Below are 72089 nucleotides of genomic sequence, written 5' to 3'. Positions count from 1 at the left end.
TTGCGGCGGGGGCAGAGCGGACCAAGTGACGGGGACGGGCGGGGGCACGCGGTCAATGGGACGTAGAGCTTACGTCCGGTCAGGACCGCAGCGCCCCCTGCCTGCCGTAGATTTATACTCGCTCGGTCCGCAGGTAGTTAAACAAATTATTGCACACTTTTTGTAAATCCAATAAATTTCATTTCACTTCTCAAATATCACTGTGTGTGTGTCTCCTATATGATATATCTAACTGACTTTTGTTATCCTAACAACAATTTATACAGGAAAATCATGGCGATTAACAAGGTTACCCAAAACTTTCGCGTCCCACTGTACATACAATCTTCCTCAAGTAGACAACAATTGTATGTCTATGTTCAGCATGGGGCAATAAAATGATTGATCCTGGTAAAGCCTTGTTCACACTACAAGAGCTTTTCTGAGCGCTTTGTGATTTTAAAAGCTCTTGCTAATGTTATCCTCTGTGTGTGTTCTCACTGGAGCGATGTCATTTTGCAAAAATCCCCCATAGCATTGCATTAGCAAGAGTTCTTCAAAATCACTAGTGCTTAAAGGGGGGGACCAGAGGAGCCATGAGTGACTTGTGAGGGCACAGGATGGCTGCAGGGGGCTGGTAGATGCCCCACGTAAGTAAAACTCATTTTTTTTTTAAGGTTCCCTTTAAAAAGCTCTTGTAGTGTGAACTAGCCTCTAACAGTGTGTGGAATCTCTTGGATTTACATAAGGTTCCAGCACCTGAGTAATGTATAAGGTGTGCGATCGTCCTGACCTGGTGTAGGTGAGTTTGAAATCTGTGTGTGCTTACTAGTTAAGTCCTATAGTTGATTATGGACATGTATTTATTATACAGCAGTAAAAGAAAAAAATCTTTCTCAAGGTGGCCATTAATGATATTATTCATCGGGCGATCGATTCTCTTATTTGATCGTAATATCGATCGTTCAGGCCCACTAACAGAAGTAAAGCTGCTACTCAATTTGATTAGATTAATGGAATCGATCCAAAAAACAAATAGATCACCCGAAGAATCTTATCATAAATGGCCACTGTAACGGTCGGCGCACACTTGCTGTGAAATTAGACAAATTTGGTTTGATCCATGGAAGGCAGAAACGGGCGTGTCAACGGATCCTATGTGAATACCAGTTTTGTTCACACTTCATTTTCAACGAATCCATTGGATGGACACAGTATGTTTACATGGAATACACTGCGATCGCACTGTTGTGCATCCGGCGTAGTGTGGCCCAAGCCAAAAATATGTATAATCTACTAGTAAAACTTGGCACTTTTTAAAATTTAGTCATCAATGTTTTTTGCATTTCATGTCTATACATTTTGCAGTGAATATACTGAATTTACCTGGCTGACTGTATCCCGTAGCTTCTATTCATGTTGATACAACAGTGCAATGATTTAGACATGTTTTTCAGAATCCTCCATTATCACTTATATAAGTTGGGCAGGAGCAGTGACCAGTCTCTTCCAGTGAGCTTAGATCACCTGACCCACCCCACCTCCTCCTTCTGATGAGAGATTAACTCTTTGTGGACAGCACTCTAGGTACAACAAAGTCTCGTAATGATTAGAATCTGATGAGCTGCAGTGCTGGTTTCAAAGAGTTATTCTCTCAGCATAACAGGGAAGAGCTGAAGTGGAAACTGCTCTTTAGTGGAAACATCCACTCTGCTACCAGATCCATGTTTTTCAGAGGAATCCTTGTCCTTGGATCACATGACTAACTTTAACAAGGGATTTCATCTGAAAAGGGTGCATCAAATATGAAAACTGTCAGTAATGGCATAGTCCCCTATTCACCTTTACTAACAATGCAGCAAAATTGGAGGTGAGGGAGCACCCATGTAAATAGGACTTCAGCGTGCACAAACCCAAGGTCACAGTATCAAGTGACCGATACTCATGCAATCCAATGAGGCTGGCATCACCAGTAGTAAAACCATGTACTTTATTTAAACGTCATTAAAATGACATTAAGTTAGAATAAGAATGAAAATGAAATGGGCATGGTGACAGCCCACTGTTTCAACCTTGACGTCTATATGGCGGGCTGTCACCATGGCCATTTGATTTTCATTTTTATTCTGACTTAATGTCATTTTAATGACGTTTTAAATAAAGAGCATTGTTCTACTACTGGTGGTGCCAGCCTCATTGAATTCCTTTACTAACAATGAAAATTTGGTGAGCGTGAACTATGGCCATTTGTGAAAGTTTCCCTCACTTCCTGTCAGGATGATTTAGAATGATTTGGGGGTTGATTTGCAAAGCCGTGCTAATTCATGCTATGCTTCGCGCACTGTTTACCGTGCATAAAACTATACGCGTGCTATAACAAACGTCTGCGCACGTTCACACAGTGCAACGCATACTTTTGTGCGCGTTGCGCCGTGTGAACGAGCGCAAACATTTGTTATAGCACGCATAAGGTTTTATGCATGGTAAACTGCGAGCGAAGCATAGCGTGGCCGTGCTATGAGTTAGCACGGCTTTGAGAATCAACAACTTAGTGTTAAACAACAACAATAAATAGCAAGGAGAACGCCAGCGCATACCACTAAGGCTGCATCTTACAATAAATAATATACATTATAATTCATAGAGAGGGAACAAGTTAATGTCCCTGTCATTGCTGTGCTTTATTTCCTTTCCTTGAGATCACCAGCTTTTGTTTTGTAGTAAAGCAAGAAATATCTCCATCAGGGTCCCAGGAACAGGAAGCAAGGAAAAATCTCCCCCAATGGGGACACAGACAACAATATAAAAGTCTCAGTTTTCCAAGCTCTCTTTAAAGTGTACCTGAAGGGAAAAAGGTGCTCTAAATGTGCCCATCAGGGATGCTCATCTGGATTTCGGATATCCGGGTTACCCGGATATCCGACCATTTTTACCCTATCCGGTCGGATCCGGATTCCGGATAGTTGGTCAGAAATACGGATAGCTATCTGCGGATAGTTTCACTACCGACCCGGATATCCACGGATTTCTCCCAGATATCCGAACCCGGATTACAGGTTCAATAGCAAAAGCAAAAAGGTTGTGTTTTGTGAAGGGAACAAGACAAAGACAAATAACATTTATATTGCGCTTTTCTCCTTGCGGACTCAAAGCGCCAGAGCAGAGCAGCAGCCACTAGGGCGCGCTCTATTGGCAGTAGCAGTGTAAGGGAGACTTGCCAAAGGTCTCCTACTGAATTAGTGCTGGCTTACTGAACAGGCAGAGCCGAGATTCGAACCCTGGTCTCCTGTGTCAGAGGCAGAGCCCTTAACCATTACACCATCAGCCAAATGTACCCTTCCTAAACTTGAATATTATATACAAATGTAAGCAGACTGCAGAGTGGTGCAGCAGGAGTGTGCTGGGCCCATAACCCAGAGGTTGATGGATCAAAACCATCCTCTGCTAGGTATGATTTCATTTTTGCACCTCGCTTTATCGCATGGGCAAAACGGTTTCCATAGCCCTGTAAGAGAAAGTGTAATAAGGGCCCTACCGTAACAGATATTACGGTAGCTAAGACTACTCCTGGGCCCTTCTTGTGGTTGAAGAGATGAGTGAACTGTGACACCACACTTTAAAAAAAAAAACAGCAAACAGCGAAGCTTCCCCATATTGGAACATTGGATTTGGTAAAGTCTTAACCCTCCTGGCGGTATAATAAAATCCGCCAGGAGGGAGCGCAGCAGTTTTTTTTTTGTTTTTTTTTCCTATATCATGTAGCGAGCCCAGGGCTCGCTACATGATAGCCGCTGCTCAGTGGCATCCCCCCACCCTCTTCGATCGCCTTCGGCGATCTCCGATCAGGAAATCCCGTTCAAAGAACGGGATTTCCTGGAGGGCTTCCCCCGTCGCCATGGCGACGGGGCGGGATGACGTCACCGACGTCACTGACGTCGGGACGTCATTGGGAGTCCCGGGCCACCCCTCGGCGCTACCTGGCACTGATTGGCCAGGCAGCGCACGGGGTCTGGGGGGGGGGCCGTGCGGCGTGACGGATAGCGGCGATCGTGCGCGGGGCGGCGGCGATCAGTGTGCTGGCGCAGCTAGCAAAGTGCTAGCTGCGTCCAGCAAAAAAAAAATTAAACAAATCGGCCCAGCAGGGCCTGAGCGGCACCCTCCGGCGGCTTACCCCGAACTACGTTCGGGGTTACCACCAAGGAGGTTAAGCCAATGTGTTGACTCACCACACAGCCCTGCACCCAGCATGTGTCACGTATGACTGTCTATAGGATCATTCACCACACAGCCCTGCACCCGGCATGTGTCACGTATGACTGACTATAAGTAAGCTTTAGGTTAACAGGAATGGTTGCATGGCCACCTAGCTTTTCATATTTCCCACCCTTGCCCTGGAATCTTCCAGACTTCAAAGTGCTGTCCTTTACTGTGTGTGTGGTTGGTGGTATAGTGGTGAGCATAGCTGGCCGGCCTCCATGCAGTTTACCTGGGTTTGATTCCTGGCCAAGGTATGTGAGCTTGTTTTTGACATGCTACAAATCCCTGCAAGACCAGAGGGAGAGGGAGGAGGGGAGGTGTGGTCCTTTTTGCTATTGAACCGTAATCCGGGTTTTCAATTCGGATATCCGAATCCGGACGGATATCGGGGTCGGATACCCGAATTCAGTTGGGGTATAAAAATGTGAAATTCGGATATCCGACCTGGATCGAATATCTGGATATCCGGATCCGAATTAGTTCCAGATAGTGAAAAGTGGTATCTGAGCATCCCTGGTGCCCATACATCAGATGATGTATGGGCAAATCGACCAAGAAAGAGATCTCTCACTGATCGAATCTGATCGGATAGAGATCTGTTAGGCGCCATAAGCTGTAGGCCCATTTCCTGCCAGAGTTGGCCGCTGTCCTCTTCCTCACATATACGCACCCCACGTGGTGGCCAGTGCGATGTATACGTTGGCACACGTGTAACAACGTGCAATATGTCAGCAACCACATGGGGCACGTGTATGCGAGAAAGTGGATGGAGACAGAGGTGGACACCAACAGGAATAGCATTCACCCATGGGGCACCGGGAGGGGGAACAATTCACACTAGGAGTGGCAGAGCCGGGGTTCATCCCGATATTGCATACCGTTACCACCGCTCACCCGATCAAGCATTTCATCCTTGCAGCATGCGACCAAGTTTCCCAAGTTTGCTGTAAACTAAACTCAAATTAATACAGAACTGCATACCCCCCAAATTTTTGGGATAAGAAAGAGGGACACTTAAGACAGAAAGACAACAGGGACTGTCCCTCCAAAAGAGGGACAGTTGGGAGGTCTACTGAGCTTTACTACTACCCTGTGCACTCCCTATGCTGAGCATGCTGCTTGCTGCCTTGACATCATCCACATGCCCATCCTTCTTTGTCTCCCTCCACCTGCAGCCTTACGCCACCCATATGGATATGTTTTGCTTCCTAATGGAGTGTAGCCTATAATGCATGTTTATTGTTACATTTAATGACAATGCATAAACTGATGTACTAGCTACACATGCTTTAATTTTCCTGTGTATGTTGTTTCAATAGCTATAATTACATTAAGGCTTCTCTCCTCACAAACACTGAACTGAGCGCCTGCCCAGAAAGTGACACGAGCCATTTCAACATTGTTTTTCTACATGCCGACAAAAACAGAGAAAATCCAAACAGGATTTGTTTTCCATTCACCACAAGAGTAATTCGACCACCTGGCCACTTGTGGCAGGAAAACAAGCTTGGAATAGGCTTTGTAATAACAGTATGTGTAATATGCACACCGAACAACAATCCTGCTCGTATATTCATCATGTACTTTACGATAAGACCATATATCACCGCTTTATTGTGACTACACAAGTGTGCTCATCCAAAACCTCATGTAAGATGCTAATTGATATCTGCAGTACAAACACTTGTGTGTTTCAGTCAGTGGTCAGGTGACATCATTCACTGTTTGACAACTAGTAATGAACGCCTGAGAAACAAATCCCTTTTTCCCAGCAGAAGATTCAGTTTTATGAGAAACATGGCAATAAAACCCTTGTTTACTGCAATTCACAGATTTCTGGCCATAACTTGTGCAGAGGTGCACCCAGTGCCTTGTGTTAGTGACTAGCGCTGGCAAGACTGATGTGGTAATGAGAAGAAGGTGTTCAGAGTGACCGAGTGTGTTAGGAAAGTTTGGAAACCTGTCTCTATGATATGTATGACACACACAATCTCTAGATCACTATCAAAGTCACCGTCTAATGCACAAATCAAATGGAAGTTATTAAGGGAGCTGATGTGTTTGATGTTGTATATGCTGCACCTGCATGCATGAAGACATTTCTCTAAACACTTGTTATATATCTGTCAATCATCTTATTTTTGTTTTAAATGTAATGAAACCAGCACATGGCTACAGATCATCAAAGGCTGTTCAGAAGCGAAATGTCAAGCACATTTATGCTTCGTGGACCCCCCTCCACCATGGCTCTTCTAAATTAACCTTATTGATTTCCAGCATAATCAACATTTTTTTTTGCTAGGGGGAGAAGCAACCTGAAATCATATTTTGAAGGAAGATAGATACTTACCTTAGTAAAGGGAAGCATTTGGATAGGCGCATCAAGAACTTGCACAAGTGCAGTGCAGCTGTGCTCATATGCAGATGGGAGCTCGGGCACAAAGAAGAAGAGGGTCCTGGCAAGCAGCGATGGGGTCAAAGAGGACATGGAAAACCTCTGGATGATCCAGAGGCTTCTCTCTATCTAGGTAATTATCCAAACTTTTTTCCTGCTTACAGGTTTGCTTTAAAGGATACCCGATGTGACATGATGAGATAGACATGTGTATGTACAGTGACTAGCACACGAATAACTATGCTGTGTTCCTTTTTTTCTTTCTCTGCCTGCAAGAGTTAAACATCCGGTATGCAAGTGGCAGTTCCTGTCTGAGTCAAGGCTGGGTCAGACTACAGTATAACCCTCACTGATAAGAAATTACAACTATAAAACACTTTCCTAGCAGAAAATGGCTTCTGAGAGCAGGACAGAGATAAAAAGGGCGATAGTTCATAGATTTTAGCTCTGGCATACTTCAATAAATGTATCATTGAGCAAAAACAATAAAACAGTAAAAACTTAAAAAGTAGATTTAAATATGAAATAACGCTGTGGAATATCTTAAAAAGTCAATTTTAGGAGAAGATAGATAAAATTGTTTATTTTATTAGTTTATTTTCACCTCGGGTATCCTTTAAGCTAGGTACACACATTAGATGACAATTGGCCACGGCAGCTGACCCCAGAAAGCATTTTTCTTCTCCTCACCACGCCCCCTTCAATAGCCCCAGGCAAGTCAATAGCCTCTAGGTGCTACTGTACAGCATTCGTCCCCAAACTGTCACTTGAGGGTACAAAGCTTTAAAACTCCACATTATTTTTGTTAAGTCTCTGGAACCTCACTTCAAGAACATCAAGAAATCTCAGCTCTTTGAACTTGAGTTCCCATCTGTGCAACTGAATGGCCATCTATCCTTTGTCAAATTTTGAATTATTTAAGTAGAAGTTTAGGCAAACATAAAAAAAGAAAATATACACATATAATTCTGCACTAAAGTATATAATTTAGCAGTATACATTTTGTACTATAGAGTCCAAATTACTACACTGGCAGAGATGTGTGTTTTTTTTACACACAATTAACTACATACATTTACTTTGTCTCTCTGAAGTCCTATTCCTGTCTTTCAATTACATGGCAGGAGAGAAGGAGAAAGTAATCCTTTGAGCCTGCGTCACTCACTCAACCCTCTGTCAAAAGTCATTAACTGTGCAAGAGGCAGATAGTAATATCATTTTTTCCAATTAAATGTGCTTATTGTGGATACTTCAATAATTCCTCGGCGCTTCACTAGTATCAAATCTAACCAGAACTTCTGACTCACAGCTGTCCGCCAACACACAGATAATGAGATGGCATCAGATACTGGTCACAAGGTTACCAAACATTTATTGAGTACAATAGAAGAAATCCAGCAATAAAAATTCACATTGTGGGTCCTTGCATATAGGACCCTTTTTTTATAAAATGGTATTGACACAGTGCACAGTCAAAGTGCTTTTTGCGAGTGATAAAAAGAGTTGCCCACTCTGCAACCCAACTAGTTTCGACCTTCTGCCATCATCGGGGTAAAACTCACTTCAGGTTTGATAAAGGGAAGACTCTAGATAATATAAAGCCTTCCCATACCTCTGCTGCCTGCCAATAAAGCTGTTCAACCTCTTCGATTGAACAGCTCTTTGGAACTACCCATGTCCCCAAATAGTTCCAAGGAGGAGTACATACTCCTGCATGTTCAATAGCGATGCACTCATCCTCGAAAAACTACTCGGGGACACGAGTAGTTCCAAAGACCTGTTTTGGTTGAACAGTTGTACTGGCTGAAAGCAGAGGAACAACGGGCTGCACAGAGGAACGGCAAGGTTCTATAGTATCTAGAGTATACATGTCAAACTCTGGCCCGCGGGCCAAATCTGGCCCTCAGAGTCATTAAATTTGGCCCTCAAGTGGTTCCCCCACTATGCATTATGTTTGGCCTACTCAAGACCACAAGGGAAGCTACACTGGAGGTGAAGCCCTAGAATACCAGGGAAGCCATATGGGGGAGGTAGGGGGAAAGCACTAGACACCAGTGAACTGTATAAGGGAGGGTTGGAGACTCTAGACACCAGGGAACTGTACAGGGGAGGGAGGACCACTCGACACCAGGGAACTGTACAGGGGAGGGAGGAGAGCCACTAGACACCAGGGAACTGCATAGGGATTGGAGGGGGGGGGGACTAGAAACCTGGTAACTTTATAAGGGAGGAAGGAGGCCAGTAGACATTGAGGTTGGCCCGCGACTAGGTCCCAGTGAACAATTGGACACCCCTGATCTAGAGGCTTCCCTCTACTTAGATAAAAATCAAACCTGAAGTGATTTTCTCACTTCAGGTTTTGCTTTACCATGATGAATCAGTCACCTGCTAGTGAATTTACCGCCAATTCCAACCAATGCTTTGCTTTGTTCTGTTCCCTTTGATGCCAATGTTGGTTCCAGTTAAAATGGAGTTTGCATATTTGTCAACATTTTTAGCCCAGCATTAGCTATAGCATGTAGCCAACACAGTAATTTGATAAGGCCTCTGATTAGCATAACAACGGCAGTGCTGACTAACATAACAGCGAAATTACAGCTTGTATTACTGGAAATACTATATTCAGCAGAGTACAGACCCAGGTGTAACATAATCTTTACTATTATTATTTCTATCCTTTTTATAGAACATCAACATTATGCAGCACTGAACAACACATAATAGAGATGGGTTCTTCCGATCCATTATTGGAGCGTCTCAGAAGCATGGGCTGACAGGGGCTCCCTATGTGCGTAAACTGATAATGGACGCCAGGGAACGTTGGGTCCTGAAAATAGCCGCTAGTAGAATATTGGTAAAATTGCCAATATTCTACTATTGGGCAGTGGTAATTCTGATAGTAAAATATAGGTAAATTTTAGCAGTATTTTCAGGCCCAGATTTACCTCATAGGAGCCTATAGGCACAGATGTCCTGGCACCCTAGACTTCACCCTACATGAACCTGCAAACCCCCACAGACTTCACCACAACTATATTGGATGTCCCATTTGTCACTTCTCCCTTCCCTATCCAGTCATAGGTAGCTACAGATGCCCCTTAGTATTAGGTAGCCAGAAGTACCCATAATATTAAGTAGCTAAAGGTGCCCCGGACTGAGGGGAGATCAGTGGAATGCCGGGAACCACATGTGTAACCTCTTATTTACACTTATTAAGACTCTGCAGAGGGAAGGAGGGAGGGAGGCACTCCGGGAGGGGAAAATGAGCAGCCTTTCCACCGTCAGGCGCCTGTAGGAACGTGCCTACAACCAGCAGTGGGGAGGGGCACCCTACTCCCCCTCCCTCACCTTGAGCTACTATTAGCACTCCCCAACCAGCAATGACAGCTGGGGGAGCCTAATCCAAAGTTTTGCAAGGGGGCTCAGTGATCTCTAGTTACGCCCCTGCTACTAATGCCTAACTCTAACTGCCCCACCACCGATGCCTAACCCCAACCAATCCCCCACACCAATGCCTAGCCATATCAGCCACCCCCTCCTTGCCCCCAGCAATGCCTAACCCTTACAATCCCCCCCCACCCACCCACACCCAGCCATCCCTCCCCTTCACATACCCACCGATAACCGACACTCGAATTTCCTGTCACTGCCTTGGCACCACAAAAGGATCTATATACTGACATACAGTGAACAATGTCTGATAATGGTCAGATTAGGCAGCTGTGGTTCAGCTCTAAAAGTCTCATACACTGTATATTGAACTAACAGTGGTCCTGAACTCTTGCACAAAGCAGAAGGAAAACAGAGATCATGCACCCTGTATGTATTTAGAGAGTTTAGCCTGTCCAATTCCCCCTCTTCTGTAACTAATCCCAACTATAATTTGATCTCTCAGCTGTGTCAGCTGGCTGCCTCGGCAGAGCAGCTAATTTGTAAACATAGAATGTTAGCCCTATGTCTGCTACCATGAAAGCAGGAAGTAGACACACAGCATATTTATTGCAGGATTTGTATCAGCTGTGACAAAGAACTGTTTTTTCTGTAAAGGTTATTATGCTGTCGCGTATCTTTTAGGGCAGAGAGGAAGTTCTGAGTTCAGGTCCGCTTTAAAGAGAACTCGAGGTGTGTTTAAAGAATGTTATCTGCATACAGAGGCTGGATCTGCCTATACAGCCAAGCCTCTGTTGCTATCCCAAACCCCACTAAGGTCCCCCTGCACTCTGCAATCCCTCATAAATCACAGCCGTGCTGTGAGGCTGTGTTTACATCTGTAGTGTCAGTCTCAGCTGCTCCCCCGCCTCCTGCATATCTCCGGTCCCTGCCCCCGTCCCTTCCCTCCAATCAGCAGGGAGGGAAGGGATGCAGGCGGGGCCTGGAGTTCTGCAGGAGGCGGGACGAGCAGCAGACTGACACTATAGAGATAAACACAGCCAGCTCTGACAAGCTGTTTGTCAGCAGAGTGGCTGTGATTTATGAGGGATTGCAGAGTGCAGGGGGACCTTAGGGGGGTTTGGGATAGCAACAGAGGCTGGGCTGTATAGGCAGATCCAGCCTCTGTATGCAGATAATATTCTTCAAACCCACCTCGGGTTCTCTTTAAGGGATAGACAATCTGCCAAGTTGGACTCTAGAACCCAGATGTCTCCTTTCTGCTCCTCCCTGACCACAGAAACCAACATCCCTGTAAGGCCCCGTTTACACTCAGTTGGTATGCGTTAGTGCGCGTTGGTACGCGTTTTCTCCATAGCAGTGCATTGGGAAGAAGATTTCTGTTAAAACGCGGTAAGTGTGAACTGTGCCATAGGAAAACATGGGGGTTTCTTTGAAAATCAGTTTTCTTTCAATTATAACTGAGAGCAACTGACTAAGTGTAAAAGGGGCTTTAGACTGGGCATGGTCTCCAATACAGAACAAAGGTAGTTGTCTTTTTTTGGGCCCACCTAGCATAACATGTCTGCATTTGCCTTTGATTCACAATAAATTGCAGGTGTTTACTCTTTACATTCCTGTGGCTAAAAGTTGTTTCTAAACTAAAGCATCTGCAATAAACCTGCTCTAGTGATTAACAACTAAAGTGTGGGTAAGGAAGGAGGTCAGAACAGAAAAGTGAAAAACAATCCGAGTGGCTCATGGTCATCTGACGCACTTACAACAATAAAGATTCCGCGTTTCGGGGAAAAGCGCCATGATGCTTTCAGGTTTCGCCAAGAATCCCAAACAAACTATTTCAATTATGCCTTTTTATAATAAAGTAACAAAATTATGGATGCCCGTCTACCGTCCCAGCGCAAACTCTTGTTTTATGATTAAATTTGTGCTGTCAGTAAATTGTAGCTGTTTATTTATCCTGCTTGAGATTTCTTGGATAGAACAGGACAGCAGATGGTGTACAGACTACACTGTTATTTAATGTTTCTTCTTCAAGGAGGCAAAATGATATGTTTCACTTAAACTACACTGAAGGAGCCTGTGCCAGCCCAAAATAGAAATGAATTTGGGATGCAGAACATTCACTTCTGAGAACCGCATTATAGTGTAGTCTGTCATTTACAGTCTAAATTCTGCTGCATCTTCCTTGTAGAAGTCCATCCAAAGCTGGACCACAAGCAAGAAGTAGCTTAGCTAATTATATGATGGTAAATGAGCCTTTGTATCTTTTTCCATTCTGACACATTCAGTGATTTTAGTGCACCTGTTAGCAGCTGCCTGCTGATCCCCCGTAAATATGCAATCGATAGAATGCTGTTATTTCAGGAGAAATAATGTCACTTTTCTGGTGATCAGCTGTTTTCTTCCATTTTAAGGAGGCCCCATAAGGACATGTTTACAATAGGGTCAACTGGGTAAGATTAACAAAATGTGCAAAATGTGCAAGTGCCTAATTAAAAAAAAACAAAACAAAAAAACAGGCAAACATTTCCACCTACTACAAGCTTGCAGATTGAACGTTTGTAGCCGCTTAGTATCAAAGATATACAGTATTAGTCATTGCTGGGTCCACGGGTTGAAATCTGGTCCAGGAGGACACTATCTAAATGGACCCCAAGTTTTGCAGTTTGCATACTTTTTTCAGTTGGATGAAATTTGCAATAAGGTAGGGAATGGAATCTGTCCTATAATGGGGGCAATCGTAGGCAGTCCTCCCTCATTTCAAAAATGAACTGATAAGTTAGGAAGCCGAGGGAGCAGAAAGTAATTTTACACTAACTACTGAGGTGCATTGGGCATTTGCTCTAGTAATGCTTATGTAACAAAGATAACGTAGGTTGTTTGGGTTAATTGTGCAACGTGCACTGCGTGGTTGGTGCAAGTAACATTAAAATTGTTGTGCACTGCTAGTTGAATTTACTAATATTTATTTATTTAATATGGCCCATTGACACTTGTCCCACCACACCTCTCCATTGAGCTGTACATGCTGCTACAGCCAAGCAGAGTGTCGCTACAGCTTTCGTTCCCTATATTTTTGGCCTAACAATTCAGTAACAATTCAAAACCGTAAACAAGAATTGAACTTCATCCCAATCAGTAGCTGATACCCTCTTTTACATGAGAAATCTGTTCCTTTTCTCAAACGGATCATCAAGGAGCTCTGTATGGCTGATATTGTGATGAAACCCCTCCCACACTGTGAGGACCATGGTCCTGGCAGTCTCCTGTCTGTTAACCTTGTTGCATTGTGGGAAATAACTGTTTACAGCTGTTTCCAACTGCCAAAAAAACAAGCAGCATCTCCTTCCAGTGACATCACCTGCCAGCAGTAAAAATGTCACCATGTGATAAATGTCAGAATGTAAATCAGGGGAAGGAAAGATTTTACAATGGGCAAACAATGCCGAAATAATTTTTTATTACATTATTTTCACTGGAGTTCCTCTTTAAGGGCGACTTAAATCCAACACATAGACAGGGAGGGCTTAAGAATCATCAGCAGTACTAGTTGAGGATATTGGAACGGATTCATATACTTGGTCCCTTTAACTTTTCTACTGCGCCGGACAGTTAACATTTTTCCATCTAAAAAAAGAGTGATCGACTTTTTAACTCGTTCCCTGCACCAAAAGGGCAGGAATTCCTTTACCATCTGCTCTAACTCTTCCTGAAGAAGACTGTTCCTTCCATTATCCCTGGATGATCAGAAGAGAAATCTCTTTCAAAAGCATTATTGCTCCAACATGAGCATATCGGTGTGATGCTTGTCACAAGCAGATGGAGCCCCTCTCTCTCAGCTGTTGGTTTATATTGACATATTCATGCATATACTGTATATTCCTGCGTATAAGACTACTTTTTAACCCTTGAAAATCTTCTAAAAAAGTTGGGGGTCGTCTTATACGCCGGGTATGATTGATGCTGGGTGATACCCCCTATCCTGTTACCGTCTCTCAGATCTTGCTGCTGAAGACTGTAGTGAAGCGGCGCAGGCGCATATGTTTGAGATCTGAGAGGCAGAGAGGGAGGTAAATAGGATATAAGGGTGGGGCCAGAAGGGTGAAAGGGGTGTGTTTTATGGGCACAGCACGATCTATTCTTCCATACCGCTCTGATAAACAGGTAGACAAGGAGAGCTGACCAATCCACTTAGGGAGAGGGAGAGCTGACCAATCCAACCAGTCAATTGACTATATACTGTTATATACTGGGTACCACATACAGTACAGCACCAGTATATGATTTTTTTCTTAATTTGGTGTACGCTGGAAGAGGGGTAGCCTTATACGGTGAGTATATCATAAACTCTTTATTTTAACTGAAAAAGTTGGGGGTCGTCTTATACACCCAGTCGTCTTATACGCCGGAATATACGGTATATATTACTATCCACTGGTATTATAATGTGATTTTACATGTAAGTTTGTTTGCAGTGACATATTGGATCATTACTACTGCAGATGTGATACTGTGCGTGTTTCCAACACTGATTCTCTTGTGTTTTGCGACTCGAGTTCAAAACTAACTAAGGCCATCTTTAGTTACAACTTGTTGGACATGGCCGGAGGATAAGCTTCATGTGGTATCATGTAACCAGCGATGTGCAGAATACATCTTAAATTTATAGGCTGTTGGCCTGATATGTATTTTAGGCAGAAACCTGCAAGCAATAAGAAACCAAAACCACACGCAGACTTTCGTTTGGGCGTTTTAACTAGCAGGGCCGGCTCAGCTTAAAACAATGTCAGCCAAACATTGGAAGGTCACGGACCATCAATTAGTATTCCAAATGAAGGAAGGAATTACAAAGCAGATTTTATAACAAGATATGAGATGTGGCTTTTTCTTGGTTTGCATGTGATCTTTATCATAATCTATTGAAGCTTAAGCTTGTAAGCATGAGGAAAATGAATCGGGTTGTACAGTATGTGTGTGGAATATGACCTCAGATGTCTATATTTCATTTCCTAATCATCTCATGACCACATCTGTTCATGGGTTAACATACAATGCAGGAGGGCAGAATGTAATCCCTCCTTACTCCAGATGGTGCCCATGTGTCAGCATGCCATTGCTGCGGAACCTCATATTGCCTTTGTTAACCCTTTAGCAGCCAATTTATTTAGAGGCTTGCAAGTGCTCCAGGCCAATTTATTTTAGCATATTTTTTATTCCTTATATTTTATATTGCCTTGCTTGTAATTAGTAATACTGTAATGTGTATTTATAGCCACTTGTCACTAGGTGGCAGTGTGAGGCAATAACAGAGGACTTCTGCTTTCAGTTTCTATATTTTCTGCTAGTAGAGAGAGAGATCAAAGCATTCCAAGAATTTACAGTACAACGAGTTCTGCCGACTGAGGTCAGAAGCAGTGCACTTAGCTCAAACAAGATAACTCTACTGTAGCTGCTAATGTGTTAAAGCAAATCTAAACTAAACTTTCCTTTACTTGACCTCAACTCAGCCATTTTGTACACATCTAAATAGCATTGTTTTACTGGTGTGCATTGCAAACTAACTAGCTGGCCAGAGCTTCAACAATGTGCTCTACCTCTTGAGGGAGTTGCTAAGTTACTTTGCATATTTTGAAAATGACATTACCTGTATCTGACACTCTCTTTCTGAACAGGTCCCCACAGACCTGTAGCCTCAAAGCGTGCCGTGTGTGATAAAATCATTGCACGTGTGGAGGTGCACTCAATGAGAAAGAATATGGTCACGGAGAGGAGGATGCGTGCCAGACATGTGCTTAGAGTGAAACTTTACCAAAATTTACCAAATTAATGAAGACACTGCAAAGTGAGGAGTTAAAAACCAGATAGATGAAGAAATGGTTGATACTTGCCGTGTAATTTGTTCATGTTGTTTGAATTCCCAAGAGCCTACAGTTCATATGCACATAGGTTTGGCAACAGCTGTTATTTCCCACAATGCAACAAGGTTCACAGACAGGAAACTGTCAGGACCATGGCTCAATTCTATTGCAGGTAAAATCAGAAAACATTCCTTATAATGGTTGTGTTCATGTAAACTTCAGAGTCAGTGGCCCTTATTCAAATTTACCAGGAGAAAAAGTGTAATCTTCTCTAAAAATTATAAAATAAAAATAAGTAACTTTCCAGCAGTTGAAAAAAATACTAAAAATTATGTAAAAGCATGATATTAAATTTATTTTGAGTTTTTTCTTGCTTGCTGATAGCTTTAAAAGCATTTTATTGAGGTGTGACAATATGTCCTCAGAGAAAAGTTAAGGTGCCCATACATCTAGCAATGATGGGTAGATTCAACCAAGAGACCTCCAAATGTTTTATGTGCCCACAGGGGCGTATCTGGGTAATATAGAGCCTATGGCAAACTCTGAAATTGCGCCTCCCCCCTCTAAAAACAGTATCCTTTCTCGCGTATATTTGTTATGATTGTTTGTGTTTTTGGGCTCAGGATATTGCTGAAGTTACTTTTTAGGAAATATCTCTTCTTATTCCCTTTCTACCCTCTTTTCTAACACTAACCCAAGTGGGCCCCTACATGTTCCCCAGTTAACATAATTAATCTGATCTGATAGGTATGAGTGATGGGAGGCACGGCAGTGCAGTACCGAAGCAGGCATGGCGCCCCATGGTGCTGTGGCGCCCATGGCACAGGCCATGCCTGCACCCCTCTAGATACGCCTCTGTGTGCCCACCAGTGTCCATGTATTTATACTTCACCTGTCACACTATCCCCAAGTGTCCACTATACTTATGCATTGGTGCCCCACGTGGCTTCCAGGTTTATTGAATGTGGGGAGTGTGTGTAACATCACACATGCGCCCCATGTGCTATATGCTGGTAGTCATGTGGGACCAGTATGCAGAAGTATGGCAGACACTCAGACTAAAACATTGGCAGTGGCAGGGGGATTACACCGCTTATGATTATTTTATAGTGCCAACATCTTTTGCTGCGCTTCACAGACTATATATAGCCTAAGTTTTCACTAATTGTCCCTCAAAGGAGATCACAATCTAATCCCTACCATAGTTATATGTCCATTTTATATATGCCCAGCTTGCAATTATTGCACGCTGTTACCACTGTGCACCCAGTCAAGCATGTCCGACTGATACATTCAACCAAAAAATTGCTTGAATCTTAGATTGGGTACAGCATACCTCCCAACTTTTTGAGATAAAAAGAAGGACACTTTAAGACACACCCCTGCCACACCCCTAGTGACTGCATACCTCCCAACATTTTTAGATCAGAAAGAGGGACACTTTAAGACATGTCCCTGCCACACCTCTAACCATGCCTCCACCACACACCTCTCCTTGCATAACTTGAATTCAGAGGCAAAATATATAGTTTTATCATTTAAACCACACTGGTCCTTTCTATTATCAGCAATTTTAACATTTAAAAAGAAGAAATATATATTTATTGTATTTATAAAGCGCCAACATATTACGCAGCGCTGGACATTAGTTTAGGTTAAAGATAATATTTAGGGGTGACATACAGCAATAAGACAATACAGGAATACAAGAAAAACCAGATCACGTAGCACAGTATGAGTACAAGGTAATGCTTAGTCAGTCACTGGATGGGAGCATGGAGATTAATTAGGCAAGTTGAGTTCACTCAGATCCATAGGATGTGTGTACAGTAATGGAGTTGCGTGATCAGGTAGGAGACATAAGGAGGAGGACCCTGCCTGAAGGCTTACAATCTAGAGGGAAAGGCAGGGACACGAAAGGTAGTGGACCAGAGTTCAGCTGCGGGTTTAAAAGCACTTGTGAGGGGTGGTAAGCCAGAGTGAAAAGGTGAGTTTTGAGGGCCTTCTTAAAGATGTTGAAGGAGGGGGCTGCCCTAATGGGTGGAGGTAGGGAGTTCCATAGCATTGGAGCAGCTCTTGAGAAGTCTTAGAGGCATGCATGGGGCTGGGTGATGCGGGGGGCAGGCAGGAGAAGTTCATTGGAGGAGCGGGGTGAGCGGCTAGGTGTGTACCTCTTTGTGAGATCAGAAATGTAGGTTGGACAGGTTTTGTGGACAGATTTGTAGGTCAGACACAATATCTTGAATCTGATTCTGGACTGGATAGGAAGCCAGTGGAAGGATTAACAGAGGGGAGCCCCCCGTGGTGGAGCGAAGGGAGGAGTGGATAATTCTGGCTACCACATTCATGATGGACTGCAGTGGAGCTATTCGGGTCATAGGGAGACCAGACAGAAGGGCATTGCAGTAGTCAAGGCTGGAAATTATGAGGGCATGGATGAGGAGTTTGGTGTGGCAGAGATCAGGAAAGGGCGGATCTTGCAGATGTTATGGAGGTGGAAGTTGCAGGACTTTGTGAGGTTTTGAATGTGGGGAGTGAAGGAGAGTGCGAAGTCCAGGATGACACCCAGACAGCGGGCTTGAGAGGTAGGACGAATCGTAGTGTGGTTAACAGTGACATGCACATCTGGGAGTTTCAGGGTTGGCCGGAGTGGGAAGATCATAAATTCCATTTTGTCTACATTTAGTTTCAGGAACCTAGCAGACATCCAGGAGGAGATGGCTGATAGGCAGGAGGAGACCTTGTCCATGGTAGTGGTGGATATGTCAGGGGTGTGGAGGTAGATCTGGATGTCATCTGCATACAGATGATAGTTAAAACCCATGGAAGAGATAACCTTGCCAATAGAGGATGCATATAGGAAGAACAGTAGGGGCCCAAGGACTGAGCCTTGGGGGACTCCCACCGAGAGGTGGTTAGGGTTAGATGAGGACTTATTGAAGGAGGTCGTGAAGGAGCGGTTGGAGAGGTAGGATGAAAGCCACGTCAGGGCGAAGTTGTGAATTTCCATGGACTGGAGGAGTAGTGAAAGGTCTACTGTGTCAAAAGCTGCTGAAAGGTCAAGGAGGAGTAGAATGGAGTATTTACCTTCATCTTTAGCTAAGGCAAGGTCATTGACCACTTTGGTGAGAACTGTTTTGGTTGAGTGGGCAGGCCGAAATCCAGATTGAATTGGGTCTAGCAGTGAGTTGGCATTGAGGTACTGGGTCAGGCATTTGTGAACTAAATGCCCCACGAGTTTTGAGGCAAAGGGGAGGAGGGAGATAGAGCGGTAGTTGGAGGGCAGTGAGGGGTTTCTTGAGCAGGGGTAGTACAGTGGCCTACTTGAAGTCTGAGTGGAAAGTGCCTCAGACTCAATTTGAATGATGGGAATAAAGTTTAGGGTTAATTAAACACATTTTTTCAGTAGAAATCTACATATATTTACACAGATCTGAGTCCTGAAAGAGGGACAAATGAGGAAGAAAGGGGGACAGAGGCATTTGGTTCCCAAAGAGGGCCCTTCCCTCCAAAAGTAGGTGAGTTGGAAGAGATGGTGATTGATACCAGAAAGAGTTCAGAAGCAAAACATGAAGTTTTGTCATTCAGACCACACTGGACTGGTCCTCTCTATCATCTTTAGTTCTCCATCATTTTAACATTTGGAAATAAGAAATATTTCAATTTAAAAGATAGAAGTAAAGTTTAAAGTATATTAAACACATTTTTCAGTAGAAAAATACATATATTTACATCTATCTGTACATCAGTCCTGAAAGAGAGACAAATGATGAAGAAGAGAAAGGGACTGAGGGATTTAGTCCCCAAAAAGACACAGTTGGGAACTATGTATGCTCTTGGCAGCATCGATTTTCATCCGCTTCTATTAAAAAAAGAAATATCTAATTGGATGGTCAATGGGACGCCAAGGCCATAGATGTATAGCCACCTTTAATTTAATGTGGTCCAGTGACTCAGATGAAGCATGTGCATATGCCTTTTAGGCTTTGCTCTGCATACTTGATACTTGTTAGTAAAGTTACAACCCGGAAGTACTTGTAAGCACGTTCAGCTATATAGTAATATATAGTAGTATCTGTTCATGGTTGAATCTCATGCTGAACCAGAACTCATTGGAGTGTGTAAGGGTATTACTAAAATGCTAAGAAAAACAAAAGTTTGCTTTCTTAAAACAGAAAGAATTTGCAATAATTCAGGTTGGAGTGAGCTTGAGATGTCTCCCAGTGCATCACTGCTGAATATATGCAAATTAACCATTGTAATGTGTGAGGGGCTACAATGGTCCAAAAAAGCCCCCTTACTAAAATGACACATCATTGCATTCCAGCGGTTCTGGAGGTGTGTTTAGCTTCTAAGGGTAACAATGGTGAATTTGCATATATTCAGCAGTGATGCACTGGGAGACATCTCGAGCTCACTCCAACCTGAATTCTTTCTGTTTTAAGAAAGCAAACTTTTGTTTTTCATGGTTGAAGAAACTGTTGCGTTTTTCTAGATGAATAGCACCATCTTGTGGTTGTAAACTATGGTTGCACTATTAAAAAGTTGTGACAAAACATTTAATTGCAAGGGTGAATAATACTGATCTGTTGTTATGTTTCATATGGTAACTAAGATGATCTACCATTGTCTTGAAGTTTGTTCAGCTTGGATGTGATGCAAAGGCTGCCATACACTAGCAGACTGTCCACCGACGTGCCTAAAAGATAGATTCCTCTCTGATCAACATCTGATCAGAGAGGGATCTATTACTGCCACACACTGCACATTGAATTGAACAGAAATGATTTGGAATAAATTATTGATATACTTAAGACTAGAATGCATTGAATGCAGAAATGATTTGGAATAAATTATTGATATACTTAAGACTAGAAGCACATGCATTAATTTATACAAATCGAGCAAACAAAAACCAAAAAGTTTGAGCAAACCACAGCTTCTAGTACAGATAAAGATCAACACTTCTCATCTATCAGGGATACAGTGATCCAAATGTACAGATCACATGAACTCCAAAGTGACAGATCACATCCTTACTCCACTTACTAGCATTTAAAAATGAGGGTAATTGTAAGTCATTTTCACTAAGTGCACCTGTGGATTATCATAGCTCCCAACCCTCCCTCTTTTGGAGAGACAGTACCCTCTTTGGTAACCAAACTGATATCCTGTATTTCTTATTTTAATCATAATAACTTGTACAGCACTTTTCTCGTGTCGGACTCAAAGCACTTGAGAGCTGCAGCCACTAGAAGGAAGAAAGTGTAATCATTATATAAAGGCCCAGTGTGGCTTGAATGATAAAAATACATCTTTTAATTCTGAATTCTTTGTGATATGTATGCAGGGCCGGATTACCGACCAGGCAACAAAAGCAGTCGCTTGGGGCCCCATTCAGAGTCAAAGGGGCCCCATCAGCACATAAACCAGCCCTCGCCATCCTGTCAGCGGTGGCTTATGGTATAATGGTTAAAGGGACTCTGAGAAGTGCAGTAACTATGGAAAGATGCATATCATTTTAAAGCTCTCTTTCTCCTCTTTCCAATGATATGTAAACCGTCGCCCTATGCCTTTTAATTTTCGATATTTTCGGCCACGAAAATAGCGAAAACTAAAAGGTGTAGGGTGGCAGTTTATCTATCATTGGAAAGAGGAGAAAGAGAGCTTCAAAAAGATATGCATCTTTCCATAGTTACATTGTATTACACAGGACGACTTTTCTCCAAAGTCGGCAGCTCGATTCAGCACAATGCAATGAAATATAAGGAACCCAGGGGGATATAATTACAAACATCATGCTGGTAGGTGTGAGGATGCAATTAATTAGTTGTGGGTATGCTTAAAGGCATACCCACAGGCACTGCTCGGAGTCCCTTTAAGGGCTCTGCCTCTGACACAGGAGACCAGGGTTCGAATCTCGGCTCTGCCTGTTCAGTAAGCCAGCACCTATTCAGTAGGAGACCTTAGGCAAGTCTCTCTAACACTGCTACTGCCTATAGGGCGCGTCCTAGTGGCTGCAGCTCTGGCGCTTTATGTCCGCCAGGAGAAAAGCACAATATAAATGTTATTTGTCTTGTCTTGTCAAATGATGCCGTGAGCTGCTGTTGTCTTCAGAGCTAGGCTCTCCTCCTAGGTCCCCCTCCTGCTACTGTGCGCTCTGCCGCTGGCCACTCCTCCCTCCCTTCCCACAGAGAACCACAGCTGCAGCAAGAATAATAGCAGCAGATGGCAAATGCTCACTCACCTATCCATGATCCAAGCAATAGAGATCCCGTCATCTGAAACCCATCTGTCTCTTCTACAGTGCAGCCGCTAGCTCTGAACTTCCTGATTCTCAGATCAGACAGGAAGTAGGAATAGCAGTAGTAACAGAGCGCCAGCACTCTAGAGGAGACAGATGGGCTCCGGCTGACGGGACCTCTATTGCTTGGATCGCAATAGGTGAATGCGAGTCATCTGTCATTCTCCCCCGCTGCGGCTGCCTTCTCTGCTGGACTATCGTATTCACTGGGATGGAGGTTGCATGGTGGCTGTCTAGTTTGGGAGGAAATCAGTTGTTCGGTGGTGGGGGTGGTTATGTAATTCTGTCTGGGGAACGGCTTCCGGTTTGGCGGTGTCCAGAGCTTTCTGCTATTGCCAGGCTGGAGATGCAGGGGGAAAGTGCTGCTGCTGTGATATCTGGCGCCCTCTTCTCAGGGATGCCCCAGCCCCTGAGTGCAAATGTCCCAGCTATTCATCTTTCACTCTGCATTTTGCCGCTGCTATTCCCTGCATTGTGCACCTACAGAGGAAAGTGGGCTGTTGCCCATAGCAACCAGTAGCTCGGCTGCCCCGGTGTGTGCAGCATGTTGCAGTGCAGCTGCATCTTCTGATTCTATTATGACATGATGGGGGCCCAAATCAGTTACTTTGCTTAGGGCCTCATTTAGCCTTAATCCGGCTCTGTATGTATGGTAAGGGGTGTGGCAGAGGCATGTCTTAAAGTTTCCCTCTTTCTTATGTCAATAAATTGGGAGGTATGGGATTATTGTGCTTTCTTGAGGCATTTAGTGGTGGACAGGAAATTTTATTTTACTGTCATAAAATTCTCTATGAAAAGTATGTTCCTCAGACAGGTGTACAGAGAATAAAAACACAAGAATTAGGTGCATCAAAAATATTCCCACGGCATGGGTTTGACGGGGTCAACCTAACATCCATACCCATTATTTCCTCTCCCCATTGTCGGGTGAGACATCTGCCAAGGGTCATGTAACAAGTGTGGTAATCATAAGCATCAGACCATACCAGTTGTATGGTGCTGCAGCTCCATCCCGTCTTTCTTTTTATGTTTTACACCTTTTTTCATGTTTTTTTTGCCCTCGACCCAAGTGCTATTTAGCTAGGAGAGCACATTGTGGTCTCTCGTCTCTGGCCAGCTCCAGTGTCAAGATCTGTTTCCCAGATGCCCTGAATGTGATTCCATGTGGTGGGGGCCACTGCTGCCTGAGCCACCTCTCCTGTCAGGACCTTACCTTACAGCTGCTGGACCTGTGCTGCACCCAATGCGGACCAGCTGATCCTAGCTGGAATGTCCAGCCTGCAGCACACGTCTCCCTCTCGCTGCACAAGTAAGGCTGCTTCCATATGGCTCCCTTCTCCACCCTCACACACCACAGGAGCAGCGATGGATACTTTCCAATGGACATGCTTTCTTCACTCAAGATCTCCCTGCACAAAGACACGTGGTAAGGGCCGCAGGAGCAGCAGTGGACACCGACCAGTGATTATTCTTTTTGCAGATAAACATCAAAGAGAGAAAGCTGGTCTGGCACTGTAGCTTTTATTGGTGACAGTAAGTGTACAAAATCGGAAATGGATGGTACAACATCAAGTGGTACACATTAATAAACAGGTACTTATCGTGCTGCTGCTGGGGTGAGTGAGACGTCTGTGGGCGCCAGTGGGTGCACGGCCTTACGACCGTTTTACAATGGGGTGAGCCTTGCTTCTTCGGAGGCCTGTGTGAATTTGTACACTTGCTGTCACCAATTAAAGCCACAGTGCCAGACCAACTTTCTCTCTTTGATGTTTATCTACATATACTGATCTACCACGGTCTAGAGCACATAGCATCTGCTGAGGGGGGACACCATAGCCGCTGATGTACCTACCAGCACCCATGGGTTCTCACTGAGTGCCTGCCTACCCACTTCTGCTTTTGTATTATTCTTTTTGTTATGGATTTCCTCGTACATGGTGAGAGACCTGTCAGGGGCATGCAGTCTATATGAACTGTGATATAAAAACGTTATCAAAGTCATCATATTTGCAGATGGCACCACCATGATTGGCCTTGCAACTAGGAATGGCAAGCAGGCCTATTGTCAGGAGGTTGACAGAGTATGCCAATGGTGTAAAGAGAACAAGCTGGTCCTGAACACAGCCAAAGTCGTCACTGAAGTCGAAAGAATATCCAGCATCCAGTATCCAATGACCTGAGCTGATGGCATTAGGGGTGTACCTAGAAATCATGGGGCCCCCATGATGATGCCCCCACTAAATTCACACATCTTTCCCCCTTCCCTCTGTAATGATGATAACAAGTATGGCCACTTGACTCACCCCCATAGCAGTGCAGCCCTTATGACAACCCCCACCCAGAACACATGTGGCCACCAAAACACCTATTATTGAGGGGGGGGGGGAGGTGTCTTGTATTGGAGAGAGGAAGAGAAAGATTAGGTCACCCATGGCCTTGGCCCCCTTAAAAGCATAAATACAATCTATTCTAAGCCCTAAATGGCCCTAACCTTCCTTACTCCCAAAACAAATTATATTTACCTATTAGAATACAGACCATGCCATTTCACAGCAGCTATAGGCTGTATATGCGACCGATGCTTATAAAGCAATATATGTATAAATGTAGTGCAGAGGCACTACATTCATACAAAAAAAATAGTAATCCTGGAACTCCCGGGTGTTTTGAAGCATAGGGATACCCCTGATGGGGATCATAGGTCAAGATGAGAAAAAAAGTGAATGCAACAATTAATCTAGACCCTGCTTCAATTCACCAGTAAACCTTGTATTTTAAACCATCACTGTAGAAAACGATTACTGAAAAATGATTAAAAATCTAGGCGGCCACACGCCATGTTGTTAATACTTGCACAGCTACCACACCGTCCCAAGAATATTCTATACATTTCCGCAACAAATAACAGTCACTTATGCAAATAGGACTCAATCCTGGTGTCCTAATCAGATTGGACGCCTGTATAAAATAATTCTGCAATGACTGAAAAGATTACACATAAGATTCATAAGAGAAAGTATCCATAAGATCTGTGTATTTACAGAAATTTTATTTGTCATTTTGATTCATTGTGCAATAATTATAAAATAATTATAAAAATGAGGCTTCTTATTTGTGTGGTCAGTTTATTATGTCACATGATATAAAGATATCCCGCTAATGACAGCTAATAAATAGCAGGACAACACTACCTCTTCCGATAGCGCACACATCTAAGGACAAATAAAACTGACATCATTGATTTTTATTTATTTTTTTTACATAAAATCAAAACAAAGAACATTAGTGTACAATGAAAAAAAAATACACATAATCTGTTAAACACACTACATACAAATGTCAGATGAGGAATTAGCTCTTCACATTATGACAAGAATAATATCTGAGGTCTCTGGATAAACATAAAGCACCACTGCAGTTGTCTGATTCCTGATGGAGAAATGTCTTTCTTAAATCACATTAGAATCCTGAGGGAGAAAATATACAATGTCAAATGACAAGACAAGAAGTGCCCATACAATGAGATGTTTAATGTTGCCAAACTGCAGATTTAAATGTGATGTTGTACATCATTACCAATCTACATATGCTGTAGGTGCTGGGCACCTTCTCTACAGCCCCACCTGACCTGTCTATCCCACTCCCCTCCCACTTCTTTAGATTGTAAGCCTCTAGCAGGACCTTCCTACCCCCCCCCCCCCCCCCCCAATGTTTCCAACGTGATCATGCACCATCATGGTTGGGCACCCCTCTCACAGACTGGTTCAGACTTGAATCTTGAATTATTTGTTTTCATGGTAGGTCCCTCCAGTGGGCACGCCCGAGTGGGCTTGCGGCTGTGCGAGGCCACAGCACGTGACTTGGGATGGTGCAAGACAATTCCCTAGCGCCACTAATAAATGGGTGGGCTTTGCCACTAGCAATATAAGAATCTCCATTTTGTGTGAAGTGTTGAAAACTTTCTACTATTACAGTACACCTGTTACTGATTGACTACTCTTCTTATCTGATGACACATGGGCCCATGTGCAATTCACTTTTTCACCTGAGTTTTCTCCTAGGTGATAATTTTAAACTTATCAATAAAATGCTTTTTAAGCAACCAGAAAGCAAGAAAATACTCAAAATAATTTGACAGTACCTTTTCTCCTCCGTTTTGATACTTTAGTAGTTGAAAAGTGCTTGAAAGTTATTTTAAATCGAAGATGAATAATTATCTCCTAGGAGAAAACTCAGGTGAAAAAGTGAATTGCATATGGGCCACTGCTGTATTCTCTCCAGTAAGACTGCAGGGCCCATATGTAATTCACTTTTTCACCTGAGTTTTCTCCTAGGTGATATTTTAACAACTTGTAAATAAAATACCTTTTACACCATCAGCAAGCAAACAAATACTCAAAATAATTTTGACAGTACTTTTTCACCTACATTTTGGTACTTTTTTGACTGCAAAGTGCTAAAAAGTTCATTTAAATTGAAGATGAAAAATTATCTCTTAGGAGAAAAATCAGGAGAAGAAGAGAATTGCGTATGGCCCCATGTGCCATCAGAAGGGAGAGAGGGGAGAGGGTCATTTATCGGAGAGTCAGCAAGTTTAGCTGTGACTCAAGTTGCTTTAGTGGTGGATTTGAACTACAATTTTAATATGATCATATAAGACAGAAGGAAATTATTTGAAGGGAAGGAAATACATTTGGCATCCTCCATATTCTTCACAGTTCAGTGGTCCTTTAAAAACTTCTGTCTCAGACTATAACAGTGGATTCAAATGCTTGGACCCACTACAGTGTCACTCAAAGTGGTTTATGTGTACTATTAACCAGTGGCACAGGAAGCATTTCTTGGCTCATGTAGGTAAAAATAAATAATTTCCATGGATCTATCCACTCTCCTGAAGTGATACATTACTGGTATACCAACAAGGGAACACAATAATAATATGCATCATATGATCTGCCTTGTGTTTAAATATGGGATATGTGCATTTTTTGCCTTTTTAAATATCAATGTGAAAAGCAAAACATTATTTTTGTCTGGTGATTAGCTTTAAAGTACAAGCGTATATATAATGTATCCTAAATGACCCTCTTATATTTCTACCCCAGCACATGCAGCAGCTAGTGCAGTGTTTATACAGTAAAATCAGTGGCGTAGCAATAGGGGTTGCAGAGGTAGCCACCGCATCGGGGCCCTTGGGCCAGAGGGACCCCGTAGGGCCCTCCCTCAACTGCAGTATCAGCTCTCTATTGGTCCTGTGCTTGTAATCATCACTTCTATAGATGCTTTGAATGATAATAATCATTAACAAGCTGCTCCCAATGCCCTTCTTGCACCTCTGGCACTGTGGTTGTCCTTTGTAGGTTTTGGTGCGCTGTAATAATTTTTATGTATAAAGTGCTGGGGGGCCCCATGTATAACTCGCACCGGGGCCCCTAGCTCCTAAGCTACGCCACGGAGTAAAATCCTTATTTTCCAGCACCAAGGAGATTGGCTGATGTAGTGTAGTTTCTGGTTGCTTGAGAGTCAGTGTTATAAATAGGCCTAGCTAAAAAACAGCACAATATCCCACACTGTATACTTACCATAAACAGGCGTGGATTTACATCACAGGAGCCTATAGGCACAGATGTCCTGGAAGCCTAGACTTCACCCTCCATGAACCTACAAACCACACTGAACCGCAGCGCATGTGTTCTGGCTGTCCCAGCTGTGACTTCTCCCTTACTTCCCTGGCCCGAAATAGGTGGTACCCTTTAGAATTAGGTAGCCAGAGGTACCCTCAGTAATAAATAGTTAGACGTGCCTCCAACTGAAGGGAGATATTGTCAGTGGAATGCCAAGAGCTGCATGAGTAACCTCTCATTTACACTCTGCACGGGACGCATAGGGAAGAAAGGAGGTAGCTAAGAGAGGGGTGTTAGCCGCCCTTCCATCATCAGGTGCCAGTAGACACGTGCCTACAGTGCCGTATGTTAAATTTGGCCCTGACCATAAACTATGTATTAATGTTGAAATACAGTAGTTAAAAACAAATTAGGGCTAGGGACAGACTAAACTTAAGTGCAAATGTAGATTTATGCATCCTACAAGGCCAGTTTTTTTTATGGTTGCTTGATACTTCTGGTTAACCAAGTTATGGATAACGGAGGTTTGACTGTATTTACAGAGCACCACTGCTCCCTCTGACCACAAGGTGACAGCAGAGAAAAGAAAGACTCAGTATTCACTGAAGAGACTGTCTACTATCTCCTGGAGAGCAGACTGGTGGCTTTAAGGGATCAGTGATGTGTATAAAAACAATGTACCACCTACAGGGAGCGCTAGATACTTGGTATCAGCTGGTCTGTTGAGAGTAGGTGCCAAGAGCTTTTGTGATTGTTATGGGGTACAAGTTCATTTAGATTAGGTTTACTTACAGCAGCATATTGAAATAAAAACGAATTTATTAGTATAAAGGCACAAACTCAAGTTGATGTTTGTACACTGCCTCTTTTCATAAATCAATAAGGGTTTCCACCAAATATAATCAAGAAGTTTTGAATTAGGATGATACCATTTATTGGCTAACTTAAAGATGGATAAACAGTGAGCTTTCGCCTTATAAAAAGCCTTCGTCGGACTGGTTCCTGACCAAAACTGAAAAACACAGCTTATATACACTGACATACAGAGGAGAAACATTCTTTAGCAAACATAAATGTAATTAGATGCCTTAACTGTTACTGGGAAAGCTTCCTCAGTAACAGTTAAGGCATCTAATTACATTTATGTTTGCTAAAGAATGTTTCTCCTCTGTATGTTAGTGTATATAAGCTGTGTTTTTCAGTTTTGGTCAGGAACCAGTCCGACGAAGGCTTTTTATAAGTCGAAAGCTCACTGTTTATCCATCTCTAAGTTAGCCAATAAATGGTATCATCCTGTTTCAAAACTTCTTGCTTTTACTCATGGCTAACACGGTTCAACACTTTACTAGAGTTGGGCCGAACCTCCGATTTTCGGTTCGCGAACTTTCGCGAAAGGTTCGGTTCGCGTTAAAGTTCGCGAACCGCAATAGACTTCAATGGGGATGCGAACTTTGAAAAAAAAAATAATTATGCTGGCCACAAAAGTGATGGAAAAGATGTTTCAAGGGGTCTAACACCTGGAGGGGGGGATGGCGGAGTGGGATACATGCCAAAAGTCCCCGGGAAAAATCTGGATTTGACGCAAAGCAGCGTTTTAAGGGCAGAAATCACATTGAATGCTAAATGACAGGCCTAAAGTGCTTTCAAACATCTTGCATGTGTTTACATCAATCAGGTAGTGTAATTAAGGTACTGCTTCACACTGACACACCAAACTCATCGTGTAACGCACCGCAAACAGCTGTTTGTGTAGTGACGGCCGTGCTTTACTGGTGCGCACCATGGCGAGAGTGCAGGTTTTGGTGGCTTTACAGCCCATATGGTCACCTGGCTGATGTAGCTGAATGACAGAACAGTGACTGTCCAGCTGATCAAATTTGGTCTGACCACAATGAGGCAACGACCTTATTATCGTGGGTGTGCCCCCCGAGACACTCATCTAGGCGCCGGTCATTGCTCCATTGTGATACGCAAGCCCCTTCACCACGGCAAGGTAATGATCACGAAGGGGAATGGGCGCATGTACATGCCTTTTCTTTTGTTGTTGCAGCGGGTTCACTTAACTGCACAGGTATGCGCACTGATGCGGTGGGTTCACTGAACAGAACAGGTATGCAGTGGCGGGTTCACTTAACTGCACAGGTATGCGCACTGATGCGGTGGGTTCACTGAACAGAACAGGTATGCAGTGGCGGGTTCACTAAACAGAACAGGTATACAGTGGCGGTTCACTAAACAGAACAGGTATGCAGTGGCGGGTCCACTGAACAGAACAGGTATGCAGTGGCGGGTTCACTTAACTGCACAGGTATGCGCACTGATGCGGTGGGTTCACTGAACAGAACAGGTATGCAGTGGCGGGTTCACTAAACAGAACAGGTATACAGTGGCGGGTCCACTGAACAGAACAGGTATGCAGTGGCGGGTTCACTAAACAGAACAGGTATGCAGTGGCGGGTCCACTGAACAGAACAGGTATGCAGTGGCGGGTTCACTAAACAGAACAGGTATACAGTGGCGGTTCACTAAACAGAACAGGTATGCAGTGGCGGGTCCACTGAACAGAACAGGTATGCAGTGGCGGGTTCACTTAACTGCACAGGTATGCGCACTGATGCGGTGGGTTCACTGAACAGAACAGGTATGCAGTGGCGGGTTCACTAAACAGAACAGGTATACAGTGGCGGGTCCACTGAACAGAACAGGTATGCAGTGGCGGGTTCACTAAACAGAACAGGTATGCAGTGGCGGGTCCACTGAACAGAACAGGTATGCAGTGGCGGGTTCACTAAACAGAACAGGTATACAGTGGCGGTTCACTAAACAGAACAGGTATGCAGTGGCGGGTCCACTGAACAGAACAGGTATGCAGTGGTGGGTTCACAGCACAGGTATGCAGTGGTGGGTTCACAGCACAGGTATGCAGTGGTGGGTTCACAGAACAGGTATGCAGCCAGACAGGAACAAGCTAAGCCTAACTAATCTTTCCCTGAGAGACAGTCTGCAGCAGCTCACCCTACTCTGACTAATGCAGGCACACGAGTGGCCGTAATGGCCGCCGCTGCCTGCCTTATATAAGGGGGGGTGGGGCTCCAGGGGCTAGTGTAGCCTAATTGGCTACACTGGGCCTGCTGACTGTGATGTAGAGGGTCAAAGTTGACCCTCCATGTGCATTATGGGGCGAACCGAACTTCCGCAAAGGTTCGCCTGCGGGACGCGAACGCGAACCACTGAAGTTCGCATGGAACCGTTCGCAGGCGAACCGTTCGGCCCAACTCTACACTTTACTGCTTCCACCAAATATAATGCTATGCATAAACAGGCCCCAGAAACAAACAACATCTTAATGGTTGATCTATGAGTTAAAGGAGACTGCATTTGAAAACAAGGCAACAATTTTAACTTAAGCCAAAATGTTTTTTTCTTTTTAACTTTTGGATATATTAAGGATGGATTCAAATCTATGCCCTATTCAAGTCATTACCGACTCCAAGAGGAAATGAAAAGTCCAAAGTAGGATCCGTCGGTGAAAGATCAGAAGGTTGCATTGCATGTGGCTTGGTTAGGCATCGGCTAGGGGTGGGGTCAATTGTTTTTTATGCATTTTGTGCCAGGAAATTGATTAGGGTTATGCATTGGTTGGGGGGCCAGATATGGTTAGGCATTTTGTGGCAGAGGATCGGTTGGGGGGGGGGGGGGGGTCAGCTTGGAATAGGCATTTTGCAACAGGGAATTAATTAGGGTTAACCATGGAAAAATGAATGTCCCAGAGCTCAAACCACTGACAGTCGTAGCACCAGGGAGTCAACCTGCATAATACCGGATCCCACAATCAGATGCAAAGAATAAAGAAAGCTCAGAGCATTTGACAAAGGCCTGTGTGCCGAAACGTTGTGCTTTCTGTGACTATCGTACCATGCAATACATTTAAGCTAATATTGCAAAATCCAGGTGAAGACCCAGATTTCTTTATTCTTTGCAAAAATTAAGGTGAGGCATCAGTAGAGTGAGGGCTCGTGGGAGCACAGGGTTAGGTTATATGTTAGTAAAATATGGTAATTGGTAATTTTTACTAATATTTTACTAATGGAATTAGTGTAATATCAGTAATTTTACTGATATTGCACTAGAGGCTTTCTCCTGCTTCCAAATTTCCAGAGGGGCCTTTTTGATTGATGCTGGAAAACTGCCACACAAGAAAAAAATATGCTAAGTTTTCTTGTCACTACAATAGTGTTTTATGTACTTTGCCACTGTCTAACTATTGGTCAACTTACTTGGTGTTCCACTTCTTCTTGGGGAGGGGCTGCGGCTTCTAGATGCCTAAGGACAAACATAGGAGAAAATTGTGGCAGGTTTATGAATAGTTAAATACTAAGTTACAATTAGATTACTTGCAATGTTAGGAACTTACCAAGCTCCGGCCTGGACTGACTGATCGAGAGCGCAGGGGACTGGAGCTCCTGCTTCTGCTCTTGCGCGGGCTCCACTGAAAGGCAATTCAATAATAAATATATTAATGGCTGTATTTAAGTACAAAAATACTTCATTTTAGCGGGAACCTGAAGTGCAACTTTAAAAGTCAGCTGAAGCGAAAGGGATATGGAGGCTGCCATATTTATTTCCTTTTAAGCAATATCAGTTGCCTGGCTGTCCTGCTGGATGGTTAGGGTTAGGCACCACCAGGGGAGTGGTTAGTTTTAGGCACCACCACAGGAGGGTTCTGTGTGAGAGTAGGGTTGGGTTAAGCTATATTGTTGAATTACGTAACAGTTTTTAACATTAATATATTTTCGTTAATATTTCCCGTCTGTTTTTACAACTGTATTTATCGTTAACCAAGTTTGAAACCTTTGAATGTCTTGCAGCCCAACTGTCAGCAGAAGTAAACATCAACATATTGCTCATATACCGCCCCCCCCCCCAAAAAAAAAATGGTCCAGCCTTTCTTAAGGAAATATCTGAACTCTTATCCTGCCTAACAGTGGAACACCCTAGATGGATCATCCTGGGAGACTTCAATGCATGGGTGGATGATCACGACTCCCACCTAGGAAGTGAACTACTTCTCATAATGAATGAACTGGGTCTCTCTCAGGCTGTCAACCTCCCCACCCACACGAAAGGGCACACCCTGGATCTTCTATTTCATTCCGGACTTTTAATATCACACATGGATATAAACCCAGTGGTATGGTTAGACCACTACACCATCCACTTCTCTCTGACAGCACCAGCGATAAAACACAGAGGGAAAGAACTCATAAAATACCGTCCACTGAAAGATGTCTCACCCCAGCACGTTCAGAATACCCTCAACTTCGACGTATTAACCAATCATTGCGCAGACCCAGACTCCATGGTCCTGATGTACAACCATGCAGTGTCATCTGCCTATGACGCCCTTGCTCCAGTTCGCATTAAACAGTCTACACCACTTCACCATGCACGGTGGTTTGACAGCTCACTAAAGGACATGAATAAAGAAGTGCGCAGACTAGAAAGGAAGTGGCGAAAATCCCAGAATTCAAAAGATAAACACACCCTTGTCTCTCACCTGGAAAACTACCAAAATGCGATCACCAAGAAAAAATCCTCCTACCTATCACAGGAGATCGCAAAGGCCGCCAACAGACCAGCCCAACTATTCCGCACAGTTGATAGACTATGTAATCCATCCTGTCTAAAGCCTACTATAACTCCCTCAAAGGAGCTATGTGAGAAATTTGCGTGCTACTTTGCTGACAAAGTATCCTCCATTCGGTCTCTCATTCAATCCACAGCACCCAAGACTCATGCAACTCCTGGAAATAGCTGCAAAAACAACCTAACACCCTGGACTGACTTCAAAAGTATTAGTGAGGAAGAGATCTCAGACATCCTCCGTCGCCTCCGCCAGACAACCTGCGACCTGGACCCTGGACCAACTAAACATATGCTGAAATGCCCTGACCTGCTTGGTCCAGCATTTCACAAAATAGTATATTGCTCTCTACAAGCAGGGAGGTTTCCTACCTCTCTAAAAGAAGGAATCATCAAGCCCCTTCTTAAAAAACCTTCCATGGATCCAGATGCTATGAGCAGCTACAGACCTGTCTCCAACCTCCCCTTCTTAGGTAAAGTTATTGAAAAGGCTGTCTATCTGCAACTTGAAACCTGGCTGTCAGTAAACAACATCCTGGACTCTCTACAATCTGGCTTTAAGAAACACCACAGCTGTGAAACAGCCCTCATCCAAGTCTGCAACGATCTGCTCATGGCAAGGGACAGAGGGGAATGGTCCATCCTAATCCTGTTGGATCTCTCAGCGGCTTTTGATACAGTTGACCATGAAATCCTGCTTAACAGACTGCAGGAGTACTGTGACATCAGTGGATCAGTCCTCCAGTGGTTCAGATCATTCCTGACTGACAGAACACAGAGAGTATCCCTAGGACCCATAATGTCCAAACCTGCACCTCTACAATTCGGAGTGCCACAAGGATCAATCCTATCCCCTCTGCTGTTTGCAATGTACATGTTGCCGCTCGGCACACTTATCCAACGACATGGCCTGACGTACCACTGCTACGCCGATGACACACAGCTATACCTGTCCTTCAAACCTGGTGGAACAGACCCTACCCCAAAAATAAACTCTTGCTTAGCTGAGCTACAGGCATGGATGAATGATAACTGGTTGAAACTGAATGCTGACAAAACTGAGGTCCTGTTTGTCCAAAGCCAGTGCCCGCCATCAAAACAGCTCTATCCTAAAGCAACACCAATCAGGATTGGGAATTCAGACATAAACAGCTTCAACTTTGTGCGCAGCCTTGGCGTACTAATCGATGGGGAATTGAGTTTCAGAAACCAAATTTCATCTGTAGTTAAATCCTCCTTCTTTCATCTGAAGAACATTGCAAAGATTAAACATCTGATTCCCCCAGAGGATCTTCCAACCCTAGTCCACGCCTTCATCACATCACGTCTGGACTACTGCAATGCCCTTTATGTTGGCCTCCCCAAAAAGGACCTGCGTCGCCTGCAATTAGTGCAGAATTCTGCTGCCAGATTGCTAACAAACCAGCCTCGCCACTGTCATATTACACCGATCCTTCGCTCACTGCAATGGCTACAGTGGCGGCTCCAGGAATTCTTTTTAGGGGGTGCTATGCAGTTGCTGGACCAATTTCCGGGGGAGCTGACTGCAAAAAATGGGTGTGGCTACAACCTGCGGCGCGCGAAGCGCGCCGTGGCGAAAAAATGGGCGTGGTCATGGCCGGATGAGGGCGGGGCTAACTGTAATTTAAAGTGAACCCAGGGTGAGAGTGATATGGTGGCTGCCATATTTATTTCCTTTTAAACAATACTAGTTGCCTGGCAGCCCTGCTGATCTATTTGGCTGTAGTAGTGAACTGAATTACACCAGAAACAAGCCATGCAGCTAATCTTGTCAGTTCTGACAATATTGTCAGAAACCCCTGACCTGCTGCATGCTTGTTCAGGGTCTATGGTTGAAAGAATAAGAGGCAGAGGACCAGCACGGCAGCCAGGCAACTGGTATTGCTTAAAGGGAGATAAATATGGCAGCCTCAATATTATTCTCACCTCGGGTTCCCTTTAAAAGTGCAACGCAAAGACAGAGGGCCCAAGTTTTGGTGACCCTTTTCCCAGAAAATTCACATAATTGTGCAGGTTTTCTCAAGAAAATACACGTAATGTGAGCAGATTTTAACAAAAAACACGTCCAATGACCCCAATATGCACAATCGTTATCAGATATGACCCCAATATGCACAATCGGTAGCAGATATGGCCCCAATATGCACAATCGGTAGCAGATATGGCCCCAATATGCACAATCGGTAGCAGATATGGTCCCAATATGCACAATCGGTAGCAGATATGGTCCCAATATGCACAATCGGTAGCAGATATGGTCCCAATATGCACAATCGGTGGCAGATATGGTCCCAATATGCACAATCGGTGGCAGATATGGTCCCAATATGCACAATCGGTGGCAGATATGGTCCCAATATGCACAATCGGTGGCAGATATGGTCCCAATATGCACAATCGGTGGCAGATATGGTCCCAATATGCACAATCGGTGGCAGATATGGTCCCAATATGCACAATCGGTGGCAGATATGGTCCCAATATGCACAATCGTTATCAGATATGGTCCCAATATGCACAATCGTTATCAGATATGGCCCCAATATGCACAATCATTATCAGATATGGCCCCAATATGCACAATCGGTATCAGATATGACCCCAATATGCACAATCGGTATCAGATATGACCCCAATATGCACAATCGGTAGCAGATATGACCCCAATATGCACAATCGGTAGCAGATATGACCCCAATATGCACAATCGGTAGCAGATATGACCCCAATATGCACAATCGGTAGCAGAAATGACCCCAATATGCACAATCGGTAGCAGAAATGACCCCAATATGCACAATCGGTAGCAGAAATGACTCCAATATGCACAATCCGTAGCAGATATGACCCAAATATGCACAATCCGTAGCAGATATGACCCCAATATGCACAATCGGTAGCAGAAATGACCCCAATATGCACAATCGGTAGCAGAAATGACCCCAATATGCACAATCGGTAGCAGAAATGACCCCAATATGCACAATCCGTAGCAGAAATGACCCCAATATGCACAATCCGTAGCAGATATGACCCCAATATGCACAATCCGTAGCAGATATGACCCCAATATGCACAATCCGTAGCAGATATGACCCCAATATGCACAATCCGTAGCAGATATGACCCCAATATGCACAATCCGTAGCAGATATGACCCCAATATGCACAATCAGCATCACCTGAAAAAGAAAAGAAAAACCCATTTACTCACCTACAGCCAGAAGACCTTCTTTCCCGACCTCCTGTCCCGAGTCCCGACATCATTGTGGCGCGCAGCGCCCGCGCGCCCACGATCCTCTTCCTTCCCGACGTCACGACGAGACTTCCTGCCTGCATGCAGAGAGCAGGGCTACGGGAAAATGGCCGCCCGAAGCCATGCACTGCAGACTCGAAGTCTGCAGAACAGGGCTCCGGGCGGCCATCTTACCGTAGCCCTGCCTGCTGCTCCGTGCTGCCGCTGTGTGAACTGACTTGGCGTCTTTTAGACGCCTGAAGTCAGTTCACTCCAGGGGGTGCTTTGGGGGTGCTTGGACAATTCTAGGGGGTGCTCGAGCACCCCCTTGCACCCCCCTGGCGCCGCCCCTGACTGGCTACCAGTAGAATGGAGAATACTCTTCAAGATTGGACTGCTGACATTCAAATCCCTGCACAGTCTAGGCCCTGGATACATGAAGGACTTGCTGAAGCTGCACCACACCTCTCACAACCTCAGATCAGCAAGTTCTGTAAACTTGGTCACTCCCAGAGTGCACCTCAAAAAATCTGGAGATAGAGTCTTCTGCCATGCTGCCCCTACTCTCTGGAACTCCCTACCACACCCAGTAAAGACAGCACCATCCCTGGAGCTATTCAAATCCAGACTGAAAAGCCACCTGTTTAGCCTGGCATTTCCAGATTTATAAAATGTCTTCCTCTGTACCACGATGGTCTGAGCCATGCTTATGCGCTTTGAGTCCCTTGGGAGAAAAGCGCTTTACAAATGTTATTTGTTGTTGTTGTTGTTGTTATCGTTATCAGATTTCATTATCCACAAGCGCCATTTCGTTATCCAGCCAGGCCCTTTTTTCATGGTGCCCTTTTTTCATGCACGCTCTAGGGGTTTTTAAACATTATTTTGATACTTAACCTCCTTTTGAAAGCCTGTGTCTGCCAAGTACCTTCTCAGAGAGGTCAGATTATCTCATGTACGCCTTCACACATGTACTGTACATTAGTAGTGAATATAAATGAATTTCCGCTATTTCCCAGTAATCCCTATTGTTTTAAGTAACTACTTAATAGGCTGGGTTGATAGGATTCTGGCACTCATATTAACTGTATGATGCTCAAATACCCCCTGAACCCATCAAAAGTACCCCCGGGGTGCTAATACCCCATTTTTAGGACCTAGGATCATGTGTAACATATATCCAAAAGTATTACAAAAGGTTTTCACTGCAGGTGTAGGTGTATGATGTTATTCCACAGCTCATTTTTAAATTTTATATTGAATCCTTTATTTTATAATTTCATAGGACCCAGGTGATGGATGCAAATGTTGGCCAAGGAATATGAATAAAAAAAATGAGATACTTACCTAAGAAGAGGGAAACCACTGGATCCTCTAGAGCTTACATGTCAAACTCTCGCCCTCGGGCCAAATCTGGTCCTCAGAGCCATTAAATTTGGCCCCCAAGTGGTTTTCACACTTTGCATTATGTTTGGCCCACTCTAGACCACCAGAGAAGCTATATTGGAGGTGAAGCCCTAGAACACCAGGGTAGCCATATGGGGGAGGTAGGGGAAAAGCACTAGTGTCCAGGGAACTGTGTAGGGGAGGACAGGGGCCTCTATGCACCAGGGAACTGTATAGGAGACGGAGGACCACTAAACACTAGGGAACTGTATAGGGATTGGAGGGGCCATTACACAACAGGAAACTTTATAAGGGAGGAAGTTGGCTAGTAGACTTGAGGTTTGGCCCGCAACTAAGTCCTGGTGTACAATTTCGGCCCACTTTGTATGAGTTTGACACCCCTGCTCTAGAGGCTTCCCTTGTCCTGCTACAGACTATTCTGGGGGTCCTCTTGTGGCAACGGTAGGGGAGAAGAGGGCACAGAAACCCCCTGGACTATCCAGAGGCTTCCCTCTTTTTTATGCGGGCCACCTCTATGATAAACTATCTTACGGCAATGTTTTTTTTCATACAATGCTTGTTTATTATACATATTCTCATACAGTACTTGTATATTTTATATATTGTCATACAGTACTTGTATATTGTATGTTGACGCTCTTGTAGCCAGCCTTTCACTAATGGTAAATGATCTGAAACAATTTACTTCAAGTGTGAAAGTATGCATAACTCACCAAGGCTCCTCTCTTGGTCACTGCTTCTCCCTTGAGTACAGTACTGTCATTTTCCGTCAGAGCTGGCCATACATGATAGAACACTAAAGGAGCAGTGAGCTCAGAATCATATGTACGACGATATCTATGCAGATAAAAAATATCTCATATTAGCTTTAAATCTAAACAGAAATTATTGAAATATTATTGCATGTACAGTATGTACTTGAGTATATATAATTTTAAGTATAAACCGAGCCCTCCTAATAGGTAAAATTGTTTGACTCAACTGTGGTTCGAAGGGTTCTTTGCTGCCAACAATGCTATTTCCTGTACCTAGAATGGTGGTCTTCTCCCTGGTTCACCATCACTAGCTCAGAGCAGAGAGTGCAGTGGATAAATGCATGCGAATTTCAGCAGGCAACCTGCCACCCCACAATATGCAACAAGGTGTTGCAAGTGCGGATTCCCACTGCTACTGGAAGTCAGTGTCAGCCAGTGCTAGATGTTTCCAGGTCAGTTATGTGTAGAGGACAGATAAGGATTGGCACTAGATGACTGGCAGAACGTTGAGGGTTACAGGTGCAAAGCTGTGCCACCAGACTAATCAAGCAATTGTAAAGGATTAGGAAAGTAGAGTCCGGGCACCAACATGCATAAATGCAATTCACCTTTATTCCATCCTCAACAACAAGACAGTGGTTGCATAGTGTAATAGCCTGTGTTTTGCAGGAGAACCTGCTTCTTCAGAGGGACCTCAATGGACCATGTAGTGCAAACCAAACAAAACAAACGAGGCTGCATACTGAAAGCTTGAATGCAAAATAGCATGTATTGGCAAAGCACACTACATGTTACGGTCTAACGACCTCTGAAGGTCTAACACATGATGGACTCGTTAGACTGTAACATGTAGTGTGCTCTGTCAATACAAGCTTTTTTTTGCATTTAAGCCTTCGATGTGCAGCCTTGCATCTTCTGCACCCCCCTCCCCTCCATTACCTACATACAACAAACGCATTCCACTTCCCCACCAGCCAACCAAGGGATTGTCCCATGGTGTTCCTCTTATTTCAGAGTATGTAGGCAGCAGAGAATGGTGAAAACGAAAGACAAAGACATAAAGCTTTCCTGAGTTCTAAGTCTCTGGGCTCCTCTTTTCTGCCAATGCCTCCATTTTCTCCTCCATCCACTGCTGTCACTAGCCACGGTGTCCTGCCATGTCTGTAACTGCTGCATTTTCATCCTCACTCTGGGTCCCGTTCTATATTTTCATTTCTGAATCAGAGTGAGGCTGCACTACACTACCTCTCTCCAACATACTCCACTTTGCATAGAATCTGCAATAAGGTTGAACACCACAGAGCAGTCTTTGGTTTAACCAGTAGAGGGAGGCAGGAGCCCTTGGCATGCTTTACATGTCTGGGGGTAACTTGGGGGATCACTCTGTTATGCTTTCTGCACCGCGCTGAATATAAACTGAAGTTTTAAATGGTTTTAAATAAGAGGCCATTTGAGGCCCAAATATCTCATATGGTGGCTGTATAAACCATATATAACAGTAGCCTAAATAATTCTGGACTAGGAATAGGGGTGACAGCAGTCACAGTTGGGGCGGGGCTCTTGCTACAGGCAGACCATTGAGTCTCAAGATTTTACTTACTTGGTTTCACTAAAGAGTTCTCCATCCACTGCAAAAGCAATGTCCAATGGCGGTTCAAGAGTCTGCATGGCGAAAGCTACACGACACACCTCCCGAATGAAGCTGCTGATGAGAATGAAGTCCACTTCCGGGGGGAATGAGATTTTAGGATTGACATTCATTGCACTGATCACATCCTAAAAATGCAATTACAACTGATGAGCTAGTGTTTTTCATCATCACACATCAGCATTGAGTTCACCATTCTCAGAGCAGAATCTAGTGCATGGTGCAGATATAATCCCGCTAAACTCTAAAGCCCAACGGCCCATTTCCCAAGCTGTATGCCATGTCCATTATATGTGCATGCAAGATGAAATTATTAGCATCCTGCTGAGCATCTCTTATTGTGCTTAATGTGGTACAGAAACATTTTCTGCTGCTGCAGTTTTTAAGAAACATACAAACTGATTTTTGTAATATGACATGATATCCTCTAGAACCTAGGTTCTCAACGTGTGGTACGCTTACCCCAGGGGTACTTCTGATGGCTCCAGGGGGTACCCGGGCGTGATATACTTAACCGAGTATAAAAAATGTAGAGTTTTAGAAAATGATAAATCTTATTTAAACACCAAATTAGTGTTTTAGCTAATAAAAGCAATAGTAAATGCTTGGAACCAATTATCAATTATTATGATTAAATATATATTTGTCAAGGGGTACTTGTGATAATGTTTACTATGCTAGGGGGTACTTGGTGAGTACAGGGTTTTAAAAGGGGTACATACCAATACAATGTTGAGAAACACTGCTCTAGATCATTGTGTTTCAGAATTAAGTTATGAAATCTCACATTAACACTGGATTGGACATCATAAAGATCCAGATTGCAGACAATATAGTCAATGACGGCGTCTTCCAAGGATTCAGGTCCCATGTGAGAGGGAGACAGGGATTTCCTGACACGGAGCTTGAACTGTCTAAATGCCATCTTGGCTGCATGGAAGGATTCCTGCACAGAAGGGATAAAGACACCATTACCTGTATAGTAGACTCTATAAATTATTCTTCTGTAAGTTGGCTGACTTCTGAAGTCAGATGAGAAAACAGTTGGTATTCAGGAAAGAGAAATGGTAGTTCACACAATAAAGCCAGTATCTTGTATGTGCAGAGCATTCAGGGCAGGGCAATCATGCTGAGACTGAAGCTCAGCATTCATGAAGCCTGCAAAAGAAGCCAAGTAAGATCACTGTCAGGTTCTGTGTAGGTATGTGCCCCATTCTGGAGGCCAGGCCTGGATCACAGGAACCTATAGGCACAGATGTCCTGACACCCTAGACTTTGCCCTCTACAAACCCCTGCCAAACCGCAATGCTAGTTTGCTGTCTGGCTCAGTTGTCAACTCTTCCCTACTTTCCATGCCTGGCATAGGTAACCACAGCTGCCCCTTAATATGGAGGATACCTCTGGTTACCTAATATTAAGTAGCTAGAGGCGTCCTAAAGTATTAGGCAGCTAGAGGGACCTCAGTATAAAGTTGCTAGAGGTGCCCCTGGCTGAATGGAGATCTGGTCAGTGGAATGCCAATAGCTGGTTGAGTAACCACTAATTACGCTCTGCTCAGGACTCTGCATGGGGAAGGAAGGAGAGAGGCACTCGGGAAGGTAGTGAGCGGATTTTGGTACCGGTAGCAGTGTGGATGAGGTGTGTATGGATTGCTGGGATATGTGTGGAGCGCTCCGCAGGTTAATATTGTTTTAATTGGTTTTAGGGCAGGTGTTGCCCAGTTGCATACAATTTGATACAATAAATGTTTTGATATTTTTGTATTCCCTGGGCTATCGCAATTATTCTATGTTTACTGGTGATTGAGCGGTTTGTGACTTCCCCTATTTCACTGAATAGTGTGGGACCTTGATGCAGAGGGTGAGATAGACAGTGATCGGATTTTGTAGTGAGCTGCCTTTCCATCATCAGGCACCTGTAGGCACGTGCCTACAGTGCCTTATGGTAAATCCAGCAATGCTGGAGGCTTTGATTGTTTGCGTAGGATGTGTGAGTGTCAACCTTTACTGTAGGGTCACACTGCCCTTGTAATCTGCTCATGGGCTTCCTCCCATTTCTATGAATAAGAGGAAACAACTATTTGTTTGAAGGCATATTGCTTTATATTTTTGCCCTAGGTAGCTTTTTTTTTTACTAGGCCCAATAGGAAAAACTATAGAGTTGTGATTGATGATGTAATCAATTTCCATGATAAGCTCTAGATACACGTTTAATGAAGTGTGAGACGAGAAATATGTCTATGTTGCTTATAACAATTGTGTATAATGAAAATGTTAATTTGCCCACTGGTCTTTTAAAAAGTCCTTTGTTAGTCCTCTTCAGCATTAAATTCTAAGGGGATTCGCCACAATCCCGTGGCAGAATGAGTGATTTATAGCAAAGAAATAAACCTGCAATTTTCCACGACTTTGCAGGATGCAGATTTTGCTGCCCGGGGGAGTCAGAGCTTTACGCTATCCAGCCAATCTCCGCTGATCTCCACCTCTCCCCGTCCCTCTCAGTGAAAGAAAACTGAGAGGGGCGGAAAGAGGCGGAGATCGGTGGAGACTGACTGGAGATGAGGCAGAGCTACTGCGTACAGCTCTGCCTCTACCCGGAAGATTTGCGAGCCCAGGAACTTTGCTGGGCTATTTCTTTGCTATAAATCACTATCTCTGCCATGGGAATGCAGCAAATCTGCTTAAAATTTAATGCTGAAGAGGACTAAAGAAGAAAGTCAGGTAAAAAAAAAGAGACTTCAGTCTCTCTTTAATGACAGTGATGGACTTCATCAGTGAAGTAGGTTACTTAGGAGACTGATGTTCAGCGCCGAGCGCCGAAGCTGGGCACTGTCATAGCACTAGTGCTATGCTGCGTGCTTGCACAAGAGTAATTTGGAGATCCAGCGATCTACAGACCTTGAATTACAACTCCCTCCAAGTTGCTACAACTAAGAGGGGGAAATAGTATTTAGCACAGCTGGGGATTTGAGTGGCAGCAGGGAGAGCCAGCATTCAGCTCACACTGTGCCCAGCTCACTGGCGGCTTCATAATACGTACGCTTCAGAAGGCCCCTGTGCTGACAGATGGTTTGGCCTCTAATCAACATCTGTAACTATTATTCCATTAAACATAGTCCTACAGGTTGTTGTGTACAACTACTCTTTATAGCTGCCATTTTATGCTTTGACTTTGTTGTGTACATAATGACTCCATTTACAGTCTGCTGCCCACTTTCACTGCTGAGAGATCTTTTTATTCTTACTAGAATAATTAAACATATAGATCAACGTCTAACCCAGTAACATTTATAACCCTTTTGTAGTCAGATTCTACACCAATCTACCATTACCATGTTGCACTGGCATATACAGTAAACCACCAAAATTCATCAAAAAGCAAGAAAAGTTATTTCTTACCACAGTCGCAATATAAATGATTCTCTGCACCATCTCAAGATCATCTATGTAACGTCTTAAGAGATTCTGAGCGTCTAGACGATCATTGGCAAAGATGTCATTAAATCTGGATACTAGCCGGCTGTGACGGGAGGAGTTGGTGAGCTGCGCTGCTGTAGGTGACTCACTCCTGGCAAAAGGACTGGCTGATCTACTAGAATGGCGTATTGGACTGGGAGAACGGCTTCTGGACAACCTAACATAGGAACAAATGAAGCATTAAAAGGTGTACTTATAACTAAATGCTAAAATTAGGAGTGGGAGACATCACATACGATAAACAATAGAGCAAGTGGGTTATTGTACAGAATGTGGAGTGAACATGCAGCTGGTGAACAGAGATGACCAATGAGATACTAATAATACCAACTTGCTAGCAAGTTTCTTCCAAATTGTTTGCAAATGGAACTGGGCCAGTTAAATGCAGTTCTTTCTGCTTTTGATAGGACAATTCCAAGCTGCATACAGTTTGCACTGAATTTGCTTGCAAGTAGGAATTATTTGCATTTCATTGGCCATCTCTACTGAGAAATAGTGAAGGAAACAGGTAAACTTGGGCCTCATACCCTTGTGGCCAAGGATGAAAACATCCTCTGCATTTTTGTAGGGCCAATCATAATCTTAAAGGGCAACTGAACTGAGGCTACGTTCACAGTGGGGCGTTATTGTCCTGCGTTATTAAAGTCTTATAAGGCAGGTTACCACACTACAATGTTAACCCTATGCGATGTTCACAGTGTGACGTTAAAGTCTTGTTGTGAATGTTGCGTTATGGTAAAGCACTGTTGCACTGCGTTATCTCTAAACACAGACGATAACAGAGACAGAGAAACTTACTTTTCATTGCCTGTATGCTCCACTGTATCTACTGTATGCGACGGTAATGCAGCATTAACACCTTTTTTTGCATTGCGTTGTAATGCTGCGTTGTGACTTTAATGTCGCATCACAAAACAACGTGGTGGTGGTGGTGGTGCAACATAGTGGTAAACACACCCAACTTTTTTTTTTTTTAAAGATGCTCAAATTAAGCATACAATAAAAAAAAATACTTCTCAGTTTCAACATTATCCTTCACTAAAGTTTTATTGCTCAAATATAAGTATCAAAATTACGCAGAACATGACTATAGACATCATATACCAAGAATCCACTATGTACCGTCAGATAACAGACATGCCTGGGAATAAGATACAGATCAGTCATAAAAATGCTAACATTATCATTTGTAACATTGACAAATAACAAAATATTGAACACTAATCAATAGATAGGATAGGTACAAGATCGAGTCCAATCGTCCCAGTGCAAATGGTATGTTTCCACTGAATCTTTCATAGTCTGGTAAATGAAATCTGACAGCGTAGGATTGTCCAAGGTAAAGTACCTGATCATATGAAATGCTGTCTTCTTCCAATTATATGCAATGACCCACAAAACTGCACTGAGCAAATATAATATATGCTTCCCTGTCGCAAGGGCCATGCAAGTTTATGGAGACTTGCACAGTTCATGTGATGCGATGCAGTGCAAGTATCCAAATTGCCACAATGGTGACGCAAAGGTTGCAGCACGTTATCACATCATCCATGCTTACCGTACAGATTATGCAGCAATGCAAGTCAATGGGTGACGCAGCAAGTGTGCACAACAGTAGTATGGTGCATGCTCGAGCCGACGGGAATCCCAGTGACGTACTTCTTGCCCAGCAGTGTGTACGTCACTAGCCGGGGGCGGGACTATGCATATGACTCATATGAAGCCTAATTTCTGTGGTGCTTGCACCACATCACAAGCAAACCTCAGGTGTGCAACCGAACTGAGAGTAAATGTATAGTTTCTCTTTTCAGTTTTGTTTTATCTGACTACTAAGTTTAGCACTAACATCAGATCAAATTTCACTACTTTCTTGTAGTATTACTTTATTTTTATTAGGAAGAGCACTATGAATCAGTGAATGCATAGCATGAATCATATATCCTGCATTCTCAAATAAGACGTACCTTCCATGCAGCACACTTTTTTCAGCTGATAAAATGGAGATTTCATCCTTCAGCAGGCGGATTTGGCGCTCATAGTCATCTAATGTGTCTAGTTTTCTTAGCTCTAGTTTGTCTTGGGCTGCCCTCAAACTGTAAGTATCAAAAGGTTAATGTTTAACAGAGTTATGGAAAGTATGAACATTGACTTGGCAGTTCACTGAAGCTGTTCATACTCTGCTTTCAGCTGCAGGATCTCCTCCTCTGTGGCCAGGAGAGTGGTGGCTGACTTTGTTTTTGTCTCTTCAAGTTCCATCTGAGCTTCAAGCAGGCTGATGAGAAAAGAAAGATAGTTAAGAAGAAAATCTTACTAGATGTGAAAGTTTTTATCACACCTTCAGAATTCACATGGGAATGGTATCTGGTGGGTGAGGGGATTTAGGGAGCACAGTCACAAAGAGTGAGGGGGTGGAGCCACCATGGCAGCTCAGCTTGCCCACTTCCTGCAGCACCCGAAGGTGGAGTGGATCCAAAGGGAGGAGTCATGAGGTATATTGCTTTTATTAGGTCTGAGGTTACTTCCCTCTTTTTTTCAGAATTTTAAAAAGAGTACCTAAATGATAAATTACAGTTTGCTTTAAACCTAATAGGTTGCCAAGATATATAAACTCACACATGATAAAGTGTGATATTCTCACCCACAGGGTCCCTATTACACATGTGGTCTTGAAATCCCTGCCCCCAGTGTGAAATTGGGCCCTGGGCCTTTTTTATTTCCAAACCATAGGTGCAAAGGATGCTGGCGGATTAATGTCATAACTCCACCCCTCATGTCCATGTGATCTAATCTAGGCAGAAAGACAGACATCTGAAATAAGAATTATAGCAAGCAGACATTATAAGACAGGCTGCAGCAGTTCCCTTTGTCTTCTCTGTACTAAAGTTTGTGAAAAGAGAAGTAATTGGATCCAGGCAGGCAGACAGCAGGGGAGGGAGGGGCAGGGGAGTTAACCAGGCTGAAAAGGTGGGCACAATGCTTTCAGCTTTAGGAGGAAAAAGCAAGTGCTACTTACAGATATAAAATGAGTGTGTTCTATCTAATATGATGTACCAGATGTAAACTTTATATGTTCATCTAACTGTACACAGTGCCTAGACTACATACTGTATATGTATTGCCATTCAGACCTTTTTTTTTTGGCTGGAGGTGGTCTTTAACAAAAAAAAGTGCCAACACAGGCAAGAAAGCAGGAGGAGTATAGAAACACTTAAGAAAAGGGAGAAACGGTAGAAAGGATGACACCAAAGTTAATATTTACAGGAAGAGTCAACAATTCAATATTATTTTATAATTTCAGCATATGATTGAATAATTTTGATATACAATTTTTACTAAACATACTTGTTATACCTTTTGTTCTCATATGTTCAATTTATGTTACAGATTCAATAAGTGAGCCCACAGCATACCATGATGAAGTAAAAGCCAGGAACTTTATTTAGCACATCCAACAGACAGAAAGGTAGCTGATGCATTTCAGAGTTTTCAGACACACATGTCCTTAGTCATAGTCATCATGGTGTACTGAGGGCTTCTTTGTTGAACATTCATTTGGGCAACTACAGTTATCCTTAAAACTCTGATTTACCAATATAGGGAACATTGTTTAACCCTCAGTATTATTATTAGTTACATTTGTACAGTATGTTATTTCTCCATCAGATACCAATATTTCACTTACTCTTGTCTCACTGAGTTCAGCTCCACTCGGGTTGAAGCCAGCTGAGACTCCAGTTTGTACAGCTCCTTCTCCTGAGAAGATGAGAGTTCCCTCATTCTTTTGTCCCTCTCCAGTGATTCCTGGTGTAAAATGATTGAGTAATTTATCCACACAGTAAACTTATTTGCATAACCTACATAGCAAATTGTGAAAATAAGAAGACCCTGCAACATTATTTCTATAAGAATTAATGAGAAAAACATTGCATCATGGGAAGCTAAAGTATCTGAGTCCTGCATGGCAGGCAGGAAACAGGGAAATGCAGTGGGTGGAGTCACTCTACCAGCATGCAGCAACACTGTTGTGCTTTGTATATCTGCACGGGTTGCTGTTAAAGCGGAATGAAACCCAGCATTTCTTCTTCGCTGTAAAAAACTATTTACAGCATATTATATACAACCAGCATTTTTTTTTACTAGAACAGCATTCAAAGGGTTACACACAGGACTTCAAAGTTCCGTGCAGAGAAATCTGGATGCATCCGAACTTTAGATAGATAATGTTATCTTGTGTTTACTTAATTGTATCAAGTGAGGAATGTGACACATTCTCTGACTGTGCAGAAGCTCCTGGACACAGACAGACACTCAAAGCATTCCTGCCTTCAATACATAATGAATAAAACCAGTTATGAATAAAATGCAAAGTCCGCTCTCAAAGCAAAAAACTGTACTTTTGGGAAAATGTAATTTCTAAATGAATAATAATACTTATGCAAAAATACAAATATGATAACCGTATGGCATATAAAAAGTAGGAAAACATGTTTTTATTGATTATTATGTCAGGGTTTTATACCGCTTTAAATCAAGAACAACATGTAAACAATAGCTATTTGGAGAGTTGTTAGATGCTTTTAGGGACACAAAATGATAATAAGGATTGCTTTTCTATGAGTTGTATGTTAGTATGCTCTTCCATTTGAAGTAAATGTATGTGTTGCATAGCATAATCTCTGAGGATGAAACTAGATAAATAGCAACTAAACTATCATGACTGTCAGCCTACTGCGCAATTTTGTGCTGCTATATACCTGAAGCAGGGAGAAGCTGCTGTCTGTGCACAGTCCTGGTGGAGAGGTGGCAAAGCAGTTCCCCAGCCACGGGAGGAACCGGCTCTTGAGTGTTTCCACACCAGCATACTGGCCTCCTAGAAACAAACAAATAGAAGATGTGCTCACATGCGTAACTAACACACATTTTATGCTTGTGCTAAAGCCCTAGAATGTGAAAGCTACAGAGCGCAATGACATTTCTGCAGCTGACAAAAGAACATAATTAGGAATGTTATGTAGCTTTCCAGTGCTAGTGCCAATGTGCAAATATGCCTTTAATCATAATCAGGAGTGCTGTTCAAAAGCTTATAAATGGCTACTATGGACTGTAAATAGGGATCCCTGTTTTGCAAAGTAAGGACCAAGCCAATCATCATCCATCTCAGTCCTATCTCCAAGAGTGGTGGGCCCCAGAAGGGGTATATTTTCAAGATGCTTGAATTTCAAGAGCACTGATCTCCCTGCCTTTGGCATGCTACACCCTCACAGAATGGAAACCCAGGCAGGTGTGATATTATTTAAGCCATAAGAAAAGGTGCAGCCAAGTATGCAGATCAGAGGAATGTGCAGGAGAACCAGGTGGAGAGCTGAGATAAGCAACTACCAGTGGACCTCACACTGCAGCTGCGCTGAAGAAGAGTAAGTGATCAGTAAAGACAGCCCCCCTTCTCAACAAGATACTCTGGATGGGTAGGTTAAAGGATCTTATCAGAATCTGTCTTATCTATGATATTCTAACAAGCACTCCCACTAGTCAATGCTTAGCTTGATTAATATTTGAACAGAGGCGCCAGATTAGAATAAAATAATTAAGATCAGTTTAAAAAGGGAGGTACTGGTGGACTCAAAACAGACAATGTTCATTAGAAAAACTCTTTATACGTAGCTTCCAAGTACAATGTGTTTTGCGGGCCTACACCCGCTTCATCTGGCTGTAACAGGAGTAACAGGAGTAACTGGGAGGATCATAAGTACACCGGCTAAGGATTCAAGCAATAAACAATATTGTTTTAATATTTTCTCAACCCATCTGGAAAAGGCATACAGTAAAAACACTGAATCTAACGAAAATCTAGAAACAATGCTCTCCACTGATATTCAATCGTTCATCATTGGCCTAATAGGGTCGTAGGCTATAGGTGTTCTGCTATCTCCATGATCTTACCTTCTCGGGCTGCTACGTTGAGGATTGTAAACAGCTGACCCTGAATTTTTGAATTCAACTCAATAAGCTCACAGCAAGTGTTCAGATTCTGGTCACATGAATTTATCTGTACAAAGAAAATACAAAGGGTAAATTAAACTAAAAAGTAGCATTACGGGCCTGATTCACAAAGCTTTTCTGTTAAATTATCTAACCTTTATTAACTCACAATTCATTATCTCTCCTTTAACGACTTAACTCATGATTTCCCTCTCCTTATCTAACTTAACTGATGGTATAGCTCTCCTTATCTAACTTAACTCATGGTTTAGCTCTCCTTATCTAACTTAATTCATGGTTTAGCTCTCCTTATTTGACATAACTCATGGTTTAGCTCTCCTTATCTATTTATCTCATGAATTATCTGTCCTTAATTTGTTTCTCTCATGCATTAGCACTCCTTACAGTTAAGGCGAAAAATAAGTAACCTTTGTGAATCAACCCCCTATGTGTTATTTAAAATAGGTTGTGCATAAACATATAATTTTACACTGATAGAGGTTACTTATACTCTTAACTATTTAAGCCACCTGAACGTGATCCTCATGTCCAAGCGGCTGCTCTGGTGTGGTGCCGCGCTTCGGCATGCTCGCCCCATGCCCTCGTGCCGTACCCCGGTAGCCCTGAGATCAATGAACAGGAACAGTTCCCATTCACTGATCTAAGTCCCCAGCAGAAAAAACGCTGTCTTTCTGAAAAAAAAAAGTTCTCTGTCCTCCTTATGCTTCCGGGAAGCGAGGAGCACATTAAAAAAAAAGAAAAAAAAACTCAATGTGGCTAAATAGTAAAACTACATCTACATACATTTTTCAAGGCAATTTACACACATTATAACATTTAAAATTAACTGTTTATTTCCCACACCAAAAAATTACCCAAATAAAACTTTTAATGGAAAAAAAAATTACAATAAAAATAAAAAAAAAACATAAATAGTTGCCTAAGGGTCTGCACTTTAATATGCATGTGAAGGGGGTATACTACGAACATTTTTTTAATTATTAGCTTGTAAATAGTGATGGACGCAAAACTGAAAAAATTCACCTTTATTTCCGAATAAAATATTGGCGCCATATATTGTGATAGGGACAAAATGTAAATGGTGTAATAACCAAGACAAACGGGCAAATTAAATACATAGGTTTTAATTATGGTAGCATGTATTATTTTAAAGCTATAATTGCCGAAAACTGAGAAATAATGAATTTTTTCCATTTTTTTCTTAATATTCCTGTTAACCAGTTCACCCCCAAGGGTTTTTATCCTAACGGACCAGAGCAATTTTCAGTTGTCAGCGCTCCTCCCTTTTATTCCCTAATAACTTTATTACTACTTATCACAAGAAAATGATCTATACCTCGTTTTTTTCGCCACCAATTAGGCTTTCTGTGGATAGTACATTTTGCTAAGAATTTTTTTATTCTAAATGCATTTTAATGAGAAAAACAGAAAAAAAAAGAAAAAAAATCATTATTTCTCAGTGTTCAGCCTTTATAGTTTTAAAATTAAACATTCTCCTGTGGATAAAACAAACACGTTGTATTTGCCCAGTGGTCCCGATAATTAAACCGTTTAGATTATGTCCCTACCACAATGTATGGCGACAGTATATTATTTTGAAATATAAGTGGTTATTTTTCTGTTTGTTCTGGCCATAATTACAAGCCCCTATGTAATAAATTAAAATTAATTTTCCCCCATAAAATATAGAATAAAAAAAGCTGAGTCCCTAAGGCAACTATTTTTTTTTTTTTTTAAGCTGATTTTTTTTTTTTACAAGTGTTTTTTTTGGGGGGGAGGGTTGGAAGTGTAATTTTATTAATGATGTGTATATACTTGAAAATGTATGTATTTTGTAAGTGTAATATACTTTTTGGCCACAAGATGGCGCTGGTGAACACTCATAGGACGTGTTCACTTTTTTTTTTTTTTTTTTTTTTACACACTTTATTAAACTGTTACATTTCCTGTTTATGTGAATGGACGTAGCCGCTGTTCGCGGTCACGTCCATTCACTCCAGGCACTGCGATTGGGTAGAGGACTGTTCAGTCCTCTTCCCCAATCGCCCAGCACGGGATCCCGACGGTAATGGCGGCGGTAGCGGCGGACACACGGCGGTAGCAGCGGCGGGAATGCGCGACGTATTAAAACGTCATGTTGCTGTTAATAGCGGTAAGCATGACGTTTTAATACGTTAGGATGGCGGTAAATGGTTAAAATGCATCTAGAAAAAAAATAATTCTTAGCAAAATGTACCTACCACCCAAACAAAGCCTAGTTAGTGGCGGAAAAAACAAGATATAGATCAATAAATTGTGATAAGTAGTGATAAAGTTATTAGCGAATGAATGGGAGATGAAAATTGCTCTGATGCATAAGGTGAAAAATCCCCATGGGCTGAAATGGTTAAAGAGAACCCGAGGTGGGTTCTAAGAATCCTAATAGCAGACAGAGGCTGGCTGTGCATATAATCACCAGCCTCTGTTGCTATATATCGTCCCTCCAGGGTCCCCCTGCGCTCTGCTCTGCCCCCCATAAATCACAGCCGAGCTGTCGACATGCAGCTTGTCACCAGCCGACTGTTTACAATTGCCTATCAATCTCTGCTGCTCCCCAGCCTCATCCATAGCTCCGGTCTCCGCCCGTGTCCCTTCCCTCCCCGCTTATTGGAGGGAAGGGACGCAGGCGGGGACCAGAGCTATGGAGGAGGGAGCGGCGGAGATTGATAGGCAATTGTAATAGCTCTGGTCCCCGCCTGCGTCCCTTCCCTCCAATAAGCGGGGAGGGAAGGGACACGGGCGGGGACCGGAGCTATGGATGAGGCTGGGGAGCAGCAGAGATTGATAGGCAATTGTAAACAGTCGGCTGGTGACATGCTGCGTGTCGACAGCTCGGCTGTGATTTATGGGGGGCAGAGCAGAGCGCAGGGGGACCCTGGAGGGACGATATATAGCAACAGAGGCTGGTGAGTATATGCACAGCCAGCCTCTGTCTGCTATTAGGATTCTTTAATGATTGATTTAATTTTTAATCTACCTCGGGTTCTCTTTAATGATTGATTTATTTTTAATCTACAAATTTTGAGTATGCGGTTATGTAGAAATGGCCAATAAGATGCAAGTATTTCTGGCATGCAGGCAAGTTTAGTGCAAATTGTAAGGAGCTGGAAATTAGACCAATCTAATAAACATCCTGTCATATTTCATTTGTCCAAATTTCAAGTTGCAATCAATCAACATTCAATTTGTATGCAAGCTGGAATTAATTACATCTCACTGACTGATATGTTAAACTGACCTTTTACTATGTAAGACAAATGAGTAAATTCTCAAAACTATATTAAAATTGCCATTAGGCTGGTTGTACTATTTCACAACGTGCATTATGTAACTGGCGTAAGTAACTAGTAAGTAGAAAGTAAGTAGTATGCCCAAAAAGTGAAATGCAGGATATTAGACCTGATGCACTAAACAGTTGCTGTGCACAGGAAGCGCAAACCACTTTTACCTTTACTAGTGCAATGTGAGCACCATGACATGCATCACCACGGTAACTTCACTGGAGTTTAATGTAAAATAAGACAGTGAGATTCCAGGAAAATCCTATTTAGATGTAGGACTATAGATACAGTTTATCTCATCATTTTCAAATTAGCCTTCCTTTAAATTGTACCTAAACCTGCATTTTCCTTTGTTGAGAAGTAATGTTTAATGACAACAAAACTAGGGTGGAAAACCATCATTCTTACCCATTTAAAAATATATTCACATAATAAGTGGGGATGGTAGAGAGTAATAGTGAAGGTAGCCACACACACATTGATTTTTCTGATTGATCTATGGCAGATTATTTTGACTGAATCAGCCAGTAATCTATTGCCTCAACATATCCATTTAATTGACTTGTAAGCGACTTTGAGCAGTTGATTGATCCAGAGTCTGACTGGACCTGTTGGAAAATCTCTGTGGGGATGGGGCAGGGGGGGGGGGGGTGTATTGTCAGCCCATAGCATGGCACTGCATTGAGCACTACAATGCTTGAGGTTCAAACCATGCTTGCTAGACTTCTGCCGAGATCCATCAAAATTGAGTTTGCTGTGTAGGATAGAAATCAGTCACTATTTGTCAATTCCAATCGGATAGGGAACAATTGTCAATTGGCATATCAGGCCATAATTGACACATTGATAACTAGCTTCAGGTTACTCAGTTAGGGGAGGGTGGGTATATTGTGTGTTTAACATGTTTTAAAATGAGGTTGTGATCAAATATACCGGCATTTTTATTTTCCCCCATTTTAAAATACTGGTATACTGGTCTGTTCAGTTTTGCATAGATGCAATTGTTGTATTGATTTGCTATTGCCATTAAACAATGGCCATTGAAATGTGTATTGCCAACATAAGATAAGCTGAATGCTCCAATTCATTCACCATAAATTAGGCTTTTTATAAGAGATATTTTTATTTTTTTAGTAATGACTTTATTCTTTATGCATTTTGAAGGTAAACATAAGGAAACAATGAAAGAATACACTGTTTCTCCATTTTCAACCCCTATAGTTTTAAAATAAACAATGCTACTGTAAATAAAACCCACACAATTTATTTGCTTTCTTTGTACTGGCTGTCACAACACTGAAATTATGTTCATAGTACAATATATGATGACAGTATTTTATTTGGAAATAAAAGTGTATTTTTTTCATTTTGTGTTTTTGTTTTTCTCATTGTACCCTATCAATAATTACAAGCCCTAATTTGCATAAATAACAATAATATACCCTCATGTCATACATATATAAAAAGCTAAGTCCCTAAAATAACAAATTATGTATTCTCTTTTAAATTCTAAAGTTTGCTTTCTTAAAGAGGATCTATAACATCAAAAGATTGCCTGGGGGGTACTCACCCCGGGTGGGGGAAGCCTCTGGATCCTAATGAGGCTTCCCACGCCATCCTCTGTCCCACGGGGGTCTCGCTGCAGCCCTCCGTACAAGATGACGTCATTATTTACCTTCCCGGCTCCTGCGCAGGCGCTCTGACGGCTGTCGGCTCTGAACTACACGGAAATACCCGATCGCCGTCGGGTCTGCTCTACTGCGCAGGCGCAAGTTTCCGGCGCTTGCGCAGTAGAGCGGACCCGACTGAGATCGGGTATTTCCGTGTAGTTCGGAGCGGAAAGCAGCCACAGTGCCCCCGCTGGAGCCAGCAAAGGTAAATATTGATTTTACAGTCGGGCCTGTCGCCGGCTGTTCGGAGGGCTGCAGCGAGACCCCCGTGGGACAGAGGACGGCGTGGGAAGCCTCATTAGGATCCCGAGGCTTCCCCCACCCGAGGTGAGTACCCCCCAGGGGATCTTTTTGAGGTTACAGAGTCTCTTTAAAACAGAAAGAATTTGCGATAATTCAGGTTGGAGTGAGCTTGAGATGTCTCCCAGTGCATCACTGCTGAATATATGCAAATTAACCATTGTACCCTTAGAAGCTAAACACACCTCCAGAACCGCTGGAATGCAATGATGTGTCAGCTTGGTAATTTGTACAGAGCCATAATAATCCAACATGCATACAGACTGTTTCGGATTGTTTGATCCTCATCAGTGCATGGCATGGATTAATTTGGGTCACCATGAGCTTGCTGGTTAGTCTGTACCTCTCGGTGTTACAAGCCCTACTTCATAGAGCCAAATTGATCCATGCCATGCAGTGATTAGGATCAAACAATACGAAACAGTCGGTATGCATGTTGGATTATTATGGCTCTGTACAAATTATCAAGGTGACACATCATTGCATTCCAGCGGTTCTGGAGGTGTGTTTAGCTTCTAAGGGTACAATGGTTAATTTGCATATATTCAGCAGTGTTGCTCTGGGAGACATCTCAAGCTCACTCCAACCTGAATTATCGCAAATTCTTTCTGTTTTAAGAAAGCAAACTTTAGTTTTTCTTAACATCTTAGTAAGGGGGCTTTTAGGACCATTGTAGTCCCTTACACACTCCAATGAGTTCTGGGTCACCATGAGCTTGCTGGTTAGTCTGTACCTTTTAAATTCTGTCACTTCAGTTTTTTTTTGGGGGGGGGGGGGGCTGTACAAGTTTTTTCACTTTGGTATCTTATGGGGGTGAGGGAGGGGACAGGAGGGGTTATTGGGGCTTTTTTTTTTTAGGCAAAGGATCTTTTTGTGATGCACTGATAAATGTGTCCACTAGATGTCTCCTTCCTGATTAGAATTCTGAATCATAGCGTCCTAACATAAAAAGAAAGTGAAAGTTTTTGTGTTTGCAGACTTTCAATGGATGATCACTGCTGTTGGTTACATCAGTTATCTTTCATGAATCAGGCAATTTGATTGGCTTTGGGAACACTTGTTCCCATTTATCAAGCAGTGCCATTAGGGACTCACATTGCCCATTAAGACTATATGTATCTACGCCCCTGGGACATTCATTTAGTTGTGGCATAGATATACTGTCACGGATGCAGTGACATACATACATTGCACAGTTGTGTACATTTTTGTAAGTTGCACTCTTTAAAAGTCAACCCCTAACAAGAAAAAAAATAGAAAACACATGAAAACTCATTGTTAAAATGGACGAAAAAAACATATATGCATTTTTGTATGCGTTTTACCATGCATAAGTGGGAATGATGTTTAGTTCTAAGGGCCCTTTCACACTGAGCAAGTTGCCTTGCAATGACATAACATCCCCAAAAAGTTGCATTGTGTGGTAGAGTTGCAACCATGCAGTAAGGCAAACAGTACAATAAGAGTACGCCACACAGGCACTGTAAACGCATGTGTTACTGTGTCAGAACTCCCCACAACAAACTGCAATCAATGCCCCACATTGCATGGCTGAAATTACACTTCTATGCCAGCCTGGCTGGAAGCTGTATTCCTTATGAGCCCGATGCACTAAACTTTTTCATGATTGAGGCCCTGTTAACAGTGGTCAGATGCATTGCAGAATATTTCTACATGACAACTCACTGCCCATATAATTCTATGGGCCTGTTCACAGTACTGCATTGTAAAGTATTGCGTTATTCTAACTTGCTGCATGCAGTCTTTGTATAAAGCTGGCCACTAACGGTCCAATTTCTAGCGAAAAATCGTTCGAGCAATCAGAAATTCTGATCGGATTGGTTGTAAATAATCTCCATTGGTGGACACAATCGATTATGAACGTGTGAAAAAAATGTCGCCCGAATGAATTTTCGTCGAACGAAAATTTGGATTTTCTTGGTGGTCGTGATAGATAGGAAGCAATGATTGGTTAGTTGATGGTGTAGTGAACGATTTTTCATCCGTTCAGAATTTCTGATCGCTCGAACGATTTTTCGCTAGAAATTGGACCGTTAGTGGCCAGCTTTAGGCTCGTTTCCATATGTAATGCAGGAGGCGTGCGTCAGCATGGCTCTGTGTTGCATCACCTGATTCCCTAAGGTGGCGCTCAAATATCCCATTCATTATAATAATCGCCCCAAAATGTGTGCAACCATGCACTGTGATTCAGTGGTGAATCGCAGTGCATGTATGGAAACATCAGAGTGCAGTCTATGCACTCTCTGATGTCCCTGCGACTGCATTTCCATAAGCACGACTAAAAGCGTGCATATGGAAACGAGCCCGTAAGGTCTATGTCCAGTATCCATTGCAGTCCACACTCCACAGTTATTATAATGGTGTGTTATGCAATGCATCACTGTGAATACAGCCTCACTATCTGAGTGACAGTGAATGATATTACTATGATGGGCTCTGTAATGCACACAATGTCAGCAGTGCTCTATATAAATACATAATAACAATATTCTCATTCAACCACTTGCTATCCGCTCCACGCCAATTGGTGTGAACGCGGCGGCAGCCCCAGGACCACTCAATGCCAATTGGCGTGAAGTCCTGAGGCGGGGTTTTGCAGGAGATCGCGCACGCTGATGCGCGCGCATCTCTGCTTGAATGAGGGAGCTCCGCTACGCCATCAGTCTTCCAGTGGTGTAGGAGACTGGCCGTCTATTTACACTGTACAGTGCTGCGATCTACGGCAGCGCATAACTGGGGACAGCCTTGTGACACGACTGTCCCCCGAGGAGGCTCAGCAGCGATCGGCTGTCATAGGCTTATGCCTATGACCAGAGCCGAGACAAGGTCCTCCAGCACCCTAGGCTGAGACAGCAAAGTGCGCCCCTCCATCCCTGCCTCCCCAGCCGTCACACACTGTTTGCTCTTAGACTAAGAGGTGCCACAGGGCCCCTGACCTCTCCAACACCTTAATATCTAGTTATCTGGCTTGCAGTCACTGCCATGTATCCCCTTTTCTTATTTCTTTCTGCTTCAAACACAATTAGGAATGACAGCTGAATGAATTCTGCGCCCCCTCCTACACTGCGCCCTGAGGCTGGAGCCTCTCCAGCCTATGCCTCGGCCCGGCCCTGCCTATGACAGCCGATCGCGGTGATTGGGTGGTGGGAATGGAGGGAGGGCTGGGTAGAAAATGAAAAAAGTAGTCAAATTTATTAGTAAAAAAACCCTCAAATAAATAAATAAATAATAAACAAACACGGCAGCAGGGATCAGACCCCACCAACAGAAATCAAAAACGGTGGGGAGGGGGGAAATCACTTTTGTGCTGAGTTGTGCAGCTCTGCAGAAAGCCCTTAAAACTGCAGTGGCCTTAATTGTAAAAAATAGCCTGGTCACTAGTGGGGTGTAAGCCTAAGGTGGTTAAGACCTGTGAGAAGTTTGTGAAATTGCACCTTTGTTAAAAAGAATGCTACAGTGTGCTGCAGATACACAAGTCATTTTGTAACTTAATGTCCGTATGAAGTATCCATATCAGTTGCAGCTAGCTATTCATGTCCTGAAAGGCTTAAAAGCTGAAATCCATTTTCTTCCAAGCATAAAATCTGTGCCTTTTAATGCTCTCTGCAAAATACAGGCTACCCAGTAACACCTCCATAACTTCCCCCTACTGTATTAGTAGCTAGCTGCAAACATTAGATGGAATTGCAACTCTGGAGGAATATCACCTGTACTAATCAGAAAACTGACAGACGCAAAATACACTTTCCTAAGCTATGCCAGTGGTCGTCTCTGAAGATGATATCACTGTAATACATTAGAAATACTGTTGAAAAAGGCATGGTCAATTAAAGATCTAAGCTAAGGGCAGTGTTTTTAATCAACAAGAATGAAATCTCATGTTAATTTAGTAATTATTTATGCACATAAATCAACACATGTGCCTCAATCATCTCACTCTGTGTTACCAAATGACAGTTTTTCATATGTCTCATTAGAACTGTACATATCAATCGTTTCATGATGATGTATTTCTGCAGCTCAGATCTGTTAATTTACTACAGTTGTACTAAAGTTGTTTTACTCTTTAAAGGGCAACTGAAGTGAGAAGAATATGGAGGCTGCCATATTTATTTCCGTTTAAACAATACCAGTTGCCTGGCACCCCCACTGATCTGAACTGAATAACACCAAAAACAAGCATGCAGCTAATTTAGTCAGATCTGGCAATGTCAGAAACACGTGATCTGCTGCATGATTGTTTAGGGTCTATGACGAAAGTATTAGAGGCAAAGGCAGCAGAAAGAAGATGCAGACTCCGGCACTCTCCAAGCAAATACTTCTTTATTAGCCACAATGCAACAGGTAAAACAAATGCTTCTGGTCTACAGCTGTTTAACGTGTACAACACGCCTCTTTAGGACACGTGAGGCCAGCAGGATAGCCGGGCAACTAGCATTGCTTAAAAGAAAATAAATATGGCAGCCTACATACAGTATCCCTCTTGCTTCAGTTGTCCTTTACATAGTTACATAGTTATTTGGGCTGAAAAAAGACATGCGTCCATCGAATTCAACCAGAAAACAAAGTACAACACCAGCCTGCTCCTTCACATATCCCTGTTGATCCAGAGGAAGGAGAAAAACCCTTACAAGGCATGGTCCAATTAGCCCCAAAAGGGAAAAAATTACTTCCTGACTCCAAATGGCAATCAGATAAAATCCTTGGATCAACACCACTGGGATTATGTAACGATCGGTGAAGCACAGAGAGGATCTGATTACCGGTGATCTGCAGTATCACTGGAAATACAGATATATACCAGATTATAAGTGATCTGCAGTATCACCGATAATCCGATATACCAGCTAACCTCTGTTCACCTGAGTAGAGTGTAGTGTTTGGTGTAACAGTAACACTTCGAGGACTAGGCCTCAGTGCAGCAAGGAGTACTGCACAGCTTCCTTCCGCAGACCTGAGCTCTCCAAGACGGGAGGAGTCAGACTGACAGAAGGAAGGATTGTCTGAAAGTAACCCTCAGGACAAAGGGTCGCTAACAGAGCGAGGAACCGCCTCTAACGGTAAGGTCGGTTCTCGAGGTCAGACAAGCCAGGTCGTACACACACGGACAGATACAGTACAAGATCAGAAGACAAAGGCGGAGTCTAAGTACGGGCAGGGTTCGGCAACGGGGTATCAGATATATCGAGGTACAGAATCAGGAGGCTGAGGCGGAGTCTAGGAACGAGCCGGGGTTCGGCAACAGAGTATCAGAAATATCGAGGTACAAGATCAGAGTTCAGGAGGATAGTCAAGGCAGGCAAAGGTCATAACAGATAATCACAATCAAACTAGTACTTTAGCTATCAACAGAATCTAGCTAAGTGTAGGATTACAGCTCCAGCTGGTCCCGGCACACTTATGGATCTGACTACGGATCTGGGTGCTCCCACATATGTGATCGCAACGCCAGACACCCAACAACTGAACAGCTGGCAGTATATATACACGGAGGCCTCTCCAGCACCTCCCTAAGTGCTGGACCAATCAGGAGGGGAGCCAGGGTCAGCTGACCAACCTGGTCAGCTGACTCATTTCTGGCTGGCATATATGCTCTGCCTCAGTGCGCGCGCGTCATTCTTAACCTAGAGGGACTACGAGTCCCAGCCACAGCAGCCCCGCTCTGCGGTGTCTCCGCAGCGGGGGCATTTTTTCCGCGCTCCGCCGAGCCCTGCACGGAGACAGCCACCTCATACTGAGAGGAGGCGGCTGCCTCTCCGTGTGCAGGCTCATTCTGCGCGGAAGGAGCCGCCTGCCGCTGGCTCATGGCGGCGGCTCCTCCACGCTTTCTCACAGATTACCAAGTAATTATAGCCATGGTTGTCTTTCAACGCAAGGACAGCATCTAAACCCCCCTTAAATGCAGATATAGAATTTGCCATAACTACTTCCTGTGGCAATGCATTCCACATCTTAATCACTCTTACTGTAAAGAACCTTTTCCTAAATAAATGGCTAAAAAGTTTTTCCTCCGTTTTTCCTTTACATTTAACAATTATTAACTGAACATTACTTTCTGCAGGATCCCAGTGAAGCCACTTCATACCACAGAGAGAATGGCTCCTTTTCTTTTTACTTGGTGTGGCCACTGTATTACTAGCATTTTTGCCTTTGGTTCGCCAAGGTTTTACACTTTTGAATCTCAGCTAAGTGCTGGTTTTATCCTTCATTCTTGCCTCACATTGGCCTCAATTCACTAAGATCATGCTGGAGATAATAAGGCAAGAGAAAACTTACCTCCACACATCAATCTTGCCTTATTAAGGTGTAGAGATAAGTTTTCACAGTGTGAGAGTTATCTTATCTCTTCAGTCCTTACGTTACCTCTTCTGTAGTTAATTTCCCTCCTCTGTAGTTAAGTTACCTCCTCTGTAGTTATTTTCACACGCAGTTAATGAACAGCCTGTCTTTAACTCTGGAGTTATTTTAAGGATTAAAGAGTTAACTTAAAGACAGAAGAGTTAACTTTAGGTTTGCCTGAGGTAAAATGTTTCCTGAATACTACATGCCTTATCACCATGGTAACAACTCTAGAAGAGTTATTAAAGACAGGAGATAAGCTTAGTGAATTGAGGCCATTATCTTTTCAAATTCGCTGTAGTGTCAGATAAAAATAAATAAACAAAAATCAGGCACTACTAATTAACTGTAGTAAAAAGGAAGAAAAGTCTGACTAGTAATGACCTTGTGACTATATCCCACATTTGCTTCCTGTTTCTGCTTTTACAGGAGGCAGGAATTAGGCCTGATCACGTGATCACGACCAGCCAGTAGGGGAAGAACAAACGTGTCTGCATGAATTTCCTCTCAGTAGAAATTCTCTTACAAGGTTTATCATCTCTAGTTACAATCTTCTCATAAAGATGATTGTTGCATTAGTTTTTTTTATCTTTTGCATACAGTTACGCAGCCAATGTGTATGACATTTCTAGCCAGATTTATTGGTGTGGGGCAGGCCTTCTTTGGCATCAGTGCTACCAGCACTGCAGATCACTGTGGTGTTGCGCTTATCAACTAATAAAATAGCAAATAGCTATGTTATCTATGTTTACATTTATGGTTATTGTGTGGTTTTTCCTAACAGCACCTGACAATGCATCCCCTGGCAACACAAAATGCATGACAGATCCATCAACATTATGTAGGAGAGACCCAAAGAGATCTTTGTATACTTTACAGTAGCTAGCAAGTCTATTCATGTCAAGAGAGAAAGGGAATAATACTATGATTGCTTTGCTTTGAAGTAGTATGTGATATGAATGTGTGTTAAACTAACACCGTAATAAGAAAAGCAATGATTATAGAGGGAATTCTATTCGTGTGTAGTGAGGAATTGTGAAAATTATTCTACTGTGCATCAATACCTACAAATTGTGGTTGAGGACATAATGCTTAACCAGCAGCATTTTTACCCCCCAAGGCATCTCAATAGCACATTAAACATGCTAACAATGTGGTTTATTGTTTTTTTTAAAAAGTATCCATTCTACCTCTTCTTTTTACATTTAAATGTTTGTTGGGGGCTTTTATTGCTCTACTTCCATGGCCTGCTATCCACAGAAAGAGCAGTCAGATTAGATATGGACTGCTGTAATTAGCAGTAGTAATGAGGAAACAAAAGCTTTCATCAGTGGGGTGGGGGATAGGACACTGTACTTCAAACAGTTTAGAGAAGTCACACTTGATTACATTCACACCATCCCCTGGATAAATAAGGGCAGAGGGAAGGGGAAGGGGGAACATGGCAGTTCCTACAGCTATTAGAAACCAGGACAAACTGCAGGGGAAAAAAAGAGCCGCTTGAATCCCTTTAAAGAGATAGGTCTTTTATATTGTGTAGTCACTGTGTTAATGCAGCACATACTGGGCTTGATTCATCAAGCCATGCTAATGCATAGCACGGTTGTGCTATGCGTGTAGCGCACAATTTGACTCGTGCTAAGTTTTATGCGTAGGTTTACACGTGCTCGTTAACAAAGCTCTTCATTGTGTGTGCATTGTGACTTGTCAACACACGAGGAGCTTTGTTAGCGCGTGTAAACCTGTGCACGTGTAAAACTTTGCGCGAGTAACATTGCGTGCTACATGCATAGCACGGCCCTGCTATGCATTAGCACGGCTTGATAAATCAAGCCCCTTGTATTTAAGCTGGCAAAAGCTACTGCCATTGCATAAGTTTCTTGGTGAAGCCATATGAAAGGAAAAAGATTGGGATGAGCCAACAGACTGCAATGATTCTGTTAGTTATAGTGAAAGTCAGGATGAGAATATCAAAGTGTGAGAATGATCAGTCACTAAAGATGCAGCGTGAAGACGTGACATTTGTATTGTCACGCTTGTATTGCAAGAGGTTGCAAACTAAGTTACTTGCAATACAAGGTTATATTGTACAGTTGTGTACAATATAACAATATAACTGTCTCTTCCACAGAAGACTTATAAATCTGATCAGAAATTAAATTATTATTAAATTAATACAATTAAAAGATCCAATTTTTCACCAATTCGATAATTTTGATTGGTTGCTCTGAAAAATTGAGAGCTTTTCTTTGTTTACGCTCGATAAATCCGATCGAATTTCCCATTTTATTTATTTATTTTTTTTGGAGAGTGGACACGTTGGAAATTTCAGACCAATTTAATCAAGAAATTGTATGGCGTGTGATGGATTGTCAATTACCTAAAGTACAGTTCCAACCAACTTTTTCAGAGCTTTCAATTATTTTATTCATAACTAGGGCGCTAGGCTGTGGCCGTGCCGACCTCACCCCCCCCCCCGCACTGGTTTCTCTCTAAGCTTAGCTGTGCGCATGCAGTGCGCGTCGCAAATGTGCACACACCTGCCTGCGCACTCGCCTGCCCCCCTTCGGGACTCGTCCTCCGCAGCCGCCCGTCATTCCCCCCAGCTCTCTTGAGTGCCTCTGCATCCGTCCCTGCACATGCGCAGTGCAAAAAAGCACTGACACAGGGACAAAACAGGACGCAGAGACACAGGGAAATTATATAAAGAGATTGGTGAAAAATTGAACATAGATGTGTGGTACATTGGTCAGATTTTTGAATTGTTACAGTCAGAAAAATTGATTGCTATTCTTGTATTGAACAGATATTTAAAAAATGGTATAGTGTGTGGCCACCTTAACTGTCTGTGGTGATGTGAGGCAGTGGATGTTGCTCTGACTGTCACTGGGCAATGCTTGGAGGTTGTCACGGTAATTGGCAAGCAGTACAGGCCACATACATGGACAAATAGAGCAGTCACACAGAAAATCTCAGAAACATAATTGGAAAGTCCTCATGTGGAAACAGCAAGATGTGTATCGAGCCAAACAGTTGGTTGAAAGACCAGAACCTCAAAACCTAATCAAACTAGTGGAAATTGTTTCCAATAATATATAGTTGTGGTTTACAATGTTGCAAATAAAACAGAGAATGTGTTTTTTGGGTGAACAGTTTGCAACAGAAAATATCAGTTGTTGCTTTTAATTGTGGAAACTGCTGGTAGTTAAATTGAAATTAATTCGATCACTGTCTGACTGAATTCCAGTTATTTGATTAGGCATATGGCTGTCCTCAGACTGTGAAACCCGTTGAGGGACATAGTGATGTTTGGTTTGTACATCACTGTGTTAAGCCTCATCTACACGGTACAATTTTCCATCAGATCGACTGGTGATCTGATAAAAAAATTGCATCATGTGTAGATGTCCAAATTGTTCCTGATAAATTTTGCAATAGATTTTGCATTGATAGGTTCCCAAAATCTATTGAAAAATCCTCCGCAATCCAATTGGACCGGTTGGAAATTATTGAATAGATCCGTCGATCTGACGGAAAATTGTACTGTGGAGGCTTAATTAAGTGCTATACAAATGTGCAAAAAACAACAAATAAATAAAGTCCTGTGGAAAATGTGTTAGGACTACATAAATGTGTAAAATAAAGATGAAAGAAGAAGAAGGAGAAAAAGAGTTTTACAGTGAGTCATAGTGGTGTAATGTGCACGATTTACTACTAGTTTCCTTTCTGTAATTATAACTTGGTCCAGCCATAATATTTGAGGCTAAACCATACAACTATTCAGGTGCATAATAAGTACAATGTAAACAATTAATGTGTTAAGCACACCCTGACTAGATACAACCCTTTCATCCACTTCCTGCATTATATTGGAAGGTAAACACAAGTAATTGTAACACTGTTGCGACACTGGCTGCTGGCTGGGGAACAGAAATGTGCCTTGAAAAGGCTTTATCTGTCGCCATGGCAACAGGCGTCCCTGGTTACGGCTTTCCTGCACAATTCCAGCCATAGCATACTATAGATAGCGCGAGACTTGTGAGCTCATTCCATGCATAGAGGGACTCCAGGCACTGTTGGCTGCAATCAGTGAGCTCATTACATGCATAGAGGGACTCCAGGCACTGTTGGCTGCCATCAGTGCACGGAGAGTCCCATGCAGGTCTCAGTGCGGCTCAAATACATTCATCACCAAGAGATCCCTGGACAAAAACCTACAGTACATTGAGAATTAATATATGTGTGCATCAAAGTCAGTTAATTATGATGTGCATTGAACAATAATAATTATTCTTTCTTTACATCATGAACAAGATATATATATACATGCATACATACATATACACACACAACACACTCACACAATCACTTATACACACTTGTGGCCAGTTACACTCACACACTGATTTATACTTCTGTGGATTATAGACAGTAATCCCTAAACTGTGCACACTGTAAATTATTACATGCAGCAGTGTGTGAAGCTGAGGAGTCACTCACATGGTAGTCCTTGTACCAGTCCTCTAGCTTGTCCTGCAGCAGTTTGCAGGTCTCGGCGTTAGTGAGCCTCCTCAGGGTATCTGTCATGGCCTCGCCTGGATGCTGCACACAGGGGATGCTTCTGCCTGGCTGCTACTGCTGCACTCCTCCAGCTGACAGGTGACCTCCCAGCTCCTTATATACACGGGGCGAGGTCTTCAATCAGCTTGGCACTGTTGCTCTGCTCTGGTGTTAGGGACGCCAGACTCTTCGCCTTTACTCTTTTTTCTCCTTTTAGTTGTAGCAACGGCTTCCTTCCACCCTCCCTCCTGCCCACATCCACTCTCCCCCCTCCTTTCTTGGCTGCCATCCCCACCCCTTGCAAAATGAAGCTGGGGAGAAAAGCACCAGTAATGGTCAGGGCTGTCTGGTCTCTGGAGTGATGGCATGAGGCTGAAGCTTTGCACACAGGGCAGGATAGACAGGTTCAAAAGCTTCTGTTGGATTAAACTGGTTGTTCAACATTCATGGGGAATTAGATCTCTGCTGTGCAGGATATACTAGGCTTGCTTTACAGGGATTTTCTTTACATGCCTGGAAAAGTGCATCTAGCACTTCTAAGCAGTTGTCTGTGATTCGCCAGGCGTTTTGAAATGTTTTTGTGCATTTAGTATAATTTTTTCAGGTGTAAAAAAAAGTTTTCTTAACGCCAAAAAGTACAAACATATACGCATTTAATGGGGGCTTTTTGTATACATTTCCTGTTATTTCTCCAGTGTCCAAACCGGGCATAATTTATTTGTAGTCACTCAAATGTGATGCCCGAAAACACCTTTTGTGTACTGTGGCACACTAGCAGGAATGGAAATATTACTTTAGAGTGGTTTGGGGGGATTCAAATTTGGTGACAGTGTGGTAGCATTTTTTTGCAATCAGATTTTGCATCCTATAGGAGAAGAGGTTAGTGTGTTAGGCAGAGGAGAGGTTAGTGTAAGGGCCAGTGGTGGCTCCAGCTTCAGATTTTTGGGGGGGCTCAAAGGGGGCACGAGGGCTTGCAGCCTGGGGGGGGGGAATTTGCGGCGCGCTAAGCGCGCCGCGGTGATAATTTGGGCGTGGGCATGATGTCATGTGGGCGGGGCTAACTGTAATGTAGTTGTACCAGCTAACGTAGTTACATGAAAAAAAAATTAAGTAAACGCACATAATGACAGGTAGCCTTTCACCAGTAAATGCACATAAGAATCAGCTTTTCAGCAGTTAATGCACGTAATGACAGACAGCGTTTCCTCATTAAATGCACATAAGAGACAGCTTTTCACCAGTTAATGCACATAATGACAGACTGCGTTTCTGCAGTAAATGCACATAAAGGGACAGCTTTTCACCAGTTAATGCACGTAATGACAGACTGCGTTTCCGCAGTAAATGCAAATAAGAGCCTGCTTTTCACCAGTTAATGCACGTAATGACAGTTTCCCCATTAAATGCACATAAGAGCCTGCTTTTCACCAGTTAATGCATGTAATGACAGACAGTTTCCCCATTAAATGCACATAAGAGCCTGCTTTTCACCAGTTAATGCATGTAATGACAGACAGTTTCCCCATTAAATGCACATAAGAGACAGCTTTTCACCAGTTAATGCATGTAATGACAGACAGTTTCCCCATTAAATGCACATAAGAGACAGCTTTTCACCAGTTAATGCATGTAATGACAGACAGTTTCCCCATTAAATGCACATAAGAGACAGCTTTTCACCAGTTAATGCATGTAATGACAGACAGTTTCCCCATTAAATGCACATAAGAGACAGCTTTTCACCAGTTCATTCACATAATGACGGACTGCGTTTCCGCAGTAAATGCACATAAGGGACAGCTTTTCACCAGTTCATGCACATAATGACAGACTGCGTTTCCGCAGTAAATGCACATAAGGGACAACTTTTCACCAGTTCATGCACATAATGACAGACAGCATTTCCCCAGTAAATGCACATAAGAGACAGCTTTTCACCAGTTAATTCACATAATGACAGACTGCGTTTCCGCAGTAAATGCACATAAGGGACAACTTTTCACCAGTAAATGCACATAATGACAGACAGACAGTGTCCCCAGCATAGGTAGCCAGGTGTATAGATGTCCCCAGTATATGTAGCCAGGCGTATAGCTGTCCCCAGTATATGTAGTCAGGCTGGTGGTGGTGGTGGGCTGGGGGCCCCAGGGCACCTCAAGCCTGACTGGTGGTGGGCTGGAGGCCTCATGCCTGCGTGGCTGGTGGGCTGGGGTCCCAGGGAAGCTCAGGCCTGGCTAGTGGTGGTGGGCTGGGGGCCCCAGGGCAGCTCAGGCCTCAGGCACGTGCAGAGGGGGGTGCTCTGGGTGCCCAGGCACCCCCCCCCCTTTTTAAAATCAGCAAAAAAGGCCCCTCTGATCGCGCAAAATAAGCCCCGCCCCCTACCGCGGTAAGCCCCGCCCACCCGCGAGAAGCTCCGCCTCCGCCTGGGGCACTTTCGGGTGAAGAAGCCTGGATAGGAATCCTAGTGTGGCATACTGACCTCACCCTCCACCTAGGACCCATACTGACCTCTACAGGGACCTCTCCATCCACCTAGCACCCACAGTGACTTCTCCCTCCCCAGCACCCACAGTGACCTCTCCATCCACCTAGCACCCACAGTGACCTCTCCCTCCACCTAGCACCCACAGTGACCTCTCCCTCCACCTAGCACCCACAGTGACCTCTCCCTCCGCCAGCACCCACAGTGACCTCTCCCTCCCACAGTGACCTCTCCCTCCACCTAGCACCCACAGTGACCTCTCCCTGCACCTAGCACCCACAGTGACCTCTCCCTTACTCAGCACCCACAGTGACCTCTCCCTCCCCCAGCACCCACAGTGACCTCTCCCTCCCACAGTGACCTCTCCCTGCACCTAGCACCCACAGTGACCTCTCCCTCCACCAGCACCCACAGTGACCTCTCCCTCCCACAGTGACCTCTCCCTCCCACAGTGACCTCTCCCTCCACCTAGCACCCACAGTGACCTCTCCCTTACTCAGCACACACAGTGACCTCTCCCTCCCCCAGCACCCACAGTGACCTCTCCCTCCCACAGTGACCTCTCCCTGCACCTAGCACCCACAGTGACCTCTCCCTCCACCAGCACCCACAGTGACCTCTCCCTCCCCCAGTGACCTCTCCCTCCCACAGTGACATCTCCCTCCCCTAGCACCCACAGTGACCTCTCCCTCCCACAGTGACCTCTCCCTCCACCTAGCACCCACAGTGACCTCTCCCTGCACCTAGCACCCACAGTGACCTCTCTCTTACTCAGCACCCACAGTGACCTCTCCCTCCCCCAGCACCCACAGTGACCTCTCCCTCCCACAGTGACCTCTCCCTGCACCTAGCACCCACAGTGACCTCTCCCTCCACCAGCACCCACAGTGACCTCTCCCTCCCACAGTGACCTCTCCCTCCCACAGTGACCTCTCCCTCCCCCAGCACCCACAGTGACCTCTCCCTCCCACAGTGACCTCTCCCTCCACCTAGCACCCACAGTGACCTCTCCCTGCACCTAGCACCCACAGTGACCTCTCCCTTACTCAGCACCCTCAGTGACCTCTCCCTCCCCCAGCACCCACAGTGACCTCTCCCTCCCACAGTGAGCTCTCCCTGCACCTAGCACCCACAGTGACCTCTCCCTCCACCAGCACCCACAGTGACCTCTCCCTCCCACAGTGACCTCTCCCTCCACCTAGCACCCACAGTGACATCTCCTTCCCCAGCACCCACAGTGACCTCTCCCTCCACCTAGCACCCACAGTGACTTCTCCCTCCACCTAGCACCCACAGTGACCTCTCCCTCCACCTAGCACCCACAGTGACCTCTCCCTCCACCAGCACCCACAGTGACCTCTCCCTCCCACAGTGACCTCTCCCTCCCACAGTCACCTCTCCCTCCACCTAGCACCCACAGTAACATCTCCTTCCCCAGCACCCACAGTGACCTCTCCCTCCACCTAGCACCCACAGTGACCTCTCCCTCCACCAGCACCCACAGTGACCTCTCCCTCCACCAGCACCCACAGTGACCACTCCCTCCCACAGTGCCCTCTTCCTTCACCTACCACCCACAGTGACCTCTCCTTCCCCAAATCTAGCAGTGATCCTGCCTACCCCAGCACCCACACTGACCTATCCTTCCCCCAGCACCCACAGTGATCTTTCCCTCCCCCAGAGGCTACCCTCCTGTCCCCTGCAGCACTTACAGGGACCTCCCATCCCAAAAGCAGCGCCCACACTGATCTCTCCCAACACACAGCATCCACAACTACTCCCTCCTCCAATAACTACAATGACCTCTCCCAGCACCCACAGTGACCTCCCCTTCCTCCAGCACTCATACTGACCTCTTCCTTCCACAGAACCCACAGTGACCTACCCTTCCACCAGCACCCACACTGACCTCTACCTCCCCTAGCAGCAACTATGCCATTCATAGCAGTACCCACAGTGACCTCCCACTCCCTGCACCCACCGCAATCCCACCAATATTCAGCACCCACATTACACTCAACCAGTAACCCCCACTATAGCAAGCACCCAGTACTTGCACCAAGCAACTTTCACCCAATACTTAATATCCGACCTCCATATGGCACTTAGTACTTGCATCATTCACCCTATAGCTGGCACCCAGTACTCACACCCACTTGGCACAGTACTTGCACATTATCTGAACTCACATAAACCAGTACTAGCACCCAAAGTACCTGCACTCAGAATCCACATGACACACAATGCCCACCCATAGCTAGCACCTAGTGCAGGCAATGCACCAAGTATTCGCACCGATGTACCTGCACCCAACACCCACATGTTTCATCTGCAGTAGTTCCAGTTGCACTAAGCCACCACTTGGTGCCCAGCACAAACACCAAACACTCACATATGACACCTAGTACTTGCAACCAGAACTCACAAGAGCTTGAGTAACTGCAATCAACACCTACATGATGCTTGACACCAACCCATACAGCCAGAATGCACATGACACCCTGTGCCAGCACCCAGAACCCACATGGCACCCAGCATCTGCCTTTAGCACTCACATGACAACAAATACCCCACTAGCTAGCACCCATTACCCAGATGTTACCATGTACTCGCTCCCAGTACCCACTTGGCACTCAGTATTAGCACCTAAGACCCACATGACACCCTATAACCCCCATAATCAACACCCACATGGCATAGTACTCACACAGCACAAAGTTCCAAAGCCATTATATGCACCTAGTACCCGTCCATGACCAGCACTCAAATAGCAACCAGTACCCACCCTTGGTCTGAACCCATATGAGACTCAGCACTCACCCATGGCACACATCCAGACCACACATGGCACTCCCTACTCACTCATGTCCAACACTCACATGTCTCCCTGTACCAATTAGCGCTCATATGGCACCCACTATTGTTTATCGCCTTCTGCTACTCATTCAGCACCCAATACAGCATAGCATCCACTGCAAATAAACACCCAATACAAACTGGACCTTGGTACCCACAGCAGCTTGACACGGACTGTACTTTGGCACATCGGCACCCACTGCAACTTAGCACAAACTGGACCTTTGCATCTTTTCACCCACGGCATCTGGGCACCCACTGCACCTTGGCACTTACTGCAGTTTTGCATCTACTAATGCTTAGCAACCACTGCATATTGGCAACCACTGCTTCTTTGCCTGAAAAGAAGCTTGGGTGCTGATCTAGAGGGACAGAGGTCCCAGTAATGAAAGGTGAATCCATGCCTACATCAGGCTCCACTGTGCCCACTCTAATAGTGCGCACCTATGACTGCTGATTTGAGGGTGGTGGCACCAAAGAAGTTGGTTGGAAGAAGACACAAAGTCTGCCTGATACTTCTATAAAGGTGTGTGTGTGTGTGTGTGTGTGTGT

The 72089-nt window shown here is 43.7% G+C and overlaps 1 protein-coding gene across 2 annotated transcripts; it reads right to left on the bottom strand.

The window, feature by feature from the left end:
* Positions 1 to 25412: 25412 nt before the first annotated feature.
* On the bottom strand, positions 25413 to 66354 carry SPATA18 (spermatogenesis associated 18). 2 transcript variants are annotated; one of them, XM_068268363.1, is made up of 13 exons: positions 66140 to 66354; positions 49930 to 50035; positions 48744 to 48859; positions 47672 to 47790; positions 46166 to 46261; positions 45954 to 46082; positions 43912 to 44146; positions 41301 to 41459; positions 40466 to 40641; positions 38824 to 38947; positions 32222 to 32296; positions 32085 to 32130; positions 25413 to 25650 (listed from the first exon to the last, which is right to left on the bottom strand). In XM_068268363.1, the coding sequence occupies exons 1-13, from the start codon at positions 66224 to 66226 to the stop codon at positions 25643 to 25645; spliced, it is 1476 nt and encodes a 491-aa protein (XP_068124464.1). In that variant the 5' UTR covers positions 66227 to 66354; the 3' UTR covers positions 25413 to 25642. The 2 variants fall into 2 exon arrangements, with proteins under 2 accessions (XP_068124464.1, XP_068124472.1); XM_068268371.1 differs by lacking the exon at positions 66140 to 66354 and adding an exon at positions 65468 to 65496.
* Positions 66355 to 72089: the final 5735 nt, after the last annotated feature.

This window comes from Hyperolius riggenbachi, chromosome 1, assembly GCF_040937935.1.
Source record: "Hyperolius riggenbachi isolate aHypRig1 chromosome 1, aHypRig1.pri, whole genome shotgun sequence".
In the NCBI taxonomy this organism is placed as follows: domain Eukaryota; kingdom Metazoa; phylum Chordata; class Amphibia; order Anura; family Hyperoliidae; genus Hyperolius; species Hyperolius riggenbachi.
This window is presented reverse-complemented; position numbering and strand designations above follow the sequence as displayed.

Bases quoted from the DNA above. Each gene is read 5' to 3' on its own strand.
- SPATA18 (XM_068268363.1), bottom strand. From the start codon at position 66,226: ATGACAGATACCCTGAGGAGGCTCACTAACGCCGAGACCTGCAAACTG. The intron at 48,860-49,929 runs GTAAGATCATGG...GTTTGTTTCTAG, and splicing joins CAACGTAGCAGCCCGAGAAG to GAGGCCAGTATGCTGGTGTG. The intron at 46,262-47,671 runs GTAAGTGAAATA...TTTTCTCATCAG, and splicing joins CTGAACTCAGTGAGACAAGA to CCTGCTTGAAGCTCAGATGG.